This window comes from Ixodes scapularis, unplaced genomic scaffold, assembly GCF_016920785.2.
Source record: "Ixodes scapularis isolate PalLabHiFi unplaced genomic scaffold, ASM1692078v2 PGA_scaffold9__187_contigs__length_104089568, whole genome shotgun sequence".
NCBI classification, from domain to species: domain Eukaryota; kingdom Metazoa; phylum Arthropoda; class Arachnida; order Ixodida; family Ixodidae; genus Ixodes; species Ixodes scapularis.
In genome coordinates this window covers 5933361-6004058 of record NW_024609884.1, presented here as the reverse complement: position 1 = coordinate 6004058, position 70698 = coordinate 5933361, and the positions used below count along the sequence as shown (strand labels likewise).

General features: G+C 44.0%; 4 protein-coding genes across 5 annotated transcripts; all 4 read right to left on the bottom strand.

The window, feature by feature from the left end:
• Positions 1–1347: 1347 nt before the first annotated feature.
• LOC115308425 (39S ribosomal protein L52, mitochondrial) lies at positions 1348–7755 on the bottom strand. Its single transcript, XM_029966328.4, has 5 exons — positions 7667–7755; positions 6042–6114; positions 5497–5564; positions 4442–4506; positions 1348–4223 (listed from the first exon to the last, which is right to left on the bottom strand). The coding sequence occupies exons 1-5, from the start codon at positions 7728–7730 to the stop codon at positions 4062–4064; spliced, it is 432 nt and encodes a 143-aa protein (XP_029822188.2). The 5' UTR covers positions 7731–7755; the 3' UTR covers positions 1348–4061.
• A 4215-nt stretch (positions 7756–11970) lies between these two features.
• LOC8034347 (respirasome Complex Assembly Factor 1) lies at positions 11971–20242 on the bottom strand. Its single transcript, XM_029966329.3, has 4 exons — positions 19961–20242; positions 18966–19069; positions 14716–14845; positions 11971–12207 (listed from the first exon to the last, which is right to left on the bottom strand). Exons 1-4 carry the CDS (start codon positions 20060–20062, stop codon positions 12166–12168), a joined length of 378 nt encoding a protein of 125 aa, XP_029822189.1. The 5' UTR covers positions 20063–20242; the 3' UTR covers positions 11971–12165.
• Positions 20243–24273: 4031 nt separating this feature from the next.
• LOC8034341 lies at positions 24274–50874 on the bottom strand. 2 transcript variants are annotated; one of them, XM_029966325.3, is made up of 8 exons: positions 50338–50874; positions 46527–46649; positions 45433–45628; positions 44490–44679; positions 40155–40430; positions 38623–38749; positions 29242–29454; positions 24274–26172 (listed from the first exon to the last, which is right to left on the bottom strand). In XM_029966325.3, exons 1-7 carry the CDS (start codon positions 50446–50448, stop codon positions 29254–29256), a joined length of 1224 nt encoding a protein of 407 aa, XP_029822185.1. In that variant the 5' UTR covers positions 50449–50874; the 3' UTR covers positions 24274–26172; positions 29242–29253. The 2 variants fall into 2 exon arrangements, with proteins under 2 accessions (XP_029822185.1, XP_029822186.1); XM_029966326.4 differs by lacking the exon at positions 46527–46649 and having other exon boundaries at positions 50338–50683.
• Positions 50875–51925: 1051 nt separating this feature from the next.
• On the bottom strand, positions 51926–70413 carry LOC8034342 (dnaJ homolog subfamily A member 2). The gene is made up of 10 exons (XM_002408890.4): positions 70056–70413; positions 69569–69628; positions 65844–65946; positions 62365–62491; positions 61975–62055; positions 61686–61819; positions 57958–58100; positions 57640–57838; positions 55255–55382; positions 51926–53861 (listed from the first exon to the last, which is right to left on the bottom strand). Exons 1-10 carry the CDS (start codon positions 70122–70124, stop codon positions 53667–53669), a joined length of 1239 nt encoding a protein of 412 aa, XP_002408934.1. The 5' UTR covers positions 70125–70413; the 3' UTR covers positions 51926–53666.
• Between the last annotated feature and the right edge of the window lie 285 nt (positions 70414–70698).

Below are 70698 nucleotides of genomic sequence, written 5' to 3'. Positions count from 1 at the left end.
AATGTATAAACAGATTCCAAGCCTCGAATTTTCAGGTCAGGTTAGATGCGAAGTACTTTGCAATGCAATGGCTTCAAGCAGTTTCTTTCGATACGCTAGCCTGTGTCATAGTCATGCCTATGTTGACCAGGAATGGCCCTACAAACCTCTACATTACAATCCTAGAATTTTTTTTCATGGTCATCTCTTGTAGCTAAAATAAAACTAAAAATAAAAAAAAAACGTAGCTTCGTACAGAAAAAAAGTATATATATACATATATTTCCCTGAATAAAAACAACCATGCTGTACTCTTTTTTTCTGAGTTTGGGTGAACGCAAGACGAAGCACGACGACAAGACTGACACCACCCACCCGCGATGCCTGCGACTATTATAGAGGTCTGCACGGGCCCATATTTAGAAGCCCGGCCCGTTGTCTATTGGGCCCGGACATGCCCTCGCCCCGTTATCCATTTCCGACAGCCGGCGCGGCCCGGCCCGAAGCTAATTTTCAGGGACCAGCTGCGCATTATTTTAGCCCAGTATGAATAGCTCACAAATTGCGCGGTATGGCAGCTCGCTTGCTACTGCTACACATAAGTTTATTACCCGATAGCAGGAACGTAGCCAGGGGGAAGGAGGGGGGCGCTTCCCCCCCCCCCCCTGAAATCTTCCATTTTGCCGGGACCTCCTCTCCCCCCCCCCCCCTTCATACAGCATTTTGTCATGGGCGTCCCCCCCCCCCCCCCCCAAAAAAAAAAAAAAAATCCTGCCCGATAGTAAATACTGTAAGCCTTTTTTTTTTTTTTTGCTGCTATTATTAGTAGGACTAAACTGCAGGCCTAGGCAGCTTGTTAAGAAAAATCACGCCGATCTTTCATTTCTGCGACCAAACCCGTGCGGAAAGAACGGAAAAACAAAAATGACAAGCAGCAGTAAACAAAACCACGTGCCACAGTTGAAAAGGAAGGGAAACGTCACGACGGGTTTGGACAAAAGACAAAGTTTTAAATTAGCCACTCTCGCTGCGCACAACCGTAAAAAAAAAAAATTAAATGAAAGCCGTTTACAATCTTCTGTAACGCCGAATTAGAGCACAGCTCTTGAGGAGGAGGGAAGAGTACTGAGGGGAGAAGGTGGAAAGTCTCCCACCACTGACATAGGTGTGGATCGACGTGTGCTTAACGAAAGTCGCAGAAAATGCACATCTTCGGCGAGAGCATCGCGTGTAAATTTGGCGGGAATTTTCCTGCAAGCTACGCGCCCAAATATCCTCTGCAGAGGCCAGCCGAGCAGCCTCTGCGGACGCCGGCCGGCAGGGTTCTGGGGAGCGGCGGCAGGGTTGCCAGGTGTTTGTACTCTGACCCGCCTAATATCTACGTTTATTTTAAGCACGAAAGACACACAACACGTTTTTATACATCAAATAGAAATATTCATACTAGCATCACTAGTTGGCAGAACCAACGGCAAAGCACGGGTACATCATTCCGGTATTAAAACGTGTCAGAAAAGCCTTTGAAAGTACATAGACCTTGCAGCATTGCTCTTTGCCCCACAGTCCGAATTTAGCATACAAAATCTAAAAAAAAACTTTAAAAAATTCTCAGCTATTTACGGCGCGAAAAGAATGTGTAATGGCAGCCCGTGGAAAAGTGGCTACTAGTCACGTGACTGGCCACTACCGTCACGTGGTGCTTGCCCTCTTTCAGGAGCTTTTTATGGGCTCTAAAAATTGCTTATTAAACTTTTTTTTTTTTCAGTGCAACAAAAAAACTTTTATTCTAAATTAATTTTATGACATCCTTTTCCATCTAGGCTGTTTAAAAAGAAATGCCCTTTGCATGTTTTTTTTTTAATACATTGAATACTCATGTCCCTTTCTACCAAACATTTCATGTTAAACATTCATTTGCCATACAGTACTTCATACACCTTCCCCTCAGACATTATATAATGATGTCAACACACTCCACAATGACACAAGTGACAATTTCTGTGCACTATCAGATGATTTTGTGACCAATTCATAACGTAGTCAATTTTTTTTTTGTTAGGAGCAGTGTTACCAAAAAAGTAACTAAATCTGTTACTCGTTACTTGCAGAATAAAGGAATGCATTACAGATATATGCTACCTCAAAATAAAAGCAATGCACATTACTTTGTGTTTATAAATTGACAGCAACATCTTTCGACACTGGGACAAGGGGTCTGTGTGCTGTTTTTTTTTTTTTCTGAAGTGGGACTTTTTGCATTGGGAAAAGACGGGCAAAACAATTTGAAGGCCTAGCAATGCGAAAAAAATTTAAGTACTTTTTCTCAGGTCTTAGGAAGATGTAACGAGTAACGTAACTATGTTACCCCTTATTTGTTATAAGTAATCCAGGTATGTTACCCGTTACTGTTTTGAAAATGTAACGTGCATGTTACTACATTACCGAAAAAAGTAATGCGTTAACGGTAATGCCGTAACTTGTAACGCCTGACCGCCTACACTGATTAGGAGTATTTATCTCTGTTTAAGGTTTCCAATTTTCTAATGTAGGTTCACCAAAGGGCCGATTTGGTCGTTTTGGGATGCTTAAAAATAGTAACGATTATAAAATACTGCAACCCCTTCAATATCTTGTCTCGGTGCTTTTCCAGTCCTTTTCCTTTCTTTTTTGTAATGTTGTTTTGTTATAGTATGCTTCTAAGTTCTACAGTGTTCATCAAGGAAGCTTGGCACAAGGTGCCGGCAACAAGTGAATGTGTCTTGCATTCCTCACTGCTGCAGTCTGTCTTCTATAGGTCCAACTTATCCGCTTGCGTGTCGAGGTTCCTATTCCTGCTTTCAGCGTACTCCGAATAGGTGGTATTCACTGAACCTGCAGGTTTGATTTTGCCAGGGAGCACCACCATCGAGCCACCATCTTTGAGGACACATTTTTCTTATTTGGCTGGTGAAGCCTGGCGGATTTACTGTGCAGCTGTGCAGTTGGTCGTGTGTTGAAGCAATTGTTCTTGTCGATTGACGCCGCGGTACCACTTTAATATGTACAAATAGCAATCTTTTCGTGCCCAGAAAGTTGCTCTGCAAAATCACTAAGCCACATTAAAGATTACCTACTTACATGGGAAACTGTGCAGTGCATTTGTGCAGAGGAACGACCACCGTGGGCACATCACAGAGCTGACAGGGCAACATGGTAACACGGCCGTAGTGGCTCAGTGTGCCAGTGACAGAAACAAGCAGAAAATTATCCAACCATGCTACAAAAACATCAAAATAGAAACAGAACCCTGAATATCATACAGTAACTTGAAACCTATGAATTTTTGACAATTCCAGCTTACCTTTGACATGGGAAAACGGTAGGTGCAATGTTACACAGAATGACCTCGAGGATGGCAGCCGCGGCGCTCAATGCCAGCACATTTAGTGAGTGAGGTCAAGTTAATACCATCTATCACAGCCATCGCTGTTGACTTTCGCTTAATCGTTGAGTTGCCAAGCCCAGAAAAAAACCTGTGTTAGTGACAACACTGTGTTGTCTTCGAAAGGCAATGCCATCTGGTGCGAGGGTAATGATGATGAGAAACGCCAAAAACAAGAAGAGTCATTTATGGCCACAAAGTTCGCACCTTGCGTGGCAATATTTGCGCGCCTTGTGCGGAAATACTGTTTGACAGGTTGTGCAAACTGCCTCAAACGTCGATGGGCAGTGACGAATGTTAAAACATGCTGGTATAGAATTGCATGCGGCCAAAAAGCAAGCAGTGTTCTGTACAAGGGTGCATCCGAATTCAAGAAATGCATGTGTGTACTGCAAGCTGTCGTGACTATAAAGTAGTAGCAAATTATTTCCAGGTAGAGCCAGAAATGTCGCAAACAATTTCCAGGTGGAGACAGAAATGTAGCAAATATACCAAAAATCACCAAACGAATCTGTTGCCTCCCATAAGAGCACAATTTATAGATGAATGGTTGAAGAACGACAACTACTGCAATCTCTGACTGCAACTCCATAAGCTCCTGTAGCTATGTCTTTCTGTGTTGCCACCACATGTGCCACTTTCCTGAAACAGACACCATTCTTCATGTCGAACCTCGCTGACTGGGTAATTTCAGTTCCTTAACGCCCTTAGGGCTGAACTTCCCGGACATTATACGCTCCTTCCTCAGCTCCACCTCTTGCGTCTTGGCTGCTGCTGCCGCCTTGGCACACTCCAGCTCGTTCAGATACTTGACTATAGTTTTCTGAAAAGACAGGAGATGCCAGTACTAGTTTCACATTCAACCAAATGTCACATTCTCAGTGCTGCCGCAGTTCTGACAAACCGGCAACAGTCGAACTCTCGCTCGACGCTAAGGTGACACAAAGTTAAGAACACGAGCCAACTTGGGCACCTGATGAGCCTGTAAAAAACCTCTGAATCCTTGAGGGAAAAAAAATATTCAAGGCTAACTTAACTTACCGTGTACTCAATTTGCTGAAGGTAGCGCTTCTTTTGGTTTGTGTTCAATGGTGCTGGCCTTCCATCTAAATAAAAAAATGACTGATTAGCAACCAGTCTTGGGTAGTAACGCGTTACTAGTAACATGTTACTGTAACTTTGTTACTTTTTTGGTAACTTGTAACTGTAACAAGTTACTTTTTAAAAATGTAACTTGTAACTGTAGTTCTATTACTTTTTCTGAGGTAACGATGAAAGTAACAACGTTACTTTTGTCGTTACTTTCCAGTTTTTTATGAATAATATATCACTGAACGAGTACAATTTAGCCATTCTTTACGCTTTCCGAATTGTCTGTTCCGACATTTCGAGTGTCAAGTTATTTTTTGCACAAACTTGTATGTTCTTTCTCGACAGTCACAACCCGAACATAGCCACGTGAAGATTTGGTGAAAAAAAAATGTAGTTATCTTTAGCAGGTGCTTGTACTTTGTGACTGAACACTTGCATCTTAGTATCTTGAAGAACTATCTCTTTTACGTGTTTTTCTTTTTTTCTGCGCAAACGCTTTTTAATCAGGTGAATCAAAGTGAAACAACAATACACGGCAGGGCACTGCGAATGCTTCATATTTTGGTTAGCGCCACCACTCCGCACTGCGCATGTTTTGTATTTTGCGCGTTAGACGAGCGCCTCTTCAGCAAGGGCAGGGACGTGTTCATTATCAAACAAGGGAAACATTCAGACACTGATTTCGAGAAGCAACTGCTGCTAAGTTACAATATGAAGTAAAAAGCACTCTTTTTTAATTTTATGCAAATGAACTTGGTGAAAAGCGTTTTCTAGTTTTTCCTATTTTTTTTTTTTTTTATAGAAAAGTAACTGAAAAGTAATGTCATTACTTTTTAAAAGTAGCAGTAACAGTAACGAGTTACTTTTTGTTGCGGTAACTGTAACGGTAACTTCGCTACTTTTTCTGAAAGTAACTGTAACTGTAACTAATTACTTTTTAAAAGTAACTTACCCAAGACTGTTAGCAACTAACTCTAATAAATAATTTCAATGAATCCACCCACCAGCAAAGGACCAGTCAGGTGTGTCGGCAAAGATGCGGGCGGAATTCCAGCGTTCGGGGAGGCCGTACCTGAACATGTAATTGTAATATGCAGCTCAACAACTACCAGTGAAGTTAATCACAGCCAGCAACGGAAATAAATTTGAGAATAGCTTCCGAAGATGTTCCTTCTAGAAATCATTGCTTGCACTAAATGCTGTGTTAAGTCCACGCCTAAGCTAGCAATGGTAAACAAGCCAAGTGTTTACTGGGCCAATGAGCTTCCGACGTTGCCCCACATGGTGGAACCTTTGCACTTAGAGGGCAGTCATGTGGTGCAAGGCACACGGTGAATAAGTCAAGCTGGCTTGCAGCTTCGCACTTGAATTCCATAATAACATAAAAAATAATGAGTTTTTTATTTTTTTTTGTTGTTGTTAAGCAGTAAAGAACACTGTGCAGTAAACACAGCTGACTACCAAATGAAAAATGGCAATGGTATGGGATTTGCAGACAGCTTAGCCTCTGCTGTAAGAAGACGAGCACCACAAAAATGAGCCAACTTACGAGACTCTCCAATTTCTCGCCCGTTGCAACGAACCAGTGGAGTGTATGCCTCGTACTGATGTTGCAATCATGTCTACAAAGCAAGCATCATGTTATATTAGAAGCTGCGGATAAATGCTAGAAATCTTTATTAGACAATGAGGTAAACCATAACTGAGATACTATGTGTAATAGTGGTACTAGTTCAAAAGCTCACTTCACAAAGAGTTCCCCTTCATTTCTCCTGTATTGGTCAAGATTAAAACTTCTATTCAACTCGATGGGAACGAATGTCTGAAATGTTAGGCCAGCAAGAACAAGGTGGCGCAAAGACTACTATTGTAGAATACCGCAGATGCACCCCATATCACGCTAAGCGCCCATTCCCGAATTCGCAAGATCAGAGAAAATATGCACAGTACATTGATATGTAAAATTGATGACCGGACAAGCGCCCATCCCCCATTCTTTCGCAATTACATATAAATTTTGAGTGGGCGCTTGCCCGGTACTTTACGGTAAGGCAATTTGTACCTGTATTGCATTTTTGTTGATACCGTAATATCCCGAGAGATAGCCCACCTAAAATCGAGAGTGAACTGGATGAAAATAAAGAGTGGGCTAACCTTCAGTGTGCAATGAAGAAAAGTTGAAAAAACACTATTTTTAGATCACGTGTCCCTGCCGAATATATTATCCTGGCGAGGGGCAATGAAGCAAGGATGACTGTACTTCCCAGTCAGTAATATTTGCTTATATTCCCCCCATAGCTAACTAGACGCAGTTACGCCGAGGTCATCATTGATTCAAATCCTACGATTACTAGGAGCGGACTATCTTTCGGTGTATATAAAAAAATAGCAAATCGAGCAAAAAATAGGGATGGGTTACCTTTTAAGGGTGGAGCATCTCTCGGGATTTGATGATAGTCGGTTCAAACCAACTTTTGTACTATACTAAATAAACCGGTTTACACCGCCGAGAACTCGACGCTGGCATACACGTGCTTTACAAGGTGCAAGTGATGGTTAGTATCCCTAGCCACAACCTTCCTTCCATTTGTATCTACTTCAAACAGTAAACTCGCCAAACGTATTAAAACAATTTTTCTTAATTCTTGTAATATCTATTTGCTCGTCCCGACGTAGCAGTCAGTTCAAAGTTCAACGCTCGGTTTATAATTGTGTTGTGCGTATGTTTACACCGCCGGAAGTTAGTCAGCCTCAACAGGCGTCTGGTGCCTCAGCTGTAATAATATTAATATTTATCTGCAAATAAATAATTTCATCCTGGGTGGCGTGCAAGGCTGTGCAGAAAGGTGAAAACCCGTGAGCAAGTGCGCCTGACAGCCCGCCACCCAAACGTGCACCACGCAGTAGTGATACACGATGCTCATCCAGATCGAAACGGGCAGGAGTGGGGGTTGGACGAAGGATCCCTGGCTTCTACAGCGCGAGCTTTCGCTCCACGCGTTCCAACTTCCGAGCTGCGCTGCGCTGCGCACACGACCACCCATTTAAAGAAAGCGTGCGTAGTACATACAGCAATACATTGCTCCAAGAAAAAGAAAAAAAACAGCGGAAACTGCGCGATGAATTCTCACGTAGAAGGAATTTATATAAGCTCAGTAATCTGAAAATACTTACAATTAACTTGTGGAACGCGCAACATCCCGGGACCAGCACGAGAAGCCACAGCCACCGCCATCATGAAAATGGAGGACCGCAGAAATGACGCTGCGCAGGGAATACATCTCAACCCTCTCAACCTCAACTAAAGGTCTGTTTACATGCATTTTTTAATAGAGGGCTAGTCCTGTAACTTAAGTTAGTAAGAGTCATTATTTGTGCAATTGTCTTTTGGGAGGACAAAAAAAAAAGGGCGGTACAACGTTCAGGCGGGAAAAAGGGGTGGGAGGGGAGCGCGAGATTTAAAAACGCAGTAAAATTACTTTTTTTTTTCCTTGATTGCTTTGGCTAGCTGGTGTGGTAAGTTCTCAAAATACTTGGCGTTCTTTAGAAGTATGAAACAAGTATCAAGCTTTCGTTTTCACCAAGTGCCACCGGCCACACAGCTTTCCACTCAGTCAAATATGAGCCGTAGTCAGAATAATATCGCCAGCAAAATAACTGCGCAGTTTGTGCATGATCGAAGATAGCCATGAAGAAGTAATCGTGCAACATATACACATGCACGCATGCATAAGTGGGAAATCAGAAAAACCACATACCATAATTTCTGCCACCCTGTACTCCTTGGTGCTTGCAACATAGAAGACACTAAAAAATTGTGACTCCAGCAAAACGAACTGCACCCAGCGGGAAAACACTGAACTGGCTGGAACAGATCCTTTTGCAATTTCTGATCATCTCTTGACTTCAGTGATTCCGTGTTGGCACTTGGCACGATGGCCACCGAAGTAAAGGGGCTAGGTTGGTTGCAGTGGCGTGCCAACCTGTTTCTGAGTGTGCGTGTGCGTGTGGGGAGGGGGGGGGGGGGGGGGAGGGCAGACCCCCCCCCCCACCCACCCCTCCCTTAAGGGCCGGGGGGCGGTGCCTTTGGTATCCCTTGGGTGCTAACGGCCAGTGTTTGCCCTGCCCAGTGACGGCTGTTCCAGGGGCGCCGAAACACTATAGCTTGCCCCAACCCCCCCACCCACTCTCAGAGCCGAAACACCATACCTTGCCCCAACCCCCCCACCCACTCTCAGAGCTTGCCCCCCCGGTTGGTACGCCCATGGTTGGTTGTGTCCACAGCAACGAAAACGGCAGCAATGAAAGGCGGTGGCAATCAGCTTCATCGAACGACGTTTCATTGAGACGCAATGTTTCATCGACAGATTGTTTCACTGACAAATCGTTTCATCGACAGCTCAAATTAGCTTATTATGTAATAAGCTGCATGAGACTCTCGCCGCGAAGCGGCGTGTAAGGGTCGGTCAGGTGGGTTAGCATTTTTGTAATGAGCCGCCACAAACCGTCGCCACGAAGCGGCGTGAACGCAGATGGTGGGGTGGATTAATGCGCACACAAGTGAAAAACGCATGGCAAAATGTCCATACAGCATGCAATTTGCATAACGAGTGTTGACGAAACGTGTGTTCATGAAAAGTTGTCCACGAAACACAATTCCATGAAACGAGTTTCGACAAAATGATATGAACCCTATAGGGCAAACAGTTGTCCCAGTGTCTATGTCGCTACTGTCATATTAGTGTGCTGCCTAGGTCATTCTAAACACAACCTATTGTAAGCGAATATGCTAGCGGTCAAGATGCGCAAGGAGAGCCTCCCCTGCCTCGACCGGGTGATGCGATCGGAACCCAATCAGCTCGAATTCAACTCTTGATGCCGGCGTCCTGGTATGGAAATGAGAAAGAAGGAAGACCACGAGCAACAGGAAGCGAACGAGACAAAGGGATAGATACCACTGCGACAGGAATGAAAACAAATGCGAATATAGCCCTCTTGTATCAAATGATTTCTAAAAAAAAAAAAGTTTTCATTAAATCGTTTTACAGTCTACGAGACCGTGTTCATTTCATTCTAACACTATGCAACTGCATGAACCAAACATTGTGCATTTGTCAATGTTCATCAGCGGAAAGAAGGCTAAACCTCTGGAAGCTGCTCGCCTACAGCAACACACCGCCACGGGTTTTGACCGCAGCGGATAAAAATCGGGGCAAACCATTTTGGAGCCAATTCTTGCCTGCTTTAACCCGAGCATTGTGCATCGGGCTGGCACAAGCCAAACCCCAACCCGTTTTCAACCACCATATTTGTCGAGAGTAGCAACCCTTAGAGGACGTTGGAGTTACCATTATGGGTGGAAACCGGGGGAAGCGTTTGGCATTCGAGCGCATTCGAAAAGTGAGTACTAGAGACAAAGGCTCACTAATCATTCTAACCACAGCTCAGTGTTCCGGCGTCCCTGCACGCCTTTTGTCTCCTCCTTTTCTACCCGTATAGATTTGCGCCCACATTATGCTTGGATGTGCCAAATCGGCATTTGGTTGTTCAGATCAAAGGAACTTCTAAGTTTTTGTTCCAAATGGCGCCATTCGTGCATAGCAGCGTCAACCAGACGGCTTGTTCCTTCCTTCTTTTTGTTTCTGGACACCTATACTTACGAAATTTTAATATATTACATGCACCACCTAAAGACACCTTTGTAAAGAAAACGTTCACTGCGCTCCATTGATATTAACTCATCTTTTTTTTTTTTTTTGACAACACAATATTTACACATTTTGTACAATTTTACACTCACGTTTTGAAGTTCCGGATAAGGACTGCCATCATCCGTAAATACATAAAAAAACATATATATATATGTATATATATATATTGGAAGAGAGGTAAGACTGACAAGTGCAGCCACAGTGATATTGTGAACGAAAAGGGGAGAGAGTGACTATTAAATTTATTGCATTGAAGTTAGGGGAAAGGAAAGGGAAAGAGCTGGTGAAAAATTGGGCGAAGAGCCGCACCTGCAACTTTCGCCTATCCAGGGCGACGCATTAACCGATTAGACCACCCCGGCCACTGGTTTTGGTAGACTCGATTTTTTCCGACTTTTGTGCGCTGAAGTGAGGCGCTATGTCACTGCCGCAACTCCGAACTAGCAGAGCCTTAAATCAGCAACGTCTGTCATCTACCCAGTTAAGCGAATCCGAAACTAACAATACACAGAGAGCTGATCAAAAATTAAGTCCGCCAAAACCAGTGGCCGGGATGGTCTAATCGGTCAAGACGTTGCCCCAGATAGGCAAAAATTGCGGGTTCGATCCCCACTCCTGGCTCAATCTTTCACCAACTCTTTTTCCCATTCCCTTCATCTAACTTTAATACATAAATTCAATAATCATCCTCTCCCCTCTTTATTCACAATATATACATATATATAGATATATGCGTGAAATGTCTTTCACAAGTTTCATATACAGTTCATATGGTGCACAAAGTGTTCTCACAAGATTTGGTTGTCAGGGAACAAAAAGAAATGCTTTCTACATTTAAAACATGTTTTAATAAAAAAAATCAGTCGGCGACACTTAAACTGCTTACGTGTAGGAATGTGAAAGCACTCCTACAAGCAGCGCGCCGAGTCTTTTCACACGGCGCTCCGGCGGTGACATCACACTCCCCCACTGCGCAGGCGCGACCAAACCCCGCCGGCTTCGAAGCATCCGCGTTGCTGAGCTTTTCTCTGCGTTTTACTTCTTAAGCATGCCTGCTTTGACCCTGAGTGGCCCCGCAGGCTTCCGTGACCAAGCATCTGCGTTGCTGTGCTTTTCTCTGCGCTCTATTTCAGTGGCGCGTGCTTGATGTGGTATTGGTGTAACCATCTTTCGGGCACAACGCCACCACTTTTTCGTGTAATGGGACAAGTAACGCTTTCACCTTAAAAAGAAAACACATCAAATGCATACACAAGTATCTTTGTTCACAACCAGGGTCTCCGGAAGCACATATGGTGTGTGGGGGCAACATCTGGGGGCTCATGTCGCATTGTGTAGTTCACCTCTCTCTCTCTCTGTGTTGGCACCTTCCACACATGGTTTGTCATTCGTGTCAGATTAGCCTGTGGCACCTCGTCGCCTATGGAGTGCAGCTTCAACATGCAACAACAGCCTTACGGGTGGTGGGAAGAGAGAAGAGGAGGGGGCGGGGGGTCGGTCGGAACAGCTTTGAGCATCTTCCACACAAAATAAATCTGTATAGAAGTTTTCCAAATAAACAAGGCCTTCTATTTCCCCAAGAAATCCACAGGCAACTTCTTGCTACTATTGACTGGAATGCCTGCAAAGCATAGACAATGTGTATGAAACAGAAGCTTCTAGATCTTTACACCTTCACGTAACGAAACATTCCATACTGTGCACATACAAATGGACCTATTGAGCAAAGAACATGATACATACTAAGAAGGAAGATCAAAGCCGTTATTTCGTTTGATGAAATATTTACTTGAAGAGTTTGTAGATTTATTAGCAACATGTGTATATGACATGAGATGCAGTCAAGAAAGGAAATTTGTTTCCATGTTTCCCCGCATGCACTCTTCACATCCTTGCTAGACTGCAGATGGATAGAAAATCCTGTGCCTTTACACGAACCACCTGTCTTTCCACCATCACACGTCAGTCGTACTGTGTTGCAGAATAGATCATGATCCACGTTACCTGCAACAAACAAACAGCAGGTCAGTACACGAAAAACAGTTGAGAATATGACAGTAGAAGAGTCTACACAAGTGGCAGCTCTCAAAAGTGCCCACCAGTTTTGTAGGGCAACAAATATTACAGATATCCAAAAAGGTGCAGATTGGCTGATGCGCTAAAATTGTTGCAGGAAGCTTGCAGGGCCGTGCCCTTAAAACGTGGTTAAACTTGCAGCTACAAAAAAAAAAAGATCAGAGGGCAAGGGAGTCACAAAAGTGGCCAAGGGACAAAATTAAAGCACCGCAGAGAGCAGCAAAAAAATGTCTCGCAGCAGGGCTTACATCTTTGTGGATCCTAAGCAAGAAAGTATTTATATACAAGGCAAAAAATAAATGAGGACATGCTTTGAAGCAACCATGTTTGTGAAGCTTTGTGCATGCTAAAGTTGATGCTTCGGCATGTTGATACATACTTGAGAATCCCTTGAAAACTTGAGAAGTACTTTGCACTGTTTTAATTCTCAAGGTTTCAGAAACCATGAAATAATTTTTGCACAGTATTTACAACAATGGCTGGTGTGGACAAAAATCTATGTTGTTGTTTTTTCTACCCCAATGCAATAAAGTCCGAGAGGTTAGCTGCAAGATTGGTAAATTAATAAAACTTTGGTTGGGTCTAGTTGGTTCATATCATTTAAAAGGTTAAAAGTGTGAACTGAAACACAGACGACAAGGACAGGCGCCACTTGCAACTGAATTTATAAAAAAAAAAAAAATTCACTCAGCCAGACTATTGTTTACTATCCTGATAACAGGCCATAAACTGGTAACATATTGGCAGTCTTATCTAAATCTAAATAAGACATTTTCTTATCCAGCAGAAAAATAGACGGCATGCTCACACACTGTTTACCCGCATTCTCGATAAAAAAAATCTTCAACTATTTCTCTTTCCGTCTTTTCACTTGCTCTTTTAACAAACTTTGTTGAATGTAAAAGCGGTATGCAACCGCAACGCTTACAACGCTCCGCGAGATGCCTCCCAGAATTGTTACGTACAGCCGAGCCTGTGCTCCCTCACCCTATCATTAAAACAATGCCACGTTTGTCCTATATCAGTAGTGGCCATGTTTATATTGGACAGACGGGACATTGTCTAAATGATAGGGCAAGGGAGCACAGGCTCGCTGTATGTAACAATTCTGGGGGGCATCTCGTGGAGCATTGTAAGCATTGCAGTTGTGAACCGCTTTTAGATTTAATAAAGTTTGTTAAAAGAGTGAATGAAAAGAGAGAGAAATCGTTGAAGCTTTCATTATCAAGAACGTGGATGAAAAGTGTGTGACCATGCAGTCTATTTTTCTGCTGGATAAAAAAATGTTCTATTCAGATGGCTTCATATACGTCTGCCGATATGTTATCGGTTTATTGCCTTTTATCAGTATGATGAATGACAAACTGACTGAGGGAATGTTTCTTCAATAAAATGCAGTCGTAAGTAGTGCCTGTCCTTGTCGTACATGTTTTTTTTGTTTAGTCAGTGTTCCAGTTCGCGTATTTAACTTGTTTTTTTCTATTTTTTATAACTGCATAAATTGGAAATGTTTGCACAAAATTCTTTTCCTGGCACCATCCAAGGAATCTTTTTCTGCTATAATTCAGAATCCCCTTGTCGCCTATAGATATGTTTTGTGTTTTTGTGATCGGCTGTGGTTGGGGCAGTCAGCTTTGTGTCAATTTTGTTTTCTAGCTTCCACAAATATGCACTTTCTTGGGAATATTGTTGCACTTTCATATGTGCTTGTCAAGGTAAAAAAAAAAAAAGCTCGTTTACAACAACTACTTCTTTCCCTTGTTCTTGGTGAGCAGCCTGTCAGAAAATATCACGAGGTGGGAAACCATTGCATTAATTTTCAACTGTAACGTCAGACTTATCAATGCCCTTTCTAGACACATTTATGTGCTTTGTTGCAACAAACTGCGCACCCCTAAAATAATTCCAAACGGCACGGTATGCGCAAGTATAAATAAATAAATTTCTACAACAGCAATAATCCGTACAGTGTGCGACACAGCTAAACATGACATCGGCACTTTTGTGCAGCTTACCTGTGCAGATCAGCGTCAAACAGAAACCAAGCCTATCCCCCACACAAGCACATTTCATTACAACAGCACTTTTGATCAGCTGTGGATGACAAACACCAAAAAGCAACAATGATGTGTTTCTGCTAACTGTGTCAGGCTCCTTACACACAGCCAGACATTCTCGAAGATGGTCGCGGCATCAAGATGCAGGTCAAGCCAACAAAAGAACATGGATTAACTTAAAGGCCCAAAAGAAACAAAAGGGAGGTGTTCTGCTCACATGACTAAGGTATCGGTGGAGACTCTAGATCACAGTACAAGGGTGCAGTACAGGTAAAGAGAAGCCCACAAGCCCGAGCATGTTGCTGTGCTCCCGAAAAGAGACTTTCAAGAAGCACAGACAGAAGAAAAGAGCGCGGATGCGTTATATGTGGCCACATACCAGGAAACCAGCAAAGGAGGTCATGAAGCCTTCTTTAACGAGCTCCCAGACACCGCCATACTCTTCATCATCCACCTTTTGAAAGGAGCTGGTGTACCCGTACACAAGCACCGTGTTTATGCAGAAGAACCTGTAACGAAAGTAGCCTGCTATTTAAAAGGTTTGCGGCCCAAGTCAGCTTTGTGCACTTTTACCACCATTTCAGACAAATGTTGATATGGGGATTTGCAAGTGTTAAATGCTACAGAAAAAATCTGAAACCATGATTTGCAGGCCAAAACATAAAAGTTATAACTGCGTTTCAGATGGCACAAAATATTTGCAAAGGTAGTTTGGCAAAACGTTGTGTCCGGCTAACATTTTACACAAAAAGTGAGATTTGTAGGGACAACAAAAGTCATGCCCACATTATCACACAGTTCCTAAAAATGTTTCCACAAAACTTAACTGCAGAGTGCTACGTTTGCTAAAAAAGAAATATCAGTTTGCTGCACTCGGCTAAAACGCATTTGCATTCAAGTTGGCATATAGCGAGCGGGCTTACTATGCATATGGCCGCGTGCAGGGCCGACCAAGCAACGCTCGGTCACGGACTTCTAAAAGATTCGCATTTATTCTTACTCGGGATGTAACTTTTATTATTTTGTCCTGCTTTCTTGTTCTCGAAAGTGCCTGTTCATTCTCACGCCAAATGTGCGACGCTCGAACCTTCTGGGCCGAATTTTCGAGATGGTGACACACACTAGATAAGGAGCTGCGCGGGGTTTTGTCGAGTCTGCTCCGCTCTCACTTGCTGTTGCACCGCCAAATCGCAGCCCGCTTTTTTCTGCTGTCTCGACGCTCGGTCTTTATTTTGTTTGGCACAAGTTTGCCCATTAAACTTTCAGTTTGAAGCAGGATTTTTGTCGCTTCTGCTCGTCATTCATGACAAGCTTACCATAGACCGACACGCGGAGCAGCTCTGTTTACCAACACGGACGGAAGGCCGCGCATGCGCGGAAGCTATGTGGGCAAAAGTGGCCCGGCTCTCCGTGTTTTCGCCATTGCGTAGTGTGGCGTGCACTCGTTGACGTTGTAGGGACGCTTCTAGCTTTATTTGTGCATCGTATTTCCTGACAGTGTATGTCGTACGTTATGCACGACTATTTGATCTCGCTAACTGAGCCTGAATGGTAGCGGTATCAAGACACACTGTGCGTGGACGGCGTTGCTAGACTATCCGTACACCGCAAACAAGGCCTGCTGGACTTCCGACGTGAAGTTGCTGCCATCGAAGTCGACGGCTAACGTCGTCATTTATTTAGTTTTTTCGCCAAGCCAGTTGACAGCCGACACGATGCAGGCGTACAAGTCTCTCGAGGCCTACGATTACTTTGAGCCGCTTTCCGGGCTGCTGGCGGGATCAGCAGACTGTGGGTCTGCGGAACCGTACTTATTAATTGATTAAATACACACAGCGTCTTCAAGTCAAGGTATGATATTTTTCCTACCCTCATGACCACAAGGCATGACAAGCAGTAACAGTCTGTCCGTTCTGCAAGCTTGGCGGTAACACGTTACAATTAACGGCCTTACCAGGAACGCGTTACTTTTTTCAGTAATGTAGTAACCTAACCGTTACTTTTTCGGCACAGTAACGGGTAACATACTTACGTTACTATTTCAAGTAACGAGGTTGAGTTACTCGTTACTACTTCCGAAGACTTAAAGAAATTACACTTCAATTTTTTCCGTGTTTTTAGGCATCAAGCCATGTGAATTTTCGAGTTTTCTGCGTTTTTTTTGCGTTCTTTTTTCTTTGCGTTTTTTCTCGTCAGTATTTATGTGAAACCGTAAAAAGAGATAAAGTAATTATGTTCAGTTTCTGCATGAACATAATGTTTCTTGATATATGAGCTTATGCATACCTGCATTGTCAGAACAGTAAAACGTGTTAAATCATAATTTAAAAAGAAACGCAAGGTAACGTGCGCTACTTTTTATCGGTAGCAGTAACGCATTCCTTTTATTTTTAGGTAACGTAGCTCGGTAACGTGTACCTTTTACTGGCAAGTAACGAGTGACGTATTTCGTTACTTTTTTTCGGTAACGCCTACAACACTGCCGTTCTGTCGCCGATCCCCTTCTGCTTGGTAGCACGGGTGTAGCGAGCCTCCAATGAAAGCTTGGCTGGTGCTTTGTGCGCAAACACTGTGGGAACAAAATCCGGGTGGTCTCGATCAAACGACGGTTTCCCTGCACATAAGCAAGCCTTGGGACGGGGATTGAAACAGAAGCCGCACTTGCCTTCAAGAAAGTGCTTGCCGCACAAACGGTCGTTCGCGCGAGGTGACCATTATTTTCGATTCACGGATCTTATCCACCTTCTGTGCCTTTCAGAGTCTGCCGGGAACTTGCGGAAACTCACTCCGCTACTTTTTCTGTACCTTTCGGTGCAATTAACGGCAACACAGCTTTGCGGCATGCTGAAATGCAATGACGTCCATGCGAAACGCTCCCCGTTCCGCCCACATCACCCGGCTCCGGAGCGATTGCAGCGCCACCGCAGCTCCGTGACGTCAAGCCCGCGTGTCGGTCTATATGCATCTAAGTGTCAACCTAAGGTCTTGGTTGTGTAACTAAGAGCCTCGTTATCGGTGCATACCTACATCCCGCATGGCCTGCAAGGTAACATTCAGAGCAAAGTATTGATCCATCTTCAAAATACACATTACGTACCAAGAAATATTACATATGTTTCCTGTATGGATTGTTACCAAAAAGAGACTCGCAATTTCACAAATATGCGTAAAGATCACCTTCCTGACACACAAGGCCATTGTTTGGGAAACGTCAACAGCCAACCGATGACAATGTGGATTTTAAGAAGAAATTGACACACAAAGTAAATGCAGGGCCCTTCAAAACCCTGCATGTGACACTATGGCACCTATAAGGTACAAAGGCACATCCAAGATACAAGCACAGGCAACTGTGGAAAGGAGAATGCACTGGAAATGGAAAAGGGGCATCCACATAAGAAGTAAACTGAACTCAACGCATCTACCACATTTTCTGATGTTAAGGTGAATTCTTTTCCCAAAATTTCCCGCGGTTCATTTTGAACAATGATGCGACTTTTCAGGGACTTTTCTTTTCGTAAGTGTAGACCTCAACTATGCAAGATGCAGGCCATATAGACATTTACGACAAAGGAAGAACGGCAAAGCACCCCCCAATGACCTGGGGTGGGAATTAGACCAGAAAATACGACCACTCTTTTTTTATTTCATTTTAGAACATACACTTGGTAAAACTAGACCCAAACTGCCCCATGGGCTACTACGCTTTGCGCCATGCCATGGGATGGATCGGTCCACCTTCTGAGAGACAGAGCACCAAAGCAGAGCGTGATATTGTCTTTGTATGGCTCAAAATAATCTATCCATTTCATAAAGGGTGATAGCCTACAAATTATTCGCATATGCATCCCACTTCCATACAAAATGCAGCAGTAAGGTTTCACACCCTTCCCACACTTTGCAAGGGGTGCATTGCCTTCCCTTATTTGTTACAAAGGAGGGAAAGGGCACAACCCTCTTCCGCGTCCCACATTTATATTGAAGTGGGACGCTCATGGAAATAATTTGTGCATCTTTTTACTTTCTAAGTAGATAGATCATGTCGGAGTCACAAAGAGACCAAGCCAGAAACCACTTTAGGGCACCTTTACAGTGAAGATTCCTCAGATGCAATGAAGGCTTATGCTGCATTAATGATGAAGAGATGGGAATGCCAACAAAAGGCAATTATTCAAATGAGCACGATGCACCAATCATGCATGAGAAATGCTCTTCACTTTGATTCAAATCTATCTTGGTAGAAACAAAAAAAAAAAGCAATGCAGCAGGCATTATCTTGAGCCCGTGAAACCTTTATCAATATTTTCTACCTTCCACCCGAAGCTGAGCAGTGAAACAACCCCCCTAGCCTCTCTCCCACTGCGTGGCACCGAGCGCAGCGCCCCATGTAAAAGTTTCTACGCTCTGGACACCTGCTCCATTGAGGTAACTCATAGTTTTACTGGCTGTATCATGGGTAAAAGAAAAAAATGGAGCGGCAAGCTCAAGGGAGCTTAAGAAAGCATTACGCCGTGCTACGTCACTGTGCAGCCCCTCCATCGTCATGTCCCCAGTTAGTTAATATGTCAGTCAGCATCTGAAATACACCTGCCCCTAGGTAAGCTAGAAAAACAGGAAGCCAAAACTTACAATGCAATACCGATGAAGCCCTTGAGAGGAACAAGACCCCACACCAGGCCAAGTAGGATGCCAAGTATTTGTCTTGACCAGTACAAAACGTCCAAAAACTCGTCCTGCAAAAAAAAAAAAAAAAAAAAAAAAAACAGTATGTGGAGGCCCTTGTGAAGGGTCTAAATGGCAGTTGGCAGTCAACCACTTTGTGGATGAACTGTACTCAAAATCTTCGTGGAAAAGTGTACACGTGGTAGCTACATAATAATCACATGCGCTCTCAAGAGAAATGATACAGATAGGTTTTCTATTGGTCATTCTCCGAGTGTGAAAATACATTAATGGTCTCACTGTCTAAAGCTAAAAACTGGTCATACCAAAGTGCTTTTACATCAATTTTCATTATGTTTCGCCATCAGCCTTTTGCGTGCTTCCATGCATTTTTTTTTTTCTTTTCAACTGCAATATCTTTGCAGTTGCTTTATCGGTAGCCACAATCATACGCCTTGCTCTATGCATCAAATAGAAAGTAGAACAAGCTTATTCGCACCGCATAACTAAGTGGGAACCAAGACGACAAAAATCTCCCCAATAAGCAGAGACGACCACGACTTGACAAGCCTGTAAAAATAACAAATAAACCAGAGAAAAGAAGAAAAAAAGACGGTCGGTGCTCATTAACCGTAAGGGAACATCTTGTAATGTAACGTTTGTATAAACTCTTCCAGAGGACTAGAACCAGGACTGGCGTGAACTGTGCACGGCGTGCAAATTATCTGACCTAACGAAAAAGCGCTTTGTACCTGCACACAATCGCTTACGAATAATTCTCACTTCACCCAATGGTGAGGTCCCCTGCACGTAAGCTACGCGGTGTACCGATTTAATAGCACTGCGACGGGACCCAGACGCTCGAGTCCACTTCCGACTGTGCGCCACGAATTGCGCATCGGTACATGATCCACGTCCTCCTTCGCACATGGGTCTGCAACTCTGAGGACTGTGCTCCTAACCTTGTCCGGCCATTCAGAGCTTGGCGTAAACGCTCTCGTCCACACCGAGGATAACGATCCTTTGGCATGGCCATTTTTCTCTTGTTTCCGTTTCTGGTTCATCTTGTGCTGACTATACACTCTACAAATTGCTGGGGAAAAAAACTGAGTACAGAAAACCACCAGTCCAGTTGTTGAACGGCACAAAAGCACACCTAACTCCCCTAACACAGCAAACGAAATCGCCTAACACGCTAGCTCTTCACACGCCATCTTGAACTGGCCTTCCCTCTTTCGGGCGTTTCTTTTGGAGCAATTCTTGATAATAGAAGGTTAAATGCATATTTTCACCTTAAAAAAATTTATATTCCAAATTTTATATCTAAAACGTTGCACATGTTTCTAGAGTATTTTTAATGAAGTATTGCTCACATAATTTTAATATAAAATGATGGACGTATACTGTATAAACGGCTGTGTATAAATAAGTGCTGTACCCTTTATAATATGCGGTAACTTGCGCCACCTACCCTAAGAAATAAAAGTAAAATTTATCTCCACATTTTTTTTTTTTTTTTTTTTATTGCCAGGCGTGGGACATAGACAAGATTATAACTTTATGGTGTGGGCCATCTGGGTTATCGTTAGGATGACCCCAACACCGGGCCGACTAAGAAACAGGGAGGGAGTCCCAGATGTTCCTCTGTCTCGTCTGCGGACTTCATTCAATTTTCCCTGAATAATTTCCACCAATCTTCTAACCTCCCTTTTGTGACTATAACCCTTTCCTCTTCCATTTTTTCATATTCGCCACCAAAACCCAGCGCCCCCGATAGATCCGTTTCCCCTTCAGGGAGGGCGGGGCGAAGCCCGTGCACTTTAAAACCAAATGTTCAGGCGTCTCACTCTCACTATGGTTCTCGCCTCGAACAGCAAAGAACTTCCACGTGAATTATCAAACACCTTTTCCTTTCTTATCTTCTGTTCTTGTGACCTGTACATTGTTGAAGCTGATTTTGCTTGCATTCTTCCTTCCCACATTTTCCTGCTGCTTGCACTCCATTTTTTCACTGAACTGGTCTGCCCAGCCCAGTCACTCGTGTACAGGTACTTAAATATTTAAATGTTAGCTTTCGGGTTCAGTTTGAGGAGTTTGAGAGTAAGAATGCAATTTTAGGGTGGATGGATGGTAATGGCTATACCCTTTGTAACGGGCGGCAGCTTGCGCGGCCTAGCCTAACATTTCGTCATCCTTTTTTTTAATCTGTATTAATTTTGTTATAACAGACTCCCCCCCCCCCCCCCCCCCCCCCCTCCCCTCCCCCTAGAATCACGTACTGATCTCTGACTATTGCTGGATTGCGCATCCCCGCTCCGCGAGTGCGGCCACCGGACGGTCATCTTGCATCTCGAAAAAATCGCGTTGTTGGAGCGTTGCGGAGGCTGGCGGCAGCGTGCTGGAGACAAGTTTTCTACTCGTTCGTCGTCATTTGCGGTAGAGGTTCTTTAAAATCCTGTGAAAGCCGTGAGACTTGCTGTTGAGAACATTTGAAAATTTTTACGGAAGCGCATTGTCGCAGGAAAAGGGACAACTTGTCAAATTGAAGTTTTGCCGGTCTCGCGGCGATCAAAGCTTCAATGGCATGCTGAAGCGCTGCATCTCCGTACCTTCGCACACTTCGATACCGATCACATGAATCGGCGCCACGGCAAAGTTTTGAAACTGTGTCGCGCATAGATGTCTTTGCATCAGGTATCGGCCAGGGGGTTCTGGATCGTTCAGGTGTTCTGGCGAGTTGCTATCAATAAAAGGGGGGGGGGGGGGGGGGGGGGGGGGGGCGGGAACAATCTGTACGGTTGCCCTTCTGCGCTATTAACCATGGCTATGTTCCAAATCTATTCTAATGGATCACATGGCACCACAAATAGAGCAACGCTGTGGAGCAAGAAGGTTTCGAAGACTACAAGACGGCGAGAATGAAAATTTTTAAAGTGCAGCCTATACAGTTGTGTGCAATCTGTTGACCAAACACAATTAGGCGAGCCATGCTCAAACGTCAAGTGCAATAAAGTAGGTTGATAATGAGCCAGCACTGATCGGTGATGCGGAGCTGTTGTAGCGGTATTCTGTAAACCGTCTAACGACGAAAAAAAGACATACCTTCCCCCCTCTTCCGTCGCCACTGGACGCTGGATGAAGCTCGTTTCTAGACCGCGAGTGCTGCAAGTTACAAATACAGTTTTCACAGTAAAGTAAAACGCTGATCCAGAGGCACATATGGCTTCACACACATTGCACTCGCACATCCACACGGTGTAAATTTTTGATCGGTATCCAAGCCTGAGAAGCAGGGACGTAGCCGGGGCGAAGGGGGGTGGGGGGGCGAAGGGGGGTGGGGGGGGGGGGGGGGGGTTTATGGGGCTTCAGCTTTCGCCCCAGAAATCCAGCTGACTCTATAATATACACATGCATTTTTACCACCCTCCCCCTCTCAAGTCAAAGACATCCCAGCCACCTCAGCACCTCCCGAAAAAAATTCCTGGCTACGCCACTAATGCAAAGACACAGCGACGCAGCGCTTTGGCATGCTAAGAAAGCTTTGATCACGCTGCGAGACCGGCGAAACTTGCTTTCGACAAGTTGTGCCTTTTTCCTGCGGCCAATGCGCTTCCGTAACAATTTCCAAGTGTTCTCAACGGCAAGTCTCACGGCTTACACAAGGTTTTATAGAACTTCTTCGGCGAATGACGACGAACGAGTAGAAAATGTGTCTTCAGCAAGCTCCTGCCAGCCTCCGCAATGCTCCAAAAACATTATTTTTCAAGATGCAAAATGGCCGTCCGGTGGCCGCACTCGTGCTGCAGCCACCAAGCAGGGATGCGCGATTTAACACTTGTCATAGAGATCAGTGGTTAGAATGCTCAGCTATACAACTACATAGTACAGATGGAAGAGGTGGTCAATATCTTAGTTGAAAGAAAATCTCCGCAGAGGACGAACAGACTCGAAGCGCCTCATCGCGGCATAATGCCGCGTTATGTATTGCTCCTGGTCCACAAGTTCCCAAAATGCAACGCGCGCAACAACGGATTTATAAAAATCGTCTAATAATATGTAAAAAAAAAATTAGTTATTTTTTAATGAAAAAATAAACTACTCATTGTACACCCAAATGTAGCGCTAGCGGTTCGATCCAGATGCCAAAGTTTCAGCACTATCAGTTATCTTATTCGAAAGTTATAAGTGATTTGTCTGAAAATTTCAATCGGAAAATCGGGTCCATTTTCATCCATTTTCGATAAGTTGAGAGCTCAAGTCGGCCACCATTTTCCCATTGAAAATTTCAGACAAATCACTTATCTGGTTTGGACCGCTAGCACTACATTTGGGCAGAAAATGCGCGTTAGTTGTTTTGTTTTTTGTTGTAATAAACAAAACCCTGCTTTATTTTTGATTTAGTATGTGTGTGTGTGTGTGGGGGGGGGGGGGGGGGGGGGGGGGGGGGGGAACACCATGTACACTTTAGCATGACTGTTTCATTCAACATGCAAAAAAATAAAAAAAATAAAAAGTTTGCCTCAAGTCAGCTCTTGGAGCGCAGACATCGCTCGATGACTGGGTGGACAACCTGCATATTGTGCTGCTTGAAACCAGCTTGAGCAAGGATGTTTTGGCGCGACTTCAGCTGTAGGAATGCATAGAAGTTTGAGCAATGTTACATTGCACAAACGTCTTTTTATATTTGCTTAACTTGTTCTACCCCCCCCTACCACAACTTCCAATGGGAGGTTGGCAGTACGTATAAGTAAAATAATGTTTGAGAAAGGAAAAACAAATGTGCAATTATCTGCATAGCACTTGGTACATTCAAAGTCCATGTTTTCAACATTCATTGGGACTAGTTTCACAAGTCCAAATTCCTTTTAAATTTAGTGCCTACATCATTGTGCACATCAAAATCCCCATATTTCATAAATTAAATTAAATTCTGTTAATTAACTGCCTCCAGCAAGAGTCAGTGAATAACAAACAAAAAAAAAAAAAAAACATGAAAAAAAAAATATTTTTTTTTGCTTGTTTTTAAGCACAGCTTCCCCAATGGTGCTTTCTCTGCAACAAACCCATGTCATGCTGTGGCTGGGATTCAAACCCAACAACTGCAGATCTGTAAACCGACGCTTTGCATCCGAGCCACCTTTTCTATTTCGCTTGCCCAAGATTTCAACAACTGTGGCTTTGCAAGTCGAAAGATGTCACTCTGTACTTAAAAAATGACATGCCCAAAATGGACACATTTTTCAGACACTTGTTCACCTGATGCAATCGGCAAAAATAAAATGAGCAGTTTTTCTTTATTAAAATGCCAAAAACAAAGGTATAAGGTTAACATACTGTATTTACAAAAGGCAGCTATGATACACCAGAGGACATGCCCCTGAAACATTAATGCATTATGTACAGCACTGTCAAAATGCTACTTTCAGGATGTGTACAATGCATTCAGCAGATGCAAAGTAGCAAGGTTCAAATATTGTCACAACAGTAACGTTGCACCATTGCATTCACTCATAATATATATACTATATATGTACATATATATACATTTTCTTCAATCAAATCAACTCTATTTCATGTTGAAAATTACCCGAGACATTCGTTTTCCCGTGTCCTTTTTCTTCTACCAAGTTTCCCATTCTTTACCACAGTCTTGGGTAATTTTAAACATGATCAACATCCACCAGCTCGCCTGCACCCATTTTCGTTCAACTCTATTTATTCTTCCCTCATTCAAAGCTCTAGAAAAATGCTTACTTGCTAAGAAATGCTTTCAACTGTAACCAACCATTATTCAAACACCTTAAATGTGGCAATGCAGTGTGCCATGCTGTACCTTCCCTTTGCACATGAATATTCAGCCTTGGCTGAAACAAATTATATTTTGGTTTCAGCTCTTCCCTTCATGCACAAACAAAACTGTTTCTCTGTCAGCAAACTGATTCATGTGACAAATGCAGACAAACTTCGACACTCCACACAGCATGACTAAAAGGAATTTGACAGCTACAACAGTAACGCTGGGATTTTTTTTTTTTTTGTGGGATGGGTTTGACAGAACAGGAACACATTTTTTTTATTTTTTATCTGTGGTGTTGTCTTAGCCAAAACCACATCGAATACAGCCAGCCATAAAATTTTCATCCCTGATTCCAGACACCCCAATTCAGGCTGTGCTTGCAACTTTCACCTCCAGTGCTCAAACCATAGGTGCAAGCAACAAAAAGGGTTCCTGGACTAAGCTATCTCGAGATTATTCAGTTGGGCCATGCACATGACAGTCCCCACGACATGCCTACAGTCGGGAATGTTGACACTTGTGGAGGCGTCCTTTAGTAGGGGCTGCATACAGATTTGTACAAATGGATATTTCAAAATCTTCACCCTCAATGGGCAGAACGGAGCACATAATCATACTCTCAGGATTTAAAAAGCTCTTCTGCACGAATGTTTCTTGCATAACAAGGAAGATTGCAAGACAAATCAATTTGTCCATCAGATGGTCTTTTTTTTTTCTTTTCGATATATCGGTTATTACGAGATTTCAGCCGAATGAAGTTGTTTGCAACTTATTGAACAAAGGTGCCTTACATTTACTACGACAAAAAAAATATTCCATTAACATGATGCAGTTTATTTATCATCTTAGTCCTACGTACAGGCACTGTACAACTCAACTAGGTGGTTTAACCGTATTACAATGATTCATTTCCAGCCAGACTTCTTTGTAAAGAGTCTGTACGTTTCTCCAAGCACTCTGCCAGCCTCAAAGCTTCACGTGTAGCTTGCCAACCAAGTGCAAGCACTTGTTGCTACAGACATCCACAGAGGAAAAACGTAAGAGCGACTCCAAACCACAATGCCCGTCGGTAAAAAAAAAACTCTTATTGAAAGGCCGTCGCCAACAGGCACGGCATGAACAAACCCCGCTCTCTGAAAGAAAAAAACAAACCCGGAGGAGTGAGCTGCACAGTCATGAATGGCGCTGGATGTCGTGACTAGGTCGATCAGGCAGCGTCCCCTGCTTCGAGCAGCTGAGCGGTGCCGGGTCCATCCAGGTGCAGCAGTCTTCTCCAAAGCCACTGGGTGGCTCGCCAGTGGTGCTGGGTGCCGAAGCAAACTCCTCGCAAATCCTCTCACCACTGTCTTCTCAATGATGGTACGGCTCCAGGTACACCTGCATCATGCAAGAAAAGCTTTGCTTACGATTGTGGCAGCCCAGCACAAAGTGCAGTACTGAAAAAAGTACCAACGGTGCTTTACGGCAGAACACAACCCATTCATCCGTTAAGCCTTGTCCGACGTCTCGCAGGTACTAAATGGGAAGCGCTGGGAAAGCTGCTCCATGGCCGACTCACTCGAAGCAACGAGCATGAAATGAGCAGGGAAGTTAGCCTATTTCTATGATGGCTGCAGGCTAGTCCGGAGATAAGCCACAAAGGACGGGGTCAGTGCATACAGCACAGAAATCGTGTTGGTCCCATGACAACAAGACAGACATGATCTCAGTGCAGTTCAGCGATTTCTCGAGTGGGTATGTGTGCTTTCTAGTGGTCCTATGTGGTTCAAGCCTACAGCAAAATGACACATCTTTCACGCAAATAACCGGGCTGCTTTAAAGGGACACTGACAGGGTATTTATGCTCGCTAAGGTTTTTATTTGTACATGACATGACCCGAAACACAATTTGCGGCTCAAAAGTCTTTTTTTTTTTTTTCCTCCCGAAAATTGTTGATTGAGAACTGACCGGTTTGAATTGTGCTCACTCTCTTCTCTATGGTCACGTGCTGTTCAGACACACATACGAAGTATAATCAAAGCTGCGGGTCATCGAAGGCATACACTCGATATTAGAAATGGAAAAAAATATGAAACCCATTTTTGTGGCTTCTAAATGCTTCAAATACGTTGATTGAAAACAAAAAGTTGCATGGAGTACCGGAAGTACATGTACTGCCGAGACCGGTTATAACTAGGGTTCGGAGTTTTCGGTTCAAACCGATAAAAGTATGCTGAATTCATTTTCCGAATTTCGGTTTTAACCGAAAAAGGTCAGTTTGCAGGTTCGGCGTTTTCGGTTTAAACCGATAAAAGTATGTCTAATCCATTTTCTAAAATTCGGTTTTAACCAAAAAAGGTCAGTGTTTCAGGGCCGCGTCGAGGCGGGTGGGGGAAGAGAGGGGGAGAGAGAAAGAGAGAGGGCTTTGCAAGGTTCGACATTGTGTGACATCTTCGTGATTGCCCCCTTCCAAGGTTCAACGTGCAACCAGAGAGGTCTTGGATTGGCCTTTGAGGGACATCTGTGTCCTTTCTGTGATCGGGCTTAGTGTGTCAAGTTCCCGGTCCTAAAAAAAAAAGAAAAAAAAAGAAAAGTTCGGATGTGGGCTAGTACAAGGTTTTTTGCTTTATGCGCTTCAAAGGACACCAAGGAAATCCGTTAATACCTTTCTTAACACCTCTCTCAAACTTCCCTGTGGTTAAAAACATATATACAATGGATATTTTTTTTTGCCTTTCCGCTGGTTTTTGTACGGTCATCTGTACGCCCGTCTGACAGGGGTATGATACCCCTGTTAGACGGGCGCGTTAAATGACATTTAAGCAAAATGACATTACAGCTCGGCCAATCCGCGTGTTTAATACGCCACGCTGCGCGTGCACCCGCCACGTGTAGAACCAGTATCACGAGCTGATTCGCCGAGCGGTGAATGACATTCAATCAAAATGACACTTACTTTCCCGTCTGACAGGGGTATCAGACGGTCACGTCGTCAGAATGGAAAGGAAAAAGAAGCGCACTGAAGATTACGCCCGCGAATTCCGCGATCTTCAGGTGTATCCTGACAGAAGTTGTAGCTAAAACCACGTATGTATATGTGCTGTTATTTTTTGAGTGATCACAAATATCACAGCTACAAGGATCATCTGATCTGGTGTCCAATGTTGTTTCTTTCATATTCACCAAAATAAACCGGTGAACTTTTTTGGGAAATATACACCGAAAAAAAAAAAAAAAAAAAAAAAAAAAGAATTTTAAAATAAACACCGAAAAAAGTACGCCGAATTTTGTAAAAATAAAAACCGAAAGCGCGGAACCCTAGTTATAACGAAGTCGGTTATAACGAAATAGCAGCTACAGTGAAGCGATTACGATTTCCCATTCCCTTTTGCACTTCGTTAACCGAAGTCGGTTATAACGAAAGAGCGGATGTAGCGAAGTGATTTCCGATTCCCGTTGACTTCGTTATAACCAGTCTCAACAGTACTGCGTAATTCTCAACATGGCGTCGTATCGCAGGAACAGGCGCTGGCGGGTGTCGCGGGCTGGACGGCTGGACAAAGCGGACTAAGTGATGGCGGTGGACAATGGGCATGGGACCTCCACTGCAGCAGAACTGTCGTTTGCGGTACCGGCGAATCTGTCTAGCTTCGAAAGAGAAATCGTTTACCCATCAAAACAATTAGAATTTATCCCGTACGACACGCCCGACCACCAAGCTGATTCGCATGAAGACGTCGCCGAGTCATCGCCCCTTCTCTTGACTGAAGACATTGCTTGTCTTACGAACATGAATTGGTAAGAGCCTGAAACACACGCAAATGTCAAGCACGAAGTGCGCATTGGGCGTTGAATAAGCATGCATACATTTTCTTTACTAGGTGCGAATGTGACCAATGCGTGGTGCTACCCGACTTCAAGCCTGGGGAGTGCCTTTGCTGCAGGGAAATTGGCAGCAAACTTTCTGATCTCCAGTCGACTAGCTGCATTACTGCGAACGAGGAGTTCCCCCTCGTGTGCTTGAACATTACAATGTTAAAACTGTCGTCTGCTTCGCACAACCGGAAAAACAAAAGAAAAAAAAAAAGTGGTCGGGTGTAGTTACGTGATTTCCGGCAACTCGCCTCCTCTACCATTCTCCCTCCTTCCCAGACCACATGCCTCGGCCATTGCCTCTGTGCTCATGTTTCGGTTTCAAACAGTTGAGTTTTTTGGCTCTATTAAAAATATATTTGACTCTGTAGCAAAATATTGTGACACCATATTAAATCGCCTGGCCAAAAACTAAAAAAAAAAAAAAAAAATTTCGAGGGTGTCAAGGTGACTTTTACATGACCATTTTGTGAACCTCACAGTGGGCAGAACAAGAAAGGTCAGCAAGCCGGGGCATTGTCTGTACTGAGACTCGAGTCAGGAATCGACCAGCAAAGCACAGAAAAACGACACCAGGTGGAGTCCCACCTTACCGGTCACGCAGCCTAGCCACTTTCGAGGGCCCTCCAGTGTCCCAGCAGCTCTCCTGGATCAAGTGAGCCGCCATTCATGGCATAGCGTATCGTCCAAAGCCGTGCCGTCCGCTCAAAGCCGGGCCGATCCTCTTGGTAAAGCCGGCCCACCTCGGGCTCCATGCACACGTGACAGTAGGGGTCAGTTAATAGTGACTGGATACTGATCAGCACCTGGGAACAGACACGCCAGGGCCGTCAAGCCCCAGAAGGTCGTAGCACAGGACAAGCATTGACACTGCAAACAAAATATATGCACCGACAGTGTTGTAGCTACCAGCCCAAACCCTCCACATGAGTAAGAAAGTAAGTACTGCCCAATAAAGTTAGATGACCACAAATAGAAAAGACCCAAATGCCGGTCGAAATGCCAACTCAGATAGCCGACTGGCTGGGTCATGCTCCTCTATAGTTGCTTCAATAATGTGTCGTTTTTAACCCTTATGGAGGGTTAAAATACGTGTTTGAAAGTTCCTGCCTAAACGCAAAGCCACACGCACAGTGGGAGGTGCTGCTATCTGTTATGTCCTTGGGGAACTACCGTATAGTTGTATTTGCACCGTGTTTCACCTTGCTGGGGCTTTTTATAGTTCCAATATTGGACACTCCATATTGGACACTCCAAGAATGCGATAGGCTCGAGATGGTCACCTCATGTGTTGGATGCTCTGGCGGTACAGACAAACGCCTTTATAACCAATGCCTTTGGTGCAAAAACAAAGTAAAATAAAGTCCCGGCCAATCTCCTATGAATTCAATGAGTTTCTCTGACTACTGCAACGAATTCCTGCTTAATCAAGTAATTGTGCGGCCACACAAGGCAAAAATTGACCGGTATTATGAATATTCTGGGTGAAAAGTAATCGATTTTACGTCAAGTGACGCGCATGGAGAACAGAAATACTGCAGCAGCAGCAACAGCTGACGCCACCGCCGCGCCACACACTCTCGGTTTTGGGTCCAAAATATTTGTTAGAGCGCAACCTTGCGTCTAGATGGTGCTACATGACTATGTTTCTGCATAGAAAGCCTGTACACAGCAACGTACCTAGTCACACAGCCCTATCTAGGCACAAGGTTGCACACTAACAAATTGTTTGGACCCAAAACCGAGAATTCGCGACGCAGCGGATGCGGCACCGCAAATTGAATCAATGGTGCTCATACCATTGACTGAGTATGCGCAAGCAACACACCGCTGACTCCACTCCAAGATGAGTTTTTTTTTAGATGCTCCGTTCGGGCAATGTGTGCACTCGTTTTCTTAATTTGGATGTACCTTAATATGTATCCCAATATCCCATCTAATATCAAGAGCAAATCAGATGAAAATAAGGAGTGGGCTAACTTTCGGTGTGCAGTCAAGAAATGTTTTAACCCTTTGCGGTCAGATACCCTGACCAACTTAATGGTCATTACGGTCAGGAACTATTTTGGACGCATGGGCCCCGGAAAAGTAAAATTATTTCGGCGAACAAAGACAACATCTCACACCGAACGTAAGGACAAGAAAGTCCAGGAGATTGTTTGTCTACAAACTCCGGAACGATATAATAAGAAACAGTGCAAAAGGGACAGGACACAAAGTAGAAGAAGGACACAGGACATACGCTGACTAACAACCAAAGGTTTACTAGAACTTCCACGCGCGCACAGTGGCCCGCGCAAGCACAAGCTCTTCCTTCTCTTTCAAAAAAGATAAATGCTAATAAAGAAAGAAACAGCGGCACTAGAAGGACGTAGCAAAACGCGTGACCAGAGTAAATATTAAAAAATATTAAAATTCTGACAGCGGCATGAGAAAACAATAAGATCATGCGCTGCGTACCACTCCAAGTTCACACCACGTACACACCGCGTTCAGGACACAAATTAGACCTTTACAGCTCGCGTGTACAGTATACTAAGGGTGGTCACATTTGAGAAATTGTAATTCCCTGTTGGTCAGATGCACTGACGCGACACTAATGCAGTGATCTGGTCCACAGGCAAGTAGTATACGCGCCGCTTCCATGATTTCTCGCTCCAACTTGCCCCTCATGCGTCCCACCACCTTTGTGTTGTCCAGCGCAGGAGAACGAACACCCACAATCCCTGTAGTGTATAGGTAGATGGGAATCGTGACCACTGCCGAGCGAAGCCGCGTGCTCACGCAGCCTATCGTTCAAACAGCGACCAGTCTGTCCCAAGTATAGACTCTACCACAGCTGAGAGGGATCTCGTAGACGACTTCCTTAACACAAGGCACAAGCTGCTTGGCATGCCTCGTGTCACAGGGGCCGTTCCTAGGTTCGGTCCCGCCTCACATTGCGCAGAGTTTCGATAGTTTGCAGGGGGCTGTGAAGACAACGTCAACGTTGAATTTTGCTCTAACACGTTTCAGATTGTGAGAGATCCTGTGAACGTAGGGTAGCACTTCAAACTTCTTTGGCCTTTTCCTAGTTTCCGTGTCAGGACTTTTCATCTTCGTAAGCAGGGATTCGGCCACCAGAAAAGGAGGGAAACCCGAGAGTTCAAGGCGATGTAGCTGAAGGTCAAAGCTTTCGCGTACGGCATGGGGACAGGACTTTCGTAAAGCCGAGCGGAGGCATAAGTTAGCGATACCCCTTTTGACTAATTTAGAGCGCGCCGAGTCGAATGGTAAAATTGCGTTTTCGGTTTGCAAACCAAAAAGGCAATATTACCTAGCAGACTCAGCCACCATTCCCCCTTTTCCGAGTCTATTGTCAATGTACAAAACCTCGTTTCTGATGTCGCTCATACTACATTTGGCGCTATATAAACACCTCAGACGTCCACGCAGGTACGTCAATATGCAAAAGCACCAATTCGGTTTCGCGGCATCGATATTTCGCGCTTGACTACTACAGTGAAGTTCCCTGTACAGTCAAATCTCGTTAATTCATACTCGAGAGGGACCGAAAATTTGTGTGAATAAAGCATAACTTGAATTACCGGGAGCTTCCTCCCATAGAGACAGATAGGATAGGACCAGACTTGTACAGTACGCATTCCAAGTAATCAAATTACTTGTAATCGATTACTTTTTGGAGTAATTTTGTAATCAGTTGATTCCTTTTATTAGGCAGTAATCACAAGAGTAATCTGATTACTTTTTAAAGTAATAAAATTACTTGTAACCGTTACAATTTTTCCACGCGACCCGACCCGACCCGACCCCCCCCCCCCCCCCCCCCCCCGGCACACGCCTTTTCTTTATGAAATGGCAAAAATAATTTTTTTTTTTTTCGAACGGAAAAAATAAAGATTTTTGCGGAGCTGTAGGAAACGAGGTCAATCTCTTTCTATGTACAGTTTCTGTGGAATGTCCGTTTTTCTTTTTTCCGAGCTGTGACTGGGAGTGGGAAGCCACAGTGCGTGACAAAGGCCATTCAGGGCGAAGTTTGAGGGAGCAGAATGTAGCTTTGTGAGTCCTTCGTTCAAACTAGCCCCCTCACGCACCCACACACAGAAATAAAAAAATAAAAAGATCCTGCTTAGGGTACCTACTCGCAGCCTGTAGGAGAACCAGAACCGAAGAATGCCTAAAGTGGATGCAAAATATAACAAAGGCAGTTGAAATATTTCCCCATTTCCCCTACGTGGTCATTGTGGCAAAGAATGTTTTGAGTTGAGAAGTGGTGGGGGCGATCTCTTCCGCTAATGAATACTACATATGATCCGTTTCACATCCTGGAGCTGCTGCTCCTTTGTATAACATGCAAGCTCATCCACATGTGAATAATAAAATGAGCGACGCAAACTTTGAGCGACAACACTTGCTCAAGCTTAACAAAATCTAGAACCCCCTCCGCTTATCCCCCCCCCCCCCCCCCCCCCCCCCACACACACACTGGCGAACGCCCAAATCATTAAATGTCTTGAAACGAATTCAATGCTTTTGTCCGCATTGTGAAGGTGCAATGACTACGAAGAGGGAGCCAGTTTTTCTTGGTTCCCGGACATTTCATCGAATGCCGTTTCGTCGAACGCCGTTTCATCGAAAAAATGGACGTTTCATCGAACGCCGTTTTATCGAATCGCTGACGGCCGTTTCATCGAATGTCTTTTATATAAGAAGTGTGAAAGATGCTCTTTTATGCACGGATAGAGTGCATTTTCGTGTCATTCACCCATTTCATCGTCAGGTTTTTTAATGTCCAAACTTGTAGCTGTTACAATTTATTTTGATGCAAGTGACCCATGAGGATATTTGTATCGATCTTTATGTTTGTTTCGCATATTGTGCTTATCTGTTCACCCCCTCTGTATTACCCGGTGGGCCTTGAGGGTGTTGTAACAAGTAAATAAAAAGTCGCACTGCCGGTAAGAGCGCACTCCAACTCATCGAGGCCAGAAGGCGACTTAGGTTTTGCGCAGGCACAACAACTTTAGCCCTGTGAGCTAAGGCCCTTACTGTGAGCCTCCTAGCCTCTCATGTCTTTCTATAAATACTTTTTTACTGCCCGAAGCTTGCATTAGCTAAAGCTGAAGTGCTATTTATGAAACTACAATGAAACATTCTTTTTTTTTTTTTTGTTTTTTTAGTTCTAAGACTTAATGAAGTCAAAAGTAAGTATGTCTCTTCAGATTTTATTTGAAAACTTTCGGGGGTTCATGTGTTCGTTCGACAGCCATTCACCGTTTCAAATGATGAGCAATTGCTCTCAAAAAGTCCCCCCCAGCCATGCTCCGTCGGTTCTCATAAAAAAGGCGGACCTTCTCATCCTATGGCCTTCTTCTGGCGAGGAGGCTCTTGGGAACTCAACATCGCTTCCAGCTTGCCTTCCGTCAGTTGATGTTCTGCGGCGATGCAAGTAAAAAACTTCCAGAACCTGGGATGGGCACCTCCGACCAGCTTCAGGAAGCGGGAATGCCACACTGGCGTTCGATAAGACGGCATTCGATAAAACGGCGTTCGATGAAACGGCTGTAGTGCAAATTGAAGCGCTGGCTCTTCCGATTCAGACTTCTAATGCTTCTCGGAAGTCAGACAATGAGAGCTCTCTATTGAATGGAGAAGCTCTGTAAAGCAACTACGGTTTTGGGGTCTGAGACCACCAAAATGTCGGAGAAGTGGACGTTCCAAAATGAAACCAAATGGAAGAAAGGCGACAACTTTACTCTCTCAATATATCTATTCAATGCTTCTCAATCTGGACAGCTAGCAAGCACTGTATTTGCTCCCATTCAATAAGTAAAAGAAAAAATGTGCATTGACTTACTTTTTGAACTATTCCTTTGGAAAAGAACCAAACCACCAACCAGTGTAACAAGTCTCAAAAAAAATGTGAAAGGATTGGTAAGCAACATTTCTGGGTGCATTACTGGCCAACGGCACACACAATAGCATAATATCTATGTCCCCTTTGTACCTAGTGGCAGGGATGGCTAAAGGAATTTGAAGCCTGGGGAACCCCTTAGGCAGAGCCGTATATTGGGAGAGTCTGGCCAGTAGATGTGGCGACGAAGGCACTGGAGAGGAGAAAAGTGAAGGAAAGGGGGGAGAGCGCCAATGGAGTGAGAGAAAAAGGAGGGAGCAAAGAGGGAAAGACCGCCATTTTGACGCAACACACTCTCGGCGCTGAACACTGTTGAGGCTATGCGTCGTCTGCAACAGGTCGAATTCTTTTTCGCCTGAATAAAAGTTTGTGGCCAAATGTCGAGAAAACTTCATTCATTAGCTCATTTTTAACCCACCGAGGAATAACACTGCTATTCATGTCGTATTACACCTGAGACTGCGGTGGAAGAAATCGGAAGAACTTTCAGTAGAAGGAACAGACACAGAGAACGTCTCAAACTCAGCTAACTGGTTTATTTCTCAAACAGTCTTTAGGTACCCACGGAACTTTTTCCCAACCACACTCTACAGATAAACTCCTTTGTTGCAGACACTTCGAACCGGATGGAACATGCGCAAAAGATACAAAACAACCCACACATGAGACGAGGACTTAACAATGGGACACTGCGGATCATTGCAGTGACCTTGAGAGAGATATGTCCCGAATTATCCTAACAGTCGCGTCAAAGCGCACACATATCTCTCTCAAGGTCACTGCGATGATCCGCAGTGTCCCATTGTTAAGTCCTCGTCTCATGTGTGGGTTGTTTTGTATCTTTTGCGCGTGTTCCATCCGGTTCGAAATGTCTGCAACAAAGGAGTTTATCTGTAGAGTGTGGTTGGGAAAAAGTTCCGTGGGTACTTAAAGGCTGTTTGAGAAATAAACCAGTTCGCTGAGTTTGAGACGTTCTCTGTGTCTGTTCCTTCTAGGGATGTTGCGAACCACCCCAGGTTCGATTTCGAAAGGTTTCGATATTTGCGAAGCGAACTGAGGTTCGATTTCGAAAAATTTCGATATTTTCGTGCCGACCGAGGTTCGATTTCGAAAAATTCGCAACTTTCGATCACAGTGGAGTTTCGAATTCGAAAAGTTTGAAGCTTTCACGGTTTCTAAAATTTCGGATTCGAATATTTCGAATATTTTTTTACTTCAGGTTCGATAAATTCGAAGATTTCGAAATTCTTTGGAAATAAAATTCGAAAACTTCGAACGCTTCGAATTTTTATGGACATGAAGTTCGAACAATTCGATTATTTCAAATTTCTTTCTGCATAAAGTTCGAAAAGTTCGAAGGTTTTGATTCTCTTTTAACGCTAAATTTGAAAAAAAAAAAAAAAAAACTTTGAAAATTTTGAATTTTTTTCTAGTCCAAGTTTTCAAAGTTCGAAGTCCGGTTTTCAAGTTTGTCCACAGTTTGTTTCAAATAACGTTTTCACGTCTCACTGGTTTTCACAAACTCAAGTTTAGAAAAGTTAGGGTGTGATATCTAGATTCTGCGAAGTTGGTCAGGCAATTAAATGAGACGACGAGTGTCCCGGATGTGCTGCAATATTTGCCAGTGCAGAGTGACGTGTGACCATAGATCAGTAATTGTGACCACCAGCCCGAAGGGGGGGGAGGGGTCTTTAACCTACATCACGCAGTAGTGGTCACACGAACACCCTGTTTTACGAGAGTCATCCAGTTCGAAACGGCCAGGGGCGAGCAGGAGGTTGAGGCTCAGAAAAACCTTGAAGCGACCTGGCAAACTACCTCGTCACCCCTTGCACGCTAGTAGTAATCCGATCGAATGCCGCCCGAGTGACGCTGGCATATAGTAAATTAAGTTTGTAATTGTCCTGGAGATTTATTTTCTGGACAGGGGAATCGCCTCGCAAAAAGCCGACACAACTCGAGGTTGAGGAGCGTTCTACCATACAAGTGGCGTCGGAATAGGAAAAACGGGGGGAAAGAGTGTAGCGGGGGGCTTTAGTTTCCTCCCCCCCCCCCCCCCCTTGCAGATATTTCGGACTGTTAAAGAAAACAATACGGGGAAAAAGGGCGTGGTCGAGCTCATTTTAATCTGAAATTATTTATGCATATGTATAGCTACTGTCGCTCTTCACTGCATAAAAGATTGCGTAGATGGTCATTGTTAGAAACTCGTTGTCAGAAGGCACTACTCGTCACATGCTTAGTGGTTCGGAAGTTCAAAGCTATGTCTTTTCAACCTAAATACCTGTGCCAATAGTGAAAAAAAAAAAAAATAATAATAAATGCGAGAATAAAAAGCTGGAGAAAAAAAAAAACTATCAAGAATTTCCCGGAAGTATTGTATTCTTGCATATTTAGAGAGAGGTTCAGAACTTCGAAAGAAGTTTCTTTTACCAAAATGCGTACAGGCTAAAAGAAACACGTCCCAGGAACGTGAAGCGAAAAAAAAAATGTTTTCTTTTAATGACGTGCTGAACTTGAACACTATTAGAAATCTTCTCCCATGAGTTAATTTATTCCTTAACGTGAAAAAAAAAACAATAAATACATTATTTTGTATTCTGCAGATGGCAATGATATGTACTGTCTGTGGTGTTAATTTAAATGCGATACCTCAAACAACTTAGACGAAAATAAATATCATGTTTAGGGCATAATTGCATGTAGATACATGTTTGGACATTTCTTCGAAACTCATGTTGAATAACAAAAATCACATCTTAAGACGGCAATTACCTAGGCTATACATAGATCATTCTTAAAGAAGTATAACACCTCTACCATAAATAGCTTCGGCTACAGCGCGCTTCAAATCTGGCACAAACGATAATCGTCAAAAACCGGTCGTCCTTCCTCGCCCCTTCGGGAATTTATTTCTTTAAAACTAAGCATGCCAGAACATTGAAACAAACGGTATTGTCTTTCGTAAGGAACGCAGCACCGCGTGTAAAAGTTCGAGAAAAATAAAATTACGAATGTACCTTACTACTTGAATTCAAATGAAACCTTCCGCCTGTCTTTCGAAGTTCGACGAACGTCGAACTTTTACCCTAAAACTTCGAAGTTCGTCGAAATTCTGACTTTTCAGGATTCGAAAGTTCGAAACGTTTCGAATTTTCTTGATAAATAAGTTCGGAAGTTCGAAATTCATCGATTTTTTGGTCAGTCAAGTTCGGAAGTTCGACAAGCATCGAACTTTGCAGCGCAATAAGTTCGAAAGTTCGAAAAAGATCGAATTTCTTAGAGTAATAAGTTCGACGGTTCGAAAAGCGTCGAACTTCTTAGCTCAACAAGTTCGAAAATTCGACTTCCGTCGAATTTTACGATGTAGAAAATTCGAAAAATCGAAATCTTTCGAACCGCTTGATTCGATCATCGAAACTTCGATTCGAAAAAAGTTCGCGACATCCCTAGTTCCTTCTACTGAAAGTTCTTCCTATTTCTTCCACCGCAGTCTCAGGTGTAATACGACATGATTAGCTACCACCAGCTCGCCTGCACTCTCACCGTCTTTTCACTAACACTGCTATATCATTTTCTTGCCAGAGTCAGTAAAATAAAAGGAAAGAAGCGAAATTTAGACGAATGAATGAAAATGGCGGCCCTCCCAGCTCAGCTGGGAGCAGCCGGGAGTTCACGCGCATGCGCTCAAGCCACTCACTCTGCGTCGCAGGACGATTGGCTCACTCGGGAGGGAGCGTTACGGCGGCGAGATCAGAAACTGGCCAAACTCTCCCAATATACGGCTCTGCAATGAGGATACCCTAGGGAAACTCCCTAGATTGCTTAGAAACCCAGTTTGAGAACCAATGATCCATTTTATTCTTGTGACCAATGATCATATGGTGCCCTCAAGACGCTAAGCTTCAAAGCAAAATGTTGGTTGCCACTTTGATGCCTCCAAGAGATTTCTTTTGAAGTTCTCCCAAACCGACTAAATTTGTGCTTCGTTCATTATTACATAAATGGAGCATGTCTTCTTGCATGGCACGTAAACCCTGTATGGAACACCGGAGCCCACCTTGGAGATTGTGAGCGCCAGGCTCCAGTTGTGCTGTATCGAGTCGATTCCAATGTCCCCGTGGCGACTAACGTTGGGGTGGAAGATCTTGGTGATAAACTTCACTATGGGGGGTTTCATGGGGTACCTGCAGAAAAAGTATGACATTTCACATTAAAAACAAATTGCCCATTAGTTTGGTCACTATTTCGTGAAAGTCGTCCACTTAGTAACTCAAGGAGAGCACCCAAGACCACACCATTAGGCAGGTGGGCCTCTTTTTCTACTACCGCTAAGCAACTTGGAGGGAAAAAGAAAATTCATTTATCCACTTGCATAAAACATGCAAAGAAAAGGACTCCGTCTTCCGCAACATAGTCATCCTGAATCCGGACACCATAGCACAGGGTGCATGTGTGCCCCCAATCATGCTCTCGGCTCTCAGATTGCCGATTCACCTTCTCCGAACAATCCGCATCCCGAAGGCTTCATCGTGAGACACTTAGACAAAGACTTTGAGAGCCACATTTTAGCACCACACTTCTAGCGACTGCGCCGACGGACCAATGTTGCGACAAACAAGGGGCGGCTACTTCGGAACTGCCATTCGAGGTACCGGCCAATCTATCTTCAAGCGCAGAACATTGAGCGGAAGGGGCGTAAGTGTGAAACAATTGCACGACAAATGGTACACGCAACTTTGCCATTGTCGTCGTCCGTGCCACGCGCCGGAGAAGCGGAAAAAGAAAAATTACAAAGACACCTAAGCACTTTTTACGAGTTGTGAATGCGAAAGCACGAATGTCGTTTTTCCGCTCCCTCAGTTCGTCCGTGGCGCACTGGCGTGGACAGCCACTTTTCGCTACTGCCAAGGTTGCGTCCGACGGCCGAGCGCGCGCTCTCGTGAAGTGGCCACATCGCGCTGAGCTCGGCCGTGCAGCCTCTCCAGAGTTTGCCTGTGCAGTCTCTGCTGGCTTTGTGGCCAGAGGTCCCTCTAACCGGCAGCTGCGCCACCACGCCGCCATGGTGAGGGCTTCTCTGGTGGCGGTCCTTGGAACTAAGCCGCGCGAGAGCCAATGGGAGCCTGGTTCCTTAAAACCATGACGTGCGCCACCCAATGAAAGCCTATCGATCAGAGTGCTGCTACGGACGACAGGCTTGGTTCCATTGGGACAGGGGAGTTTATGTGCCGTTTGGCACGGCTTCAAGAGCTGATAACCTTGGTTCGTTCCATGGGACCAGTTAATGCTTTCGCATTAAAAAAAACAGTCGGGCGTAGCTACGCGATTTCCGGCCATGAGCTTCCGTGCTCGTATTTCAATTTCGAGCAGTTGAGTTTTTTGGCTTTATTAAAACATAAGTGGCCCTGCAGCAAAATATAGATTGGGTAGTCTCCCAACACCATAATAAATCACCTAACAAAAAAAAAATTTTAGGCAGTGTTAGTGGGTGGGATAAGTGCCATTTTGCTATCTTCTGCGCTCATATATTCTCCAAACACACAAGCAAGCCTCCCCTTACGAAAGAGAAGGGAACGTCGCCACCCGACTCACTTGCTGGGTATCTGGACAAACAGCAGGAACTGGCCACCCTCGTAGGGGCTGTCCTGGGGCCCCGTGATGGCCGCCTGCCAGTGGCAGCACAGGGGGTCCAGGGGAACAGCCCCGATGCCATCTGGCGGGTCTGTCCGCAGAAGCTTCAACTCGTGTTGGAGGCGCACTGCCCGCCATGATCCGTCCCCGCCTGCCTCCTCGGGTGCAGCCGAGACGCCCCTGGGCCGCTGCTCCCACATTTCGTGGAGGCACCGCTTGCACGGGGCACTGTCCACCCTGCACAAGTGCGCCGACACGTGCGCACCGTTTTGGGTGTCGCCAGCGTCTCTCTCCGTGCTCCCAAACCAGAGCTGTCGGAAGTGCTCAGGAGGGAGATTTACCTCCCCCTACATTGTTCACCACAAACGTCTGAAATGTCCGAAGAGGGGAGATTATCCCGCCCCCGATGCCACTGTCCCAAACCTGATGGCATGCGGCTGAGGAGTGGAACCCTGATTTCGTTCCCATATTTTCCAGACTCATTCCTGTCTTGACTAGACTTTAGCAAAGTCACCCGACTGGCTTTTATAAAGCAGTAAATAAAACAATTGTTTACAACAACAACAATGGCATTTGCCACTACACTTTATATCATTCATACTTTAGAGCAATCACTGTTCTTTCAAAGGTTCTCAGCTAATGAAATGAGGCAGAGTGGTGCATCTAAAAAGGTCAAGATACACATGCACGAAAGTGAAAGTATGCAGAGAAGTTATTCGAAGAGTCAACTGTAGGGGAAACTGACAAATTTGTAGACACCTTCTGTTTTCCCTCCTGGCAGAGAGCCCGCCAAACAAGAGAAGCAGGCACAAAATCAGTTTGCAATCCTATAAGAAAAAATTACAGGAGGACACTTAAGACTGCTTATGTGTAGGAATGCCAAAAACAAACAAGGACGCCAGTGTCCTCCATTATGACGACTAGGAATGTTGTAAACTTCTGCTGAACGTTGAGGCTGACTGGTTCAACCAAACTTGAAGCTTGACAGTATTCAAGGAAGTTCTACTTCTTGAACAGCGTTGCCTGATATTTATACAAAAATTATCTAATTTTAGTTTTAACAAGTTACATAATTTAGAGCATTTACAAAATAATTACTCGTGCTCAACAATATAACATTACACACATAAAATTATATTGATTTATTTTGCTCTTAATGCACACACAATGCTGTTCCAATTTTGTCTGCTCTAGATGACACTAGAGTGACTGCATAAAGCCTTCTCATGGCAAACGCCACCAGGCGGTGCTTGTCTTTGAAATCCCGGTGAACTTTCAGTTCATAAAAATAATGAACAAAGCCAACTTTAACACAGCTGCCTGGAACGTCGATGAAACATTCAACCCCCAATTCTCCAGGTGAACACCAAAAGAACCAAGAAGAGCGATAATATTCTCGGAAACCAACTTGTCTCCTCCAAGACGTTATAACGTAAAATCGAAGGCCCACGCAAAATCTCCAACATTGTTGTCCGTGTAGCATATATGCTTTCTAGCACTGGTCACACAAGCAAACTCGACAGGCTAGCAAAGATGGAGTGACCAGAAGTCGCTTGGGACGCAAGCAGCAGTTCATTTTGTAAACAGTAAAAGAGTCTATTCGCGACTCCAATTCACTATAGGTGGCGCCACTCGTTTTCCAAAATGGCGGGTTTAGTGAGGGTCGGAGATGCATGCCACTGCTGAGCCTGTCTACTTTGCTGGCTTCACTGAGCGACACAAATTATTTCTGCTTATACAAGGAAGCTAGGGTGTTATGAACGCAGGCCACCTCTTTATCCTGAAAACAACAACGGTATTTAGCATAATATTTACGCCAGGAAGCGCGTTTTAATTCTGGAGCGAAACCAAAACTCACCTCTAATTTGGATTTAATTTCTTGGTATAGGTCTTAATTTCAGATTCTTTCATAACTCAAGATGTGTCTCACACCTTAATTATTTAGTTAAAGAAGTTGTTCGCAGAAACTTTTGTACCTTTAGAGAAAGGGTCTTTCATACACCTTAGAGGTAACATAGAATATTATTATTTGTCGAAAACATCAGTGCTGATATTTGTGTGTTCTCGCTGCCTTTTCTCGCTCAGATAATTGTCATGTGAAATAATGAACTGCGGGCCTTTTAATGTGGTTTTGGGTATTTAGATGATTAATTGCTTTAGCATTTTACCCAGCACAAGAATAACAGAATAAATCCAATTTTTAAAATATGTTCACAAAACGTACGAGTTAAGAAACGCTGTTCTCACTAGAAAAATTCAAAGACGGAATCAGAGTCAGGCAGCTGAAGTGTGCGTGTTTTTTTAAAGCAACGCATGACGCATAGGAGTTTATATTGCATCAAGTGTTTGCCTGTCTGTCTGTCTTGATAACGATGTCAGAGGTTTTCATGTGCTAAAAAGAAAACAAAATGATACCTTTCTGGAAATACTTTTATGGTTAAATGGCATAGTTTTGTGATTGTGGCCTTAATTGGAGGCATACATTGCCGCAATTTGTATTAATAATAATATAAATATTAAAATTAAGATATTTTAAAATGCAATTCTTCACGTTCTAAAATAATAAGTTGCTTATGATCTAATTTCAAACGCACGAACAAGTATGACAATCTAAGGTGTGCTATCATCACTGGTGCCAATTGCAGCATTTTCAATTACCAAGTTATAAAATAATTAAAGTCTAAAATCAACGAAAACGTCCTAGCTAATGAGAAAATTCATGTAAAATTAGATTAATTGAGGATGCTGTCAAAGTAGCGACTTATGACAATCGGCAAAACTTCCAAAGTCGCCGCCAATATCCTTCCAGACCAAATACCCCCCCCACCGAAAAACAAAAACGAATTTTGTTTTTAATTACCCTTTTTTTTTACATATATTTACTTTCGTATTTACGCGCCGTCGTTTTGCCAATCTCAGCCTTTCCAGACCGAAGGAACGCCTACCTGCTTGCATGTCTGCTCACTGCAGCACGTTTTGTTGGCATCGGAAGCCGGTGAAACAGTAGCGAGTTTTAGTATTGCATATACGAGCGAACGCAAGCGCTGTGTGTTTGCGTTAGCTTTGCGTGTTCCACGCTGCGCATGCGCGGAGCCCAAAATTGCAATCTCAAATCGAAGCATGGCAAAGACACGCACGCACCAACGTGGAGCACGCCACCATAACGCAAATGCACAGCGCATGCATTTGCTTTTATACACAATACTAAAACTCTCCAATAAGGTACAATCCCATACCGGCTGCAGCACTACATTGGGACAGTGAAGAGTGTTGTTTGCATTAGGAAATGACATTGAGCGAGCCATGATCACGAGCAGTTCCGCCATGCCCATTGAGCAGGAAAATCAGGAAACCCTCACTAGAGCGCTTCCCGTTTCTGCTGTGGGAGGGTGAGCAACGAGCTGGAGATGCGAATAGGCTCTGCTTGCAGAGCCAGAGTACCGTATTCCTTTTCTTTTTGCCGCCAACCCTGTATTGGCAGACAGGCAGTCACGTGCGTCGAGCTGGATCCAAACTTCACGAGGGGAAGCGACCTTGCAGGCGCCGAGTTTCAGGCAGAGCACGCTTCTCGCTTTGCGTTTGCGAAATATACGTCCTGCACTAAAATTGAACCAACTGAAAGCTTTCTTGACCATTGAACATTATGTGTAGCCACTGAGTACAGTATCATCGCATTGTTTTATAAGGCGAGCAATGTTTTCAAACTTGTCTCTTAAAACTGGGAAGCAGACAACACAAAGGACGATCTAGTTGCTCGCGTGTGTGGCGTTTGTGGAGTGATACACAACCGGCACATCAGGGCCCCTTGGAGCAGATAACGATGCGCAGCTACGGTTCACAAAAGGACGACGTTTTTGTCGGCCACTACGTTCTACCTAGGGCACAGAGAGAAACAGAAAACAAAAGACGGGACGACGGCGCACACGCGATGTGTCGCCACACTATGTTTTCTCTGCTCCGCACGTTGCAGCATGCCGCCCTTACAGCCACACCATCGGCATCTCTGGGCACTCCTGCAGAAGCGACAATCGCTTTCCCCAGTGCAGCTGCTCCGCAAGCGGAACATATACAGTTAATCTAAATGAAACCAGCCAGCGCCGCTGAACTGTAACCGAGCCAGAAGTCCTGCTAGCCCATTTTCAACTTCGAGCATGCACATACTAATGCTCTAACTTTACGTTAGAAGTCAAGAAACGTCGAACCTGCTTAAACTCGAACCTCGACAGGCTCACAACATCCGTACTGACAATGATAGTGCTAGTTTACACTGATTATAAGGGGTGAGTGAGGACTTGCATGCGACTGTAGAGGGTCTTCCAGCACTGCACCCTGTGATGTGCCTTGAAAAGGGGCCAGCGGCGCTTGATAAACAAAGCCCAGTCTTCTTCGTTCAGCTCAGATTCCAGAATTTGATTCCAGCGTCGGCACACTTGACTGCTGTGCCACAGTGACAGGTCGTCCAACCGGCAGAAGATGAGAGACAGGACTGTGTACACAAAACACATGAAGTGACATCAATACAACAGAGACCAGCTGGGTATTATCGTTTGAACGTTACAACTCTGGCCCTCTGCCACTCAGCACATCTCACATCGTAAAGCAATCATCCCAGACCAAATCCTCCACTCTGCAAAACTAGTCAGTCCCCTCTCATAAAAGAAATATAAAATAAAGATTGCAACACTCCAGTTTCTTAGCCCCCCAGTTCCTATACTCATTTACAACTCAAGAATCTCAGTAAAAGAATGTGTGGCTCCCCATGGAGTGTTACTAACTTCCCTTTTTATCTGATGAATTCAGAAAACTGTATGTGCATTTAAGCTTCTTTTTTTTTTTTTTACCTTCTATTTAAACAAGTTTTAAATGCTAAAAGCATAGTTTTTTTCTCTGACAACCAAATGTTGTAAGAACTGCTTCGTGCAGTGAATAAACTAAGCGCAAACATTGCCGTTTTCTTGGGTGTAAACTCGGAAAGCACCCGACTAATTTTAAACAAAAGCTGCAGGGAATGTGTGGAGGTGATCACACTGAAAAAGTCACTCAACAACCTTAATGTGAATTTCTTTCGAGCTCCTCTTGAGAACAAAATCAGCATGCACCTTAATTATCTAACTAGATTTTATGACAAGATGGTGGCCACAGGTAACCCTTTATAATAAATGTGCATGCTTCAGCTCACGAGATATGACCTCCTAATGTCCATCGAGGTAGGATCGTTTTGCAGGGCTGTCCAACCAACCTTCAAGGGGAAGACGTGCCAGAACCCCGTCAGGCGTGGGCTCCTGGTCCCTGGCATTGCTCAGGGCCGAGATGCACTCCGCCAGCCGGTCTGCCTTGGGTCCCGGAAGCAGCGTCCGCGGCTTCTCGACATTCTTCTGCACCATCTCGTAGAAGTCGTTTGGCTCGTCATTCCCTGAGTCTTCAGAGTCGCTCTTCTGCACCACAATGAATGGCCAGAAGCCCCTTCAACCCCTTGCACTTGTTTGTCTGTAGGATCATGGCAGTGTTACATTGAGCTTGCAAAGAGACTGGATCCACTAAAACAATGCAGTCTGATCTTCCTTTTTCCCAATATATAGAGCTCTATTCCAGGTACCAGTTTAATATAGCATAAACACCCTCAAAAGCAAGCAATTCAATTTTTTTTTTAATACCACAGGTTGGCCTGTTGATCTTGAAGACCAATCTAGCGTGACCCTATTCAGAGAGCAAGCCGAGAACCAAATATAATGCCTGCCAGGAGTCCGATTTCGATCGCAGCAAGAGTGAGTTCAAAATCTTGGACCGATAGAGTCAAGATATTGGTAGCAAACAACTTGTCTGTCAATGCGAGCGAAGAATGGGGGTTTGCCTGCCCCAAGGTGTCATTCGCAGGACATAGAACAGGGAAACACCTAGCATCAGTTAGTACCAGAACCGAAAAAAAGAGTGGACAGTCTTCTATAAACCGAGTTCCAGGGGCAATGCGACTGAAAGCAAGCTTAAATTGTAAATGTCCACTGTTTTACGAAGGAAGCTATCAACAACCCATGCTTCCTTCGCAAATCTCGAGTTGTTTTCTTGCCATACAGATGCCGAAACTCGCCGGTGGATAAATAAAGGCCCAGGACATGCCCATGAGCGGCCGCGAGACCTTTCTCGCCACTTGCATCCGGGTGAAAAGTCCTGGCGCAAGTACTACCGCACTGTGGGCTCGTGAACAGATCTAACATTTCTCCTTGGTTGATAACGCACGTACTGAACAAAGTTGTGACAGCACATCCAGTGAGCAGCCGAGAAAGTTCTCTCTCTCACCAGAGACAGAGATGGGACCTGAGGAGAGGTTCAACTCACCCAGCTCTGGTCCCCCTCCTGCTCACAAAGGATGTCTGGATAGAGGAACGCATGGCACGTGCAGCAGAGTGGATGGCCGAACGAAGGACCGTAGAACCCGTTGCACGCATGACATACAGTTTGCTGCAACAAGGACGGGGAAAGACAAGCAGGAAATCCAAACTTAAGTCGTCAGTTTTGGTTACTGCCAAAGCACATTCAGCTTTAAAAAAAAGCTAAAGAGGTTCTTGGAAACAAAAAGAGTTAGAGGTGAATTTAAGCATATTTTTGTCCTGTGAATTTGAATATCACAAGCATTTGAGCAAATGTATCAACAGATGAGAGAAAAACCAAGAAACCAACCGCCGGGTGCGATGTCATATCCAGAGGTTTCAACTGCCTTGAACGTGCCACTTGTGAGGCAACGTGTGCAGTGTTTTTGCCTACTCAGGTAAGGCCTGCAGAAGGCGCGGAAATGTTGACATCTCTGTATATTACGTTGCGATTTTCTCCTTCTCCTATCGAACGCACTGAAAAGGAAAAGCTTCAACTCTATTTTGAGAGTACTGTTCTGGCTACTTGGCACATCAATCAGAAATATAATTTTGATGTCCCTGATCCTGGAGGCCAAATGAAGACGACTGAAAGTTTTCTTTTCTTTTTTTTCTCAAATAGAGAATCGCTTTAGTTTCCCTTTCTTCACTTCAGACTTCTCTAAGCAGAACTAAAGCTGTCACACATTTCCCAAATAAGTGCAGCTAAATTGCCACTTTTATTGACCTGTGTAACTCTATGGCAGAGGCAGGCTAAATAAGGATCTCCAAGGAGTGCACCAGTATCCTTGGTGGCTTTAAAAGTTGGATACGAAAATATCTTTGTCCATGCATTGCAATGAGCCTCCTAAGACACATACCTTATTTTACAAATCTGCTGAACTAAAAGAAAAGTGTAAGGCCGGAGTTGCTCTATTTGAAGTGCAATCTGCATTAAAAGTAAGCTGGCTGTTGTGAGGCATGTTTACCTGCATTGTGCTGAATTAAATTATACACTTCAAAATAGCTCATAACTGGGGCTGGGCATCGACAAAAAGTTATAACCCAATTAATTGCCATCCTTTAATCAGTTAATTAATCGATTTCGTTCACTCCCATGCATAATAGTAAAAAGAAGTCAAAATTACATTGTTTGCCTTTGCTGAATACGCGATAAACAGCGCAATGTACGATTTCAAATTTTAAATTAACCTTGAAGTGTAGTTGAGAACAGTAAAAAAACACCCACACTTGCAAGTTATTACTTCAGCTGCTGAGGCAAAGAGGCTTGTTGATATTCTGCAGCAATAGCGGCCTCTTTATTGTTCACAATATTCTCTGCTGTGCTAAACGGACAATCGCGCAGCGTTGAAGCGGCTGGGACACGTACAACTTTGTTCACTTGTTTGGAGTTACAAATCTCACCCCAGCAGTTTACTTTAGATCAAAATTTCACCTAAAGTTTGCCTTCATACATGTATACGTCTGCGAGGTGAAAGCATTAAATTTTTATATTAATTTTGTTGTCAATATTTAACTGATTAAGCATTAACAAAAATTAATTGCAATTAAAGCACTAATTGATTAGTTGGTAGGTTAATCAATGAAGTGCCCAGCCCTACTCATAACAGATAAATCTGGCTCCAAACAGTTTGCATAAAACCATTAAAGGGCCCATGAAACGAATTTTGGGCTGGAATAAATCAATTTATATTGGGACTTTACTAATAGCACATGTTAAGTGGGCCAAAAGAAAAAAAGTAGAAAGTCAAAAGCCTGACTTTTGGTACGAAAATTTGAAAACACACTGGACTATTCGTACCACCTTCCCTTCGTAAGCTCCCTGCCTTTTCACTGTAATACATCCGCGGTCAAAGCAGCGCGTCACCGGGCCCAAATGTAAGTCACACGACACCGGACCTCACTTATTCCCTTCACCCCTAAGCTGACATTGTGGTGGAAGCTACGCGCTTGCCGGACCATTCAGCCGCCTCTCTTTCATCACCCGACCTCATTCTCTGCACGTGGGTATGCGCAAGAGAGCGTGATCACCTGGCAAAAGTGTGGCTGGCCAAACGAGCCCGTAGCTTCCACAGCACTGTCAGCTTCGGTGTGAACGGAGTGGGGAAAGAAACTTGTCTGAATTTTGAGCGACAGGTTAATCTAGGGGGACAATGGCTGTGTCCAGGTACACAAACGAGGGTTTGAGCAAGAGGGAACTCCCCCCTTTCCATCTGCTTGAACTGTTTGGTAGAATGTGCGATTTATGAGTCGAGGAGGAAAGCTAAACAGGAAAAAGTTGGAAAAGCGTTTCACGACTCTTTTAATGCAACAATTCCTCCAAAAAGTTTAAATTTTCCTTAAGATACCAAAATTGTTTTTATGGAAGTTAAACATTTACAAAATGTTACACCACTATGTTTGTGAGGCTAATACCATCATTTAGCACAAAAAAATTTCAAGATAAATTTGAGTCAATACATTACTGACATGACAACAAATACTATTGTTGCACTATCATGCAATGCAATCCTCTAAGGACCAGATGGTTGGTGGTATGCAAAGGAATACTGCAGAAATGTATTGTCAGTGCTGCTTAGCAGCACAGCAAAGTTAGAGTGGAGGAAACTAACTTCAGAGGTAACTGGAAGTGAGTTCACCATTGTGTTAGCACCTATAACAAGCAACAAGTGTAACGAAATTGGAGTTGACATCAGCACATAAGAGTGGCTCACAAAATGCTTGGCACCATTATGCAGGCTAACCTGACACACCTCTGTAAGTACAAGCACAGCCAGGGGGTGGGGTTTGTGTGGCAAGTCATGGTCATTCCAGCTTCTACCCTACACCCCCCCCCCCCCCCCCCCCCCCCCCCCCCCGAAAAAAAATCCTGGCTATGCCACTGTTCGCAAGTTTGTATTTTTTCACACTGACGAATCGAAGAGACAACCATCACACCAACATTCAATATTCAAACAGTGGCACAGTGCAATGACTGCACAGGCTGAATTCGTTTTCCCGTTTCATTTTGACTGGCACAAACAGTTTGCAAGTATAAGTAAGTAGGTGGAGGCGGTCGCAAGGGTGCGCACATTCAGAGGTGACACTGAAAACGTCTATGACAGCCAGGACAGACCTATAAGAATACACGGTCACCAGCATTTCCCTTTTTGCCCCATACCGTGAGAAAACTTTGATAAACGGTGAATACTTGGGAACTTCATTGCAGCTCTCTAGCGACGAACCATTGCAAGTCGACCTTATTCCGAATTGAAGCTGAGTGGCAAAGCAATGCAAATCAGCCAGCAATTTGCCGCGGTATTAGAAGAGTTGATAGGCATGAACGTGTCCAGTCGCTGCATCAGGCTAGATACTTTCACACCGATGCCAATTTCAGAGAAAAATAAACACTAAAAGTCGCGCAACTACTCGACTGAAATGTAGCGACGCGCATATTTAGCACAGCACTAGATGAATGATTGCATGCCTAACAAACCACAAATGTTACAAGTGATCCACTACTTCAGAAACAATAATCATAGTAAGTACGGGCAACGACACGCATTTTTCTCCACGTCGCGTCGGTGCTAATGGCTGATCGGTCTACATTAAAGCAACACGCTATGTCGAGCCCCCATTAGTCGTTTCCAAAATATTTTCGGAGGAGGCCAGCTGACTCCGATTGCGGTAAAATGACCGAAGACACTCTCCAACTGAAAGGAGCAGTGGGGACGGGCAGGGTACAGCGCGACGCCGGACAAGAGATCGGTGCAACGGCGCACCGCGAGACTTCGGCCTACCTTGAACTGAAAGATCTTGTGTCCGTTTCGACTAATTTCCTCGAGACGACCATCTCCCAGGCGTCTGACTGAAACCGAACTGCGCTGGACATTGCAGTTCACGGTAGCCATTTCATGCGTGCTGCGCCCTGGCCCGTGGAAACAACCTTAGCCCGCCGACGACAAATCAAGAATGCATCGTAACTGGAGACACCTATCAAGAGCCTAGAGTACTCGGCGTGTTTATGCGTTCCGTGAGTTGACCGCGCCAAGCTCTAGGCAGAAATTTCCACGCAACATTAGGATGTCGTCTTCGAAAGCCGACGCCATTGTTAGCAGCGCGAGCAGCGTCTAGAGCTCGACCTATCAAGTGGCGTAAGCCGTGTAGCCACAAGGCGGATACTTGCATTAATCCACGACGAACAATGAGAAAATCAAATATCGGCACTTTGTATTACTAAGTTTGGGACAAACAAAACACTTTCTATGCGTTAAATTATGAATCAGCAGAATCACTTAAAGCTTGATCGTAATTCTTTTACTTGCTCGCTACGAACTGTTTTTTTTTGTTTTTTTTTACTTTTTTTAAATTCTGAATAATGGTTTTTATCTGTCAAAATCAGTTATTATAATGTACCAACTCTATGATCAAAATAGCGGTACGGTGGTACCTACCTCGTTGGGGCGTACTTGGACCGTTGTACGAGTACAAGCATAGCATAAATGAAGGTGGCTGGCTAGCAGACGCTAACGTTGGAAGACGCTCACCCGTACGGGCCCCCCGCCTAGCTGCCTTGCGAGCCACCCAGTGTACCTCAATTTTCGCTCATAAAGATTGTTAATATTATTAATATTAACGTTTAGAGAGCTTTAGTCTTCCAAACAGGACTTACCTATACTTCGTTTCAGCTCAAGTCCAGACGCAGCCGAGGCTACAAGCGCGAGCATGCGGCCCAGAACAGTGCACGAGCGCGCGTGCTTGACAGAGACGCAAAAAGCCAGGAGCTCGCGCTTGTACCTCCACGCTCCCTTGCCAGGGGTGTGGAGACGTGTATTCTACCGGTTAATCTCGAACCAGTAATTCTTAAGATGAAGTAGGAGGATGTACACAGGACAAGCGCTGAATTACGGGTGTAAAAAAACAGAAAAAGAACGCCCGGGAAATTCATCCCTGTTGGCTACTTAGCACAGGAAGAGGGAAGCAATTGATACATAAGTACCCATTTCACGAGAGAATCAGCCTGTGGGCTAAATAGCTACTCTAGAAGACTGAAACCCCCAACAAGTCTAGATGTAGTATACATGTAGTATTCACGCCCAGCCAATGCCATCATTGGCCGACACCTAAGCTAAAATAACTGGCAAATTTAGAAAACGATACCCTGCCCTGTAGGTAAACCTCAGCCGAAAACTTCATTCTCCGACCTCGCTCGTGCAGGTCAAGCGGTTCGTCTCCAAACAATTCAGATTTAAGTTATTCTAATGGAGCGTGGTAGGCACAGCAAAAAGATGCTCGTACCTAAATGCATCTGACGAGAAACAAAAGTGGAGCCACGTGGTAATACAAGCTCTTGCAGTTAAAAAAAAAAAAAAAAGAATCTACAATGAGTCTTTCATGCTTTGGTTTTTATTAAACGATACAGCTTACTCTTACATCACATTAAAAAAGGGGAGAGGGAAACAGCGATTTTGTGTTGCATCTAATGTTCAAATAATTTTAAGGACCCCTCCGAGGAAAGCAAAGTACTAAGTGCCCGCAGTAGGTTTTCCTACAAACTTGAAAAACTAAAAAAATTAGCAACTGTAAAGGAAAAAAAAAACATTCTAGAATTTTTTGAAAACAGGCCGGAAACAAATCCACACTGCAAATTGCATTTTGTTTTCGTAAACCAACCTAACATTTTGCCAGGGGCGGATCCAAGAAGGGGGGGGGGACGACCCCCCCCCCCCCCCCCCAGGTGCACAAGAACGAATAGGAGAATAGCATCCTTTCAAATTCTTCCCCTCCCTCCCTCCCTCCTTCTTCCCCCCCCCCCCCCCCTCAGAGTTCTGGATCCGCCCCTGCATTTCGCTGGTGTCTCTTGGTCACAAATTCACCTCTGTCCACTTTAGGTCCCCATCTCAGACGACAGTAAATCAATATACAATTACAAGGAATGCAGAAACATGCTTTCAGCAAGTCACAAGAAAAAAAGTTCCGAGACAATTTAGCATATGCTTAAAAAAAAAAAAAGAGACGATTCAGAAAACAAACCCTCTCCACGAGTTTCAACTCATTAGCAAGTTTCATGCAGACCTTTCCGAAAAGCCTATACAAAGGGTACAAAAAAAAAATGTGCATTTAACAGTTCCAGCTATTTTTTTCTTTTTCTGCAGTGTATGCTGTACATAATAGCTCTGCCCTACTCTTCTCAGTGATGGATGTTAAATGACGTGTTCAAACGACCCAATTGTGCTGAAATTGGTTTTGGAGCATTAAAGCAAATTTATTCGTCAAACTCTCCCTTCGTTTCAAAATTTGGGACCCCAAATATGCTTTATTAAATGCCTTCAACAATGTCTCCACGCAAGAGGAGAAAAGAGGCGATTGAATTTTCAGACTGCCCAAAAGTTGTGCCACATGGGTATACACATAACATATCTTCTGCTACCCTCCCCACAATGAAGAGATGTCTATAGGGGAGGAAAGAAAGCTTCCATTTGCACGTGTTGTATAGCCACAAAAAAAACTGAACAAATCTTGTAAAAGTGTATCGCATGCAGAGCCTACAGCACAAAATAGTTTGTAACTACTTTCAGGTTGCAACCACACCCCTTTCCCTCGCCCAACGGACACCAATAATCAGCCCGACACAGCTGTCAAGAGTACAAAGCTCACTTCACAATCCGAACGAGAAAATGACACCGCAAGAGTCCCTTTGCCTGCTGCAATACACGTCACTACACGTGCACCGTGCCAGTGTCACAAACTTGGGGCAGCTTCAGAAACGTCGAGAGAGCACAGGTATCCCTATCCCTGCTTCACCAGAGGCAACAACAGAGAGAAAAAAAAAGGATAGTATTACTCCCCACAGAAGAGTTCCGAAAAGGTGACAGCTTGCAGCCGGTTGGCTTATGGAATCTAGCTCCCTTTATTTCCACCTTCGCTACCTGTGAACCGCCAGTGGGGTGAAGCCTGGGGGTCCCCCCTGCTGGAACTTTCCCATTGCAGCAGGCAGAGAAGGAAAGGGCTGGCGCCTTCCCGCGTCCCTCAATCTGAAGAGCACGACCGCGAGTCGAGAGAACGACACGGAGGAGTGAGCGACCAAATCGAGGCTCTTCCCTCCCCCCCTCGGTTCCGGCAGTGGCCACTACTGGTGGGCACACTCCACACCAGGCCCCGCGCGGTGGTGGTGGTCCTCGGCGTCCTCGTGGTATGCTTCCGAGCGCCCGCCGCGTTCGCCGCTCATGCTCGGGTCGTATTCGTGCAGGTCCACGTCCTCCACATGCTCCCCCGTTGGCACGTGCACGGGGCTGGGCCGGTCCCCGATCAGTGCCTCCACCTCCTGCACAACCAGACAGAGACACCACTGAGCATTTCTAGACGCAAGTTGTCAACCAGGCAACGCTGTACCCTAGGGAAATATCGAGCAGCCTGCAACTATTGAAGGCATCTGCTCAAGGCTGAGCACAATAGGCAGCTGTAGCTGCCGTCGCAAAAACATTGTGCCATGGGCGAACTTGGCACTATAAATATATATTACAGCGGAGCTGTTAAGGGCTAGTTTCCCTAGGATCGTGTCCGTCCGCACACAAATGTTGACACAACACTGATTGCCGCTGTCACTCATAGATGGCGATAGCTGTCCAGTGTTGTGTTTGCCAGTTGTCTGCTTGCCGCCGTCGATCATAGATGGAGTAACCTCTCCAGCCTTTCCACTCTGGCTTGCCGACTTGTGGACGGCCATTGCTTCATTCCCACCATGGTACAGCTTCGCCGGTCTTCCTTCTTGACCAAAGTGGAAAGGCTGAAGGTTTTTTTAAGAGTATTTTTCGATCTAAAAATACAGAATAAAAAACAAGTACACAGTGGTTTGTTTACAGTTTCCACGAGTGTTCTTACGCCGTTCGTTGAAGTGGCAAGAGACGCCAGAAACCACCTGATCATGCTTTCTAAACGTGCAAACAAATTTTAACTCGAAACATTCCATGAAGCCCAAAAGTGAAGCCCAAATAAAAGCGTGGCCGCGAGGCTCGACACCGAGTGGTTTTGAGAGAGGCCAACTCGATAAAAAAAGTGTTTGCGAAGTGCGGGAGTCAAGCCCAGACCGCTTAGATTATTAGGCAAGTGTCTTTCCAGTATGTTGGAGCACATCGCCACGAGTTGGAAGCTATTTGGCGAGAAAGCCCTGCGGGGTATCTGCTCTGCGTCCAGCATATGGCAACTTGACACCCTGTCGCAAGTTTTGAAACCCAGGTTAGCACCGGTACCTCCATTCTAGGGATCGCTATCGACTGGACATGCCCCACGTTAAGTCAGTCACTTAACTAACCGATGAAGAGCACAAAGCGTAGACGCCAAACCATTTCACATGCAACACAACTGCCCAGCAATTCGGTATGCACTGTAGTTCAGTGTTCACACAATGTATCTAGTTTCTGCAGTAGATATGCACGGCTGTCCCCATCCCGTGCCCTCGCACAAGGACGGGCATAGCAGCAGACTGGCTATTAATTAAAACCAATAGTGCAGTCTTGTTTCTGCAGATTGCACTTTGGTTCCTTAGAAGGATGCATCGCAACAGATGCATATCACCTCGGATAAGAGAACGTCAAAATTGTCTGCAACACCTGTTCGAGGCATTCATTACGTGCCAAGGCCCCCGGGAACGAATGCTGCAACAGCCAAGCATGGCCTGGCCAGTCGAGAGTGGACACAATAAGGGGAAGCAGACCTACCTTAAGAGCCACCTCATCGGCAAAGTGGTTGTCCGGAAATACGACGTCAAACTTGATGTACAGGTTTCCTTTTTCAAAGGGGTCCCTGTAGACAGGCATGCCCTCGCCACGGATGCCCTTCATGGACCCTGAGAGGTGAAGCACACACCGATATGGCACAGCCATCACACAATTTCGCCAGAAACAAAGCACTCCTAGCTGCTCCTCGTGAATCAAGCATTGAAAATTTAGAGCAATGAGATCACCTCAGATGGGCCAGGCAATGCAAAAAAACTATCAGTTAACTCAAAGCACGGCAGAGAGGTGACAGTAGCATACAAGTCAGCTCTTGCTAATCCTGCCTTGCACCCTTTCCTGGGTTCCTTTCTTATCTTCACTTCAATTCTAAACTAGATCTTACTTACTTTAAAGACTTTTTTAAATGAAGTCCTTCACCCCTTTGCAGCCCCTTTCTAAAAATTCCCCATACTTTTGCTAAAAAAAAATACACATTTCTATTTTCAAAAATGGCCCAAGAATGGAAACACAAGGTGTCAAGGAACAACAAACCCAAACAAAAGTAACTCGCATAACCTCATAAGAACTGAAATGCCTCTGGGCAAACACCATATTTCTAGGTGTATATGCACAAAAAAAATTCAGAGAATTGACATACATTTCTTAAGACTTTTGCACGCTTCGAGACCTATGGATGTAATCTAGCTACAAGGCAATCTGGACACTTGATCACTGATTTCTCGCCGCACGACCCAGCGCCGTAATGGCTGTCTGCGCACATTACTTAAACGGCATTCACATGCGAGTAATCTTGGGATGTATTTGCGAGACATCGGCAGAAGTCCCTCTACAGCTCGCAGAGACGACATGTTGGTAGAAGGGATGCGAGCATTTGCAAACGACTGTACAAGCAGTCAACCAAGGCGAATGGAATACAGCACAATTCTGATGCCTTCATTATAGGGGGCACTATTCACTTTCCTTGAAGTGCTGCATCATGGGAAGAGAAATTGCCTGACCACCATTGATGTGGACAAAACCATGACTTGCAGCAGGTGCTCTACATTTAGCTGCGCCGTGGTCGGTTTCAAAACAAGCAACCGATGGGAATAACTCGGGCAAATAAGCGTGTATTTCGCCTTGAACGTCATATGCGGTCAGGGGAAGTATATCGGCCATCAATGGATGCAAAGTATGTAGTGTACAGAAATGACCACTTCCTGACAACTGGCTCATTCAGTACCGTCATGGACAGCCTTTTACTAACCGAGTCTGCCACTCACGCAACTGGACAATGCCAAAATTTTGCAATGTATGCACATTCTAAAGTGCAGACACTTTATGGAGACAGAGCAGAACATTCCAGACTTCAATTCCTTTTTCAGTACTACTTGTACGATTGTTTACGGGGGTGCGATACCAAAGTTACAATCTGCTAAATAATTAGACACGTGTCACTGCGCGCACAGTGTTAAAGCATGTGGCACTTAAAGGCAGACAAGCAGTCAGAAAGAAGGAAACTCCCCCTCAATTCCTCCTTTCCATTCAAGAAAAAGGGACCCTCTTTTCTGCGGGGAGTAGCTCAGAGACCTGCTCATGTGGGAGAGAAGACCGTGAGAGGGAAGCGAGAGAAGGAAACTGGGAACTGGTTTTCTGCCCAGCAGAAGACTCTGCAAGTTGGCCTTTAGAGTAAATCACTAGCTTTGTCTAATGGTCTTCTGTTTCAGCGAGGAAAAGAGTAGTGGCAGAGTTCGGTGTGGCAAGCACGGGCAGAGAGGCTGAAGTAGGAGCGTTCAAATGTTCCATCTTGTCACATGGTTTACAGGCACCATTTCATGGCTAAACATGAGTCACTGCTTGCAGGTTTATGTCATTTGTCAGCATTGCCTGGTAACCAAATACAAATCGTGAACACACACACACACAAAAAAAAAAATTCACTATTGTAACTACTGAAGTCCAAAAATTATGAAAATTTTAGTGTGTATGTTGGCCTTGCCTATTAATATTCTGTATCGGAAACAATCCAACTTGTTTAATTTCTTTTGAAGATTCCTTTACAATTAGTTTGTTCGGCAGAAAAAGTGTGCATAGATGGGAAACGCAGTAACATAAATTATGAAAAATGCCCTACATCCTTTTTCATTGAAATGCAACATCACACAGTGGGAAGTGCGTCGAACAGTAGCACAAAAAGAAAATCGTATTGGGGGGCTGCACGTCGCCCAGCAAGTGAGGCTATGTGCGACACCCGAAGACTCCTGGGGAATAGACCACACAGGCTTCGAACCGGTCTTTGCATTCCGGAGGACAAACATACACCTCTACTTCACGGAGGCAGTCAGCCTGCAGCATAAAATGAGGCAAGCCGAGCAAAGACCCACTCACGAGGCTTAATGACGCTGCCAGGCGGGTGCTTGATGACAATGTCCCTGCCGTCGAGGTGCTTTAGGACCATCTCAAAGCCACAGAGGGCCTCCGTCAAGGTCACCGAGTGGCTCATGAACAGGTTGCTCCCCTCACGGTGGAACAACTCGTGCGGCTTCGTTTGCAGAATTATCACCACGTCTCCAGTCTCCACACCCGGCTGTTACAAAAAAAAAAAAAAAAAAGTTGTGCCACAACTCCCGAGCCACACTCAAAATTGGAAAGAAAATTTTTTTTAACGAGACAACATTCTTTTGGCAAAGAAAACCAAAAGCTCACCTGCTGGTCACCCTCCCCTTTGAAGATGATCCGTTCGTTATCTCTCATGCCCTTGTCCACGTGCACCTCCAGGTACTTGATCTCCTTTATCACCTTGCGGCCTTTGCAAGTCTTGCAGGCATCCTTCTCGTTGATCACCTCACCTTCAGACACAGTCATGTTGGTATCAGCATCCCTTCACAAAGACTGTGCACCTTCAAAATTGATACCATCAGCTACCCTCCACAGGCTCGGCACATACATGTTATTACACCAAATATGAAATTTTTGGTGCAATAACATCATTGCATTACCCAATAATCAACTGCTCACTTTTCTGTCATATAACTTAACTGCATCACACTCATTTCACCATGTTTTTTCTCTAACTGAAAAGCAATTCAATTACTTGCTTGAGAGTTAGCATAGTTAATTACTTTTCCTGTTAAGAAACTGGGCAAAATAATTTTAGAACCCAGAAAAAGATATAATTCCTTTGTGCAAACTTCTCACATTGCACCAAGCACAGATTGCAAGATGAAAAGCACACACCAATAGAGGTATGCCCGAGACGACCTTCAAAAGCAAGTCCCCGAAAGCGTTATCGGTTGTTACATTCTCCCAGATCATAGATCATAATTCTGTTATGGCAGTTTATATGGCAGGGGCTAGGCTTGCTGGTAAAATTAATGCACACTATTTGATGTCCGGTGCTTCCACTGACCATGTCATTATGATTATGAACCTTTCCTCTCATCGGGTATTGAGAGTTCAATATATTTGTTTCCTACTAGTGAAACCGAAATAAACTGAGTTGCTTACTTAATTAGTGGCCCAATCTCACATATATCTAATCTAGTTCTGAGTATGGGCCATTTCCTGATAAATTAAAGATAGCAAGAGAGTCGGTGATTCACAAAGGAGGTAATAAAAATGGACTAAACAACTGCAGACCAATCTCGGTTCTCCCCATTTTTTCCAAACTCATAGAGCAAGCTAATAATGCACGACCAATATATTTCTTTGAACAAAATAATGTTATAGCAGAGCAACAGTATGGCTTACAGAAGCAACAATTCTCTGAATTGGCACTGCTAAACATCAAACATAAAATAATTGACAATTTCGAGCAGAAGTTATGTACAGTGGGAGTGTTTCTCGACTTCAAAAGGCTTTCAAATCAATCGAGCATTTCTTTTTTTAATTGTCTTTATTTGGGATTAGGAGAATTTCCCTTAGCTTAATAAAAATATATTTATCAAATTGTTTACAATATAGACATTAATCATGCAGTCAAATATGGGTCAAATAAACTATGGTGTCCCACAAGGCTCCATTCTTGGCCCACTTTTATTTTTAACTTACATAAATGACATTGTAAGAGTACCTCAAACACCAAATATAATTAAACATGCTGATGACACAAACATTTTTTTCTCAAACAAGCTTAGACGTAAGGTGAAATCAACGCATGGTTCGAAAATGTGTCATCACGACACAAAGTAAACCAACTTAAACACGAAAAAAAAAAATATATATATATATATATATTATATTTTGACCATGGAATAAATGTATTCAGCAGGAAATTAAAATTCAATTTCAAAACAAAATCATTGAATGTTTTATACTACATAAGTTCCCAGGTGTTCTGTTTCACAACTCTAGATTGGTCTTTCCCTGTGCAGAGAGTAAGAACGGAAATCTCACAATCTATCGGGATTATTTATACTTAGAAATTTACTGCCTCACTGGGTAAAAAAAAAACAGCTATATTATACCTTAGTTCATTCATGTCTTCCCTACTGTTTTCTTGTATGGTGGACCACAACAAAAACAGATATAGAAACCTTGCACATACTTCAGAAAAAGGCCTTGCGCTTAGTCGAAAATGCCCCATACCGGAGCAACTTTGTTTCGCTCTTTAGAAAGCACCAAATATTAACTATTTAAAATGTTATAAAGAAGTTATTTTTATTGATCTATAATCGGATCAAATTAGAACACGCTGCCTTCTTCAATAAGTATCTTCGGAAAGATCATCCATACAATTTTCAGCACGAGCTACACAAAGCAAAAAATATGCACAACTATGGCATACAGAAATTAGATTGTCAACTATCCAGACTTCTAAATGACCACCCTGATCTAATGGCCATTATACAGGGAGATATGTCTGTGCAAGCTTTAAAGAAAAACACAAATGTGTATCTATTGTCACTTCAGAAGTAACAAGTGTTTTGTTTTTCTTGTTTTGTGCTCGTGTGCTTTTCTTTTTTTGCAGCGTTCATCTACAGGCTTAGGGAAAAATTATTTTTTTGCTGTAGAGATGGCTGGTTCACTTGCATCTTGCTGATGTCATTTTTTTCTGCTATGTTGTTGCTTGTGGCCGCATTGTTTGCCGTGTTTGTGCAAGCTTAAAGGGATACTACAACGAAATTTCGAAAATTATTTCTTGGTATATTCCTGTTCAAGGGAGCAGTATCACATAAGATGCACCAATCACTTGTTGAAAAAGACACGAAAATGAATTTTAAAACAAATTAAACAATTAGCGAAGAGCACCTGGTGAATGTTGCTAACGCCTTGTTTGTGATGCCCATCTAAGAACCTTGACAAGTAGTGACGATAACTGTCTCGCCTACGAGAGAAGATGGGAAGGAGAAACTCTCCTCCCCTAGAGACTCTCTTCTGTGTGTCCCAGATGTCGCTATGGTCCCTCTAGAAGATTATACAAGGTTAACCCGTCACTCAAAATCCACACAAAAGCAGCTTTGCGGTTAGTTGCGATGGCCCGATCGCTGGCATGCTTCGGCCGCTTCGGTGTCTGGAACGGCTAGTATATCCTCTCGACGTGAGCCTCGCCGCAGCTTTGCTTGTCCCGAGGCCGTCTACGTCACGACTGCAGCAAATGTCACGTGTTCTCTGCCGGCTGCTCCAAGAAAGCTTGCCAGAGTGGGCCGTTTATAACGAAAAATACAGCAATAAGTCTCAAAGTACAAATGTGCGATTGTCATTTACAGATATCGTGGATCATATTCAGCCTATTTCTAAACACGACGGGTATATTTCAAAGTTCGTTGAAGTATCCCTTAAAAAAAAAAAAAGTAATGAGAGTCATTGTTTCTTGTCACGGCATGGGAAGCAATCCATTCATTTCGTCCGAGCATGCTGGATGGTCCGACCGTGAAAGGGGGAGCTGTAGCCTTGTCAGACGTGCCAATACCTTTTGTGACAGCCCCCCCAGACCACTGTATTCCTTGACGGTTGCCTCAATAAATTTTGACTTGATTTACAATGTATTAAAGAGGTTGCACTGCATACCACACGCCTTCTTTCCTACAACCAAGCAGCTTCACAAGGAGTTTGCGCACTGAGAATAATATTAAGTCCGTCTTGTGAATGTAAAATGCAAAGGCACAGCCAGGGCCCATTTCTTGTAGCCCCGAGACCAGAGCCCGTGGGTTGGCCTAGACTCTTGCAGACGTCTGCACCTCAAGCGTTTATTAGCAGTACAATGCGTACGTGCCAAAACCTCTGCAAATACCGATCACAGCTGAAAGAGGAGTCAAGCCGCGCTCGACAGAAAATGCACCCACTCGGTTAATTATGCGAAAAAGATTAGACGTAGAAAGTCAGTTTTCGCACGTGGTTTACTCTTGCAAGCAGGTAGGCAGAGTTTGTCATAAATGGCACATTGCTGCAACCTTGTCCCGCATATAAAAAAAAGGCCGGAACTGTTATCTCACCATCTCCTCGGCAGTCCGGGCACGTAGACTGCATCTGCTGCATCATGTTAGGACCCAGATGCTTGAAGGTCACCTTGATACCGCGACCACGGCAGCCATGGCAGACTAGGACAGAGCCTGATCGCCCGCCCAACCTACAGCATCAAGTCACCACGGCATTTTAGCATCTTATGGCGCACGGTCCCCACAGCAACAAGAGACGGTGTCACTTAAAAAGCAATTTAGTTTTCCAGCCCTTCATTACAGGCATCACTGCTCCAAAGTTTCCCCAAAAAGCATAATAACTAACCCATCACAGGTCTTGCAGATGACTGTGTGGTCTACTTCAAGCTTGATCGTTTTTCCATTGTAAAAATCTTCCAACGACACCCTGCAAAAAAGTGAAGCCGTGAAGTCATGAACTGGCGACCCAATAAGGACTGCCTAAAAATGCCCACAAAAGAAGACTATACTAATATCGGGTATTGATTCCACTGTCCACAAGTGTTTTACCAGCAGATGATTGTTCAATACTCGAAGGGAAGTCCTCTTTATAATTGTTTGTGTGGCTTCTTCTGTTGCTTCTGAATATAAACCCCCCTACATATTTCTATCTTTACCCCAAAACCAAGCAGACAACTTTGCACTGACAAATTCCAGCAATAAATGCTGGAATCCAGCAAGCTTAATAAATACCCACTTGAGTGGGTGGACAGTGTCCTCGCCCCGCTGACGCCGTCTCCTCGAGGAGCCATCCATGCCAAACATGCTGCCAAATGGGCTTCCTCCAAATATCTGCGAGAAGATATCTTCTGTCGCAAAGGGACCTGCAATAAATGACGAGGAACACCTGAGGGCTTGCTTTCAAAACAGTGTCTGCAACATAGTGGAGGGGGCATACTTTACAGACAACACGCCACGTGCACCCAACATTAGCATATTCTCCAACAGATGGCACCGACAGAAATTTTTAATGCCCCTAGCTGTCGAGCTATGATGGCCAATGTACTGCTACAGATTCGGTCCAGACATATTATGTGCCATAAAAGTGACCCGGAAGGAAAGGTCAATTCTGCTACATTTGTGATCCCAGATGCAAAATGCAGAAAGGATTGCCTGTCTAAACAGAAGGATTTACTATTATTCCTGACAGTCTCGTTTCGTAGACTAAAAATAAACATCACTGCAATTATGCAGTGATATACGGAAGTCCTGGGCTATTGACTTAGTAATAGCCAAGGCTTCTATAACCCTTTCTTACATCCAACAATGCCTGCACTCTGCCCATCCTGCTCTATGGCTACAGGCCTACAAAACACTTTGCCCAATAAATAAAACATGAGGGGGGGACCCAAAAGTAATCGGAATTACTTCCTTGTAGTACAAGTTTCTCCCACTAAGCGAGCTTTCCAGAGACCCATCTGCATCAGTGCGGCAGCCACCGTTCTTGCGAGACATTGAGTTTGGCTTCAGTATATTGCTTTCAGACTCTTTCAATGCATTTTCATATTTCGTGATGGCTGATTTAAACAAACAACGTGCGGCACTTAAATCTTTATTTTTTGTTGAATAGAAATGCGGCAAAAACTATTGTTATGCTACAGTCCGCTTACAAGGAAGCTGCTCTGATTAAAACACAAGTTTATAGATGGTTTTCCAGTTTTAAACAAGGCATAACGTTTACTGACAATCAACCTAGTTCTGGACGTCCTTCGACCAGCCAAACCGAAGAGATTATGGCAAAAATTTGTCAAGCCACCTATCACTGCCGTCGGACGATTGATGAACTTGTGCAGTTCATTGGAGTGTCGTGGAATTCCTGTCAGCAAATTTTATAAGAGGATTTACACACAAAACAAGTTTTAGCAAAATTCGTGCCTCGCTTCAATAAGTTTGTTTGTCCACCATGACAATGTGCCTGCACAGTGCCCACACCGCACTGAACCTTCAGCAGTCTTTGACCAAAAATGGTGATTTCTTGTCCCATATGACTTTTTTTTTTTTTTTTTTTTCTCCATTGACAAAAGTTCTCATATGAAATGGCTTGCCGATGTAGAAGAGGTGAAACAAAAAACGGCAGAAGCACTGAAATGCATCAACATTTTTGAGCATTCGAAGAAACGTCTCGAGAAGTGTACTGCATTGGGCAGAGAGTGCCATGCTTTGAAGGTTACTGGAATTTAGATGTGTAAAAATAAATCAATGCTTTTGTAAAAATAAATTCTGGTTTCTTTTGGGTCCCCCCTCGTATGCAGTTGCCATTTGGTCTCATGTACCCAATACTCTAGAATCCATTCAAAATTAAGCTGTCCAACTCATCCCATCTAACTATGAACACACTGCCATCAACCATGAAAGCTTCCCTGTGCAACCCCACTACTAGTACTCGCCGCAGAATATTGTGTCTGTCTCCACCATAAGATCTTCCATCATCACCCTCAACTCAGATAGTCTAGGCTATTAGAACTACATCAATCATGAAGACATTTTAACTCCCTTAGCACGTCACACCCCTGGATCCACTGATGCTTTTAACAACTCATTTCTTTCTCTTGCCACAACAGAATAAAATAATCTGCCAGATCCCATAATGTACATTACAGACCCAGGTTTTCAGAAATACTGCGTCATCTGGAAGTGCTACGTAATCAATGTAATGTTATCTGTTACTCACTGCTGCTTGACCCTGAGCTAGGATATTTTTTTTTATGTTTTGTCTTTCATATGTGGTTGAAAAATTAAATTAAAGCCAACATTCAACCAGCCATCAAACAGATAACCAAACAATAATAACAAATATTTACACAGCATGTAGCTAAAGAAAACTTTTAAGGTACCATTGAAACATTGATTCTCCAAACCAAAACTGTCATTGATGCAGTCACTACAACAAAATTCACAAGTGCAGCCAACCATGAGGCATTTCAATAAAGACAAGCAACGAATATACATTTTTAAAGGGGTAGTGCAACGAAATTCTAGCGCCTATTTTATTATCTAAATATCAACCACGTTCTGGCCACACCATGGAGACACCAATTTTTTGCTGAAAAAGACAGCAAAACATTTAAAATGAATAAACCTAATGTCGTCGTGTCAAACTGCGGAAGCATGGTGGCAAGCTGCGTACACGTGAGCCCTGTTGTACTTGGCCGAACAGGACTTTCCTTCTCTTCCACACCTATTCAACCCCTGCAGGGAGCCAAATCTCGAACGACCAGGTTGTAACGTAATGACGCCACCAAGTGGCGAAGCTCACAACCATGCTATCCTCCCTGTAGCCTTGCCAGTGAAGAAAAACATGTCACAAATGCACAGGATCTGCTGCGACGCATTGCACTTTCTGACGGCTGTTCTCAGCCTTCCTTTCCCTCAAAACTTTTCTTCATCTGTAACTGACTATAATACTCACTGAAAAAGGAATTGAAATGATAAATCATTTGGAACATTAATGAAAAGCACCAATACCCTTTACTCAAAAGAACATAAAAAATGTTATTAAAGAAACAAAGGAGTCAGAACCCTCCAGGTTCTGAGTTTTCAACCACTGTCAATTATAAAAATCATTATGTAAAAACATGCCAAAGGCCCTTTCTGCCATCACAGATGCTGAAGGCAGATTGAGGCAAATTCCAAAATAATTTTGCACCTCCTTGAAAGTCTACTAAAAGAAATACTTTTTTAATACAGACTTTGTGTCATCCAAAAAGAAAATGATTCTCAAATACATAAAAAGGAATATCAAGACACACTCCCTTTTGATGACCAACCAGTTACAATTCATTAGGTTTCCAAGACTGCAGTAATTATGACTTCATAAAAACACTACAGCTTCTGTGGGGGTATCAATCATATTTCCACAACCCATCATCCAAGACTGCATTAATTATGACTTCCTAAAATTGCAGCTTTTGTGGAGGTATCACTATTTCCACAACCCATCATAACAGATTTCTAAAAAATATATATATATTAATGTCATTTGAATGTCAGTGATGTCCCCTTGTCCACATCAGATTCCATCACATTGCCACAAACAGGTTCGGTAACAACAATAATCGCATCACAAAGAAAATTCAGAATTGCAGCTGCCAAGAAACTCCACAGTTGTGATTTTTTTGGCAACTCGCTAAAGAAGTCGTGGTGTGGGAGACTATGTATCTAGAAAGTATTCCTTACTTTCGTGTACACCTTCTTTGAGTCCATTGATGCCGTAGGTGTTGTATATTTCCCGTTTCTTGGGGTCTGTCAGGACTTCGTAAGCAAAAGAAATCTCCTTAAACTGCACAAAAACAAACAAGTTAAGCACCACTGAAGCTTTTCACACATTAAAAAAAAAATGCACTTATACAAGAAAAATTTAGGAAAACACTAACAACGCCAATTTCCTGTCCTTTATAAGTAAGGTTCTGCGTCTTCAGATAAATCCGAAAAAAAACTAACAAACATTGTGTTCTAACAACTCTAATAAATGGATGTTTTCTAAACACAAGATTTTCAAAATTTTGATTCTGAAAGAACAACTTACACTTCTTTCTTGCAATGACTCTGGCTGACTTGGCAACCTTTTATTTTTCTTTAAGTTCTTCCCAAAGTGTGCTGCGTCTGCTGATTATGCGGTGCAAGAAGACTAATCTCGGGCACCTGGTGCCGGTATGCACTCATTGTGATACTTGAGCCCATTGTACACAGCACACGTTCAGAGTCAGCTCCATCCATCTCCCAAGAAAACCTCAGTAGTGAAAGATATTTACAGGCACTAATCTATATAAATATGTTACTCTTAACCTCACTATCACTGATTGGAATGCCTTGCCTTGTAATATAGCAGTGTCACAAGATTATCATACATTTTCAGACCTCTTGATTTCCTTTCTCTCATCGTAAAAAACGGTCGCATTCAATCTCGTCATTGTTGCGTCATAGTCAAGCTGCAACTCATGCTTTTTATTTTCTGTTCCTCATGCACATAGTATGTTAGGAACTAAAGCTGTGCTCCATTCATCTTAGCATGACAAACAGTGAGCCCTACAGGCACAAGATAAAAGCACTGAAGGTGATTAGACAGCAGAAGGCTGGAAGCAGCTGCCAAAATGAGTTCGTACTCCTGGCTTTCCCTGTACAGCACACCACTAGTGAAAAAAGCCCAGTGTTGTGAAGTGAGGACACATGCATATTGCATCACGACCCACAGGAAACAGTGGATAAACTAAAGCATGTCCCACCATCAACCAGACCTCTAAGTTGATCTCGAGGCAACTAGAAGGTTGTACCTAGTGATGGGCCAAACTTTCTTAGATTCAGCAAAAATACATTGTTGCCAGACTTAAAAGTTAATCTTTTGTTTTTTCGGGCGAAATAAGTTTTTTTTATTTTTTAATGCATATTGACACAGCTATTACCGTATTTACTCGCATATTGGTCGATACGTCGTATAGGTCGACCCCCTAACTTCGGGACCCCCGAAAAAAAAAAAAAGTTGAAAAATATAATACCGGGATTCGCGTATTGGTCGACCCCCCAGTTTTGATGAGGCGATTTTTGAAAAACAGGTCGACCTATACGCGAGTAAATACGGTACTAAATAAGGTTAAACTCTACAAGATAATAGTATCGGTGTAATTTTTATGTGTTTACTGGCAATTTTACAGCGACATTTAGCAGAAGTGGTGCGATGACGAGGTTGGGTAGCAGCGGGTGCAGTCACAATACCAGTTTCAGTTTTGAGGCTTCATCAGCGCAAGCCTGCAAGTGTGTGCGGTGTTAAAATAATGGTGGTAACCCAGTGTTCTTACTTTCTCTGCAAGTAAGCATTTCATGCGCAAAAATGACTTTAACGGCTACTGAGCCTTCACCAGAAGAGAGAACAATATTATTGTAAAATGCACGTTTTTTATTTGAGTCTCCTGATGTCAGCTTTGCATTAAGGTGTGTGTTCCATATTCGCAACGCCTCAATTTTTTAAAACTTTTGAAATGCTGGTTTCTGATGTTAGGACACACGCAGACGTTTAGAAAGATGGGAAGAGCTAGGAATGTCGGATGTGCAACGTCGAGCATGATAGTTCTGTGTTTAGTTTTATGCAGATAAATGAAAACCGCGAAATAATGCTAATTAAAAAGCAAAATTATTTTGTTTTCGCACTAACTACATGTGAGCCGAAAACAGAATTGCTCTAATTGCGAGGAGTGCCGTAAGGTACTTGTCAGTCAATGTTGCATCACGGCAAAGATCAAATGAAAATCACGTTATCCAGAATGCACCGCATTATTTGTCAGTTGCGCAGTGGACCGAGTCAATTCCTGGTCGACCTGTTCTTGAGGCAGAAAATATTGAAGAGAACCACAATCACAAAGGCTGACAAACACAGTTACCATGTCGCCTACTCTGCACCTCGCCTTAACCGCAGGTACTACACTATTTTATGGTAAACGCACGAGCGCACAGTGTCTATTTGCAATCTATGGCCCCGTCACGTTCTCGAGCGTGTGCAGACGTTTGCCAAATTTTTTTCCGAATCTTTACCTAATTTCTCTTCAAAAGTTTGGCAAGTGGCGAACTTTGCTGAATCTGAAGTTCGACAGATTCAGTCTATCACTAGCTTGTAACAAAAAGTAATCGTTTTGGTGAGTTTCAAACTATCAATATTCGGAGAATTCTTGAAAAAGCAGGAAACTCTGCTAAACACTTGAGCTTGGCAACAGCAGACTCGCATGGAAAGAGCTTAGATAATTAGGCAGAGTTGCATGATGGACAATGTGCTTTAAAAGTTCATTGTCACTTTAATATCGTGCTGTTACGGCCAAAGTCTCAAACTGTATTTAAAGGTGTGCGGAAACCAAATGACATGAGCGCGAGCTCTTTAGCCCTCGCTTCAAAGTTGCCCAGCGAGAAGCGCAATGAATATCGCGCCAATAGTTCTCGCACCGCTCGGTCAAGGGCACTGTAGTTGCGAGCCTTGCCGCTTGGTGGCGTAAATGCGTGACAATCTTGCCTAGTACTAATATCCGAGGACCGTATGTGCTATACACAGCTTGCCCGTAACATCATTTGCGGCCATGCCGGTATTTTATGTGCCACAAGAGTTCGCTTCATCATGTCAGTTTCACACCACAGAAGTAGAGGCACGAGGAAACCAGCAAGTAGAAATAACCGTCAGCACCCAGCAATGGCGTATGGCTGGCCTGACAGAGGTCTCCGCATCCTCTGATCAAGCTCCTACCTAACGTCTGCAAAGAACGGCGATCTCGATGGTGTGTAATGCACGTTGCAGGAGCACTGCGGAACTGGGACTGCAGCCAATGCCACAACTACGAGAGTTTGGGTCGCTGCTTCGAAGCGTTGTTCCGCAGAATGACCGAGCGCTCGCACTAGAAATGCAAGCTTCAAAGCCATGAGCGTGGGCTAGCTCGCACTTGCAGCTTTGGCTGCAGTCTCAGCTTATGAGCATTAGTTTTCTTGATTTCTCTGCCTGCAGCCCAGAAACACTAGCCTCGGCTAGTGTTTCTGGGCGGCCGGCGCATCATGGACTTCATCTAAACAAAGAAATAAAAGTGCAAACATTTCGTTTCCGTACCCTTTTAATAAGTGTCAAACGCCTCAAATATTGGTACATGATCATCAAAACTGTAACTCCCTTCCAAAAAAAAAAAAAAAAAGACTGGCCTTCAATTAATCGGCATTTCTGGCGCGGTGGGGGAACATCGTCTGGATATCCCCCTGAATGAACTCTGAAAACGCAGAACCCTACTTGTAAGCATCCATTTTATGAGCGGGCACAGGCACTTCGCGCGGAATGTCCCGAGCGTCGAGTCGAGGAGAGCACACCTTGAACACACGCCACGAACAAACGTAGTCGGAGCGTGCGGAGTTTACCGAAATCGTGGCCAAACGAGGCGATATACCTTTTCGCCTTCTTGTGGATTTTTGTCCGGGTGGTACTCCTTCGCCAATCTCCTGTAGGCCTAAAGACGAGAGAAACAGCAAGCCTCAGCAATCTATTGTACGGAAGCTAAGAGGTTAGCGGCAGTCGGACTGCTCGAGATCAAATATTCCCAGCTCGGGACGTCCCCAAGGGACAATAGCGAATCCCAAGGTTTTCCTAACCGCTAACCCACGTTTTCATGCGCAGATACGTAGACTTCGGTTACGTAGTACACAGAAACGGTGGAATGAGACACAGGCAAACTGTGGGTTCAATTACATTTGGAAACCTGCATGCGGTGGTCAGGTAGCAAAATTTACAAGCTCCTCAAGCATCACTCGCAGAATGGTAGGCTTACTCGGCGACTAGGGCTAGCGCGTTAATCCGAAACAGTCTCATGCCGGTCAATTTACCCAACCGCGGCCCGCATTAGCTTACAAACGTTTCGAGCAGTGTGAAATGTGTACCTTTTTGATTTCGTGTTCAGTCGCATTTCTTGAAACTCCCAGGACATCGTACAACTTCCCGTCAGACATTTTTTTACAAAGAATGAAAGACTCGGACTGCTCGACCCGATTGACGTCACACCATGGCAGAGTGCAGATGGCAGAGTGGATGCAGCCGCACCGGCCGCACAGTCGCACGGTTCGTCCCTGCGTGCCTGCGTGCTCACTGTGGGCTGTCGGATGTCTCGAGAAAAAGTTATTAATAGAAGTGATTTTTTTTCTTCATATAAGTAGTTTTAAAGCAATTTATTTTTATGTTACAGACATTACTTTTTTTTTTTTTTTTAACTTTCGGCATTGCTGTTACCGCCAACGTTACGTTACCGCTGCGTGGATGATGGATGGATGAATACGGCTGAGCCCTTTGGATCGGGCGGTAGCTTACGCTACCTAGCCATTTTGTTTTACCATTTCAGCTTAGAATATTTAAATGTGAAATCTATATTCACTCCGCAGTGCAAAGAAAGTGAGGCTATGAAAACCCCTTGCCATCAGTGAATAAGAAAATACCTAGTTTTCTCTCGATTTCTGCCACCATTCACTTAATCTTTGCTTGGTAATCTCTAGTCTTGAAATCCACTCTCCCTTCGCTGTCTCTAAAACC

Excerpts from the sequence above, each read along its gene's own strand:
- LOC8034341 (XM_029966325.3), bottom strand. The coding sequence starts at position 50,448 with ATGGCTACCGTGAACTGCAATGTCCAGCGCAGTTCGGTTTCAGTCAGA. Across the intron at positions 44,680-45,432 it reads GGCACGTCTTCCCCTTGAAG|TCCTGTCTCTCATCTTCTGC; the intron begins GTTGGTTGGACA and ends TTGTGTACACAG. Across the intron at positions 38,750-40,154 it reads TTTGTCCAGATACCCAGCAA|GTACCCCATGAAACCCCCCA; the intron begins GTGAGTCGGGTG and ends CTTTTTCTGCAG.
- LOC115308425 (XM_029966328.4), bottom strand. The coding sequence starts at position 7,730 with ATGATGGCGGTGGCTGTGGCTTCTCGTGCTGGTCCCGGGATGTTGCGC. Across the intron at positions 4,507-5,496 it reads ACCTGACTGGTCCTTTGCTG|ATGGAAGGCCAGCACCATTG; the intron begins GTGGGTGGATTC and ends TTTTTTATTTAG. Across the intron at positions 4,224-4,441 it reads TTCAGCAAATTGAGTACACG|AAAACTATAGTCAAGTATCT; the intron begins GTAAGTTAAGTT and ends CTGTCTTTTCAG.
- LOC8034347 (XM_029966329.3), bottom strand. The coding sequence starts at position 20,062 with ATGAACCAGAAACGGAAACAAGAGAAAAATGGCCATGCCAAAGGATCG. Across the intron at positions 19,070-19,960 it reads GCTCTGAATGGCCGGACAAG|GACGAGTTTTTGGACGTTTT; the intron begins GTTAGGAGCACA and ends TTTTTTTTGCAG. Across the intron at positions 14,846-18,965 it reads GGCTTCATCGGTATTGCATT|GTTCTTCTGCATAAACACGG; the intron begins GTAAGTTTTGGC and ends CTTTCGTTACAG.
- LOC8034342 (XM_002408890.4), bottom strand. The coding sequence starts at position 70,124 with ATGTCTGACGGGAAGTTGTACGATGTCCTGGGAGTTTCAAGAAATGCG. Across the intron at positions 69,629-70,055 it reads CTGAACACGAAATCAAAAAG|GCCTACAGGAGATTGGCGAA; the intron begins GTACACATTTCA and ends TCTCGTCTTTAG. Across the intron at positions 65,947-69,568 it reads ATCCACAAGAAGGCGAAAAG|TTTAAGGAGATTTCTTTTGC; the intron begins GTATATCGCCTC and ends GTTTTTGTGCAG.